Consider the following 72089-nt stretch of genomic DNA (forward strand, 5'->3'; position numbering starts at 1 on the left):
TATGAAAAGACAAGTGACGATCAATTGACATACTTCTCCCCTGCTCTTGCCACTAGCTTTTAAAATGAAGTGTTGTGCTATCCATAGCAAAGATTTGTAAATTCAGTTATGATGATATGGAAAAGAACCTGGATATTCACAATTATTTTTTTAAAAAAAGTTTGCGAACTACATGTTAGTTTCAAACACAGTTAAATAAAAGCATGTATCTACAAAATATATTGCAGAATAGAGTTTGAAATGTACTCAACAGTAGAACATTGGATATAAAGAATCAGAAATATCTATGTTCCACCTTAAAAGTGCAATCCTATTTACCTGAAGTAATCAATTAAATTCAGTAATTGCTTCTTAGTAGACCTTAGTATAAACTGTAGTCATATTGCTTAATTATTTATGGAATTCATTGATGAAATTGTATGCTTTGTAAAATAACTTTTAGGCACTGTGGTAGTTGCCAGTCATGGTAATGTATGCCATTATCCAATTAGTATAAATCAGCATGGGAGTTTTGTGCATTTGTGATATTTAACATACTTCTCTTTTAACCGTGGTGTTCATGAGATACTTCCTGAACATTTGTGCTTGTTACTAACATAGATCAAAGTTTGACAACTGGTGACTTCCAGAGATTACAGCCTATTATATCAATCAGCCCCAGTTAGCATGGAAATTATAATCCAAATGTGGAGAACAAATTAGACATCCCTTGATACACTACTACAATTAATACAGAAAACATATGCTCTTTCACTTCATGTTGTATTCATTTGTCTTCTTGATATTAATGGAATGTTTTCTCAAATTCATTTGAAACCACTGAAGCATTAGATATACTACCCACTGCTCCCTATGTGCTCCCTATGTAGGCAATTTCACAAATTAGGCAGAATAAGTGGGTAGAATTCTGATTAGAGAATGTATTTTATGATATTTCCAAATAAGATATTCTTTTCATATGGAAAGCTAGCACAAAAAGGAAGAAGATAGAGCAGAGAATTCCAGTCCAGAGTGCTACTGTTTATTTTCTTTTTCTGCATTAAATAAAGAACATCCCTCAAATTAGAGGAGCATAATGTGATAGTGAAATTCAGAGATACAGCCTAATGGTGGTAATGTGGATTGTACCACTTCACAGAGCAGCTCTGTGCAGGGGAATCATCTTTTAGTGCTTTAGAATCAGAAAAGTTATATTGTGAACATGCCTTCAAAATATTTTATAAAGGCAAAATAAAAATATATGAAGCAATTAAAATAAATTATACCTGCCATAGTGGGCAAGAGGTAAGCAATAAAACGTTTATCTGAAAATCATTCCTCCTATACATACAATACATAAATATTGTAATCCTAAGACAGTATAGTGTTTTACCATCTTATATTGCCACTCATGTAAAATTAATATAAAACTAACTTCAATAGTTTTATTCTGAAGGATGCTGGACAGACAGTTCAGTTTCAAATTATTTAGGTATAATATTTTAGAGCTGCTTAGTTCTTTCCAAATACTGCAATTATTTCTCAGAATGTAGTGAATTATACTTTTGAATTGTGTGAAATCTTTTAAAAAGAGATAAAGTTACTCAATGGCTTCAGCATGATACACATTTATTTGAACAAAAAGCTAAAATAAATATTTAGATTATATTGGAAAATGGAAAGAACTATAAGATTGATAAAATTAGTTGACATCTTTCATTGGAGCAGCTTCTGTTGGGGTAAATACAGAAATTATATAGAAATAGAAAAAGTATTTTTTAAAATCAATATGACTTTGGGTTTATTATTTAATTTAATGTTAAGTGTAATATTTTAGTTTGGCATGAATTCTACTATATATTAATTTGTTTGTATCTCATATAGTATAATCTACTCATGAGGACTATTTTGTAATCTGCTTTTCTCAGAACTGTTGTAGAAGTAACTAGAGATAAGTAAAAAAAGAAAAAGTCCAAATGTTATACGGTCGTACAATTATAATCCAATAATATTCTAGTGATGGATATTTCAACATCCTTGAAATCAGTAGGTTTCTGAGATGAAAAAGTCTCTCCAAATTTCTTTCATTTCAATAGGATACTATAGGTGACCTTTTCAGGAGGAAAGTCAATAATTTCATGTTATTTGATTGAAATCTCAAAATTTTACTGCAAAAGCATTATTCTATTTGATAGGCTCTGTATTGTAAATCAAAAGAAGAAAACAAAAATGTGTTTGATTTGTATATAAATACATAATACAGCTTAATATTTATTGGTCTTTGATATTAAAACAGCACATATATTTCAAGGATTTGTTGGAAAATTAAAATGCAGGAAAGGCTCTCATTCTTTTAAGATAATACAATGATACTTTTACAGCAATGCCTATACACTTACTTAAGGATAAATTACTTAAACTAAATTAGACTTCTTTCTGAGTAGATATGTAAAACATATGTGTGAAGTGTTGCAAAAAAATAAATAAATATATAATCTAGAAACTGAGCTGTCTTCTGTGAGAGAGACTACTGTATCTATCCAAGTTGTCCATTCTGACCTAGCTCCTTCCCATTCCACCCTAGCCTCAAGCTTACATTACATCCATATCCATATGCAAAACATATGGCAAACTCTAAAGCATTGGTACAAAACTATGAACAATAACGGAATAGTATGTTTCAACCACAGATTACACATGCTTATCTGATAATGTCCCACTGAATTAAGTGGAACCAAGGTCCATAAAACTTTGTTTTAAGAACGGGACAAGATAGGTAGAATCACGCTAATCCACATATGAGATCAACGCTTCTTAGGCTGGAAACTGATCTTGCTATCTTGCTTGGAAATAAACTGAAGTCTTTTAAGCAGTGTTTTTCAACCTTTTTTGTGCAAAGGCACACTTTTTTCATGAAAAAAATCACGAGGCACACCACCATTAGAAAATGTTAAAAAAATTTAACTCTGTGCCTATATTGACTATATATAAAGTGTTTTTCCCATGGCACACCTTACACTATGTCACGGCACACTAGTGTGCCACGGCACAGTGGTTGAAAAACACTGTTTTAAAGAACACTATGTTCACAAATCTCACTTTCTAATTGCTTTCAGATATTGCCTAGTAACCATCTTAACTATCAGAGATCTTTGAATGACAATTTTGAAAGTCTTTATTGAGTGGGGTTTTTTCAACTCTGAACAAAAGAAAAAATAAATATAGATTGTTAGGTAAGCTCCCCGTTGGGAGAGCGAGTACGTTCAGAGAAGCGTTGTTAGAGTTGTGTTGGAGAACACACAAACCAGCATATAGAGACACTTTAGTTTAAGTAGGAAATAGAGGTATCAGAGTCCATCAAACAGTCCAAGTCATACACGGATAAGACAGTCAGTCATGAATGTCTTTCAGTTAAGGGATAATCCAAATAACATAGTCCAGTATCATATAATCAGCTAACAGTTCAGTACTCAAAGTTTGCTAACAGTTGCAAAACTTACAATAGCTCACGGCACTTTCTAACAGCCAACTCAGATCAGCCCAGCATCTAACAAATAGAGAGCTAATAGTCATTCTGGCTCCCTCTTATGGCCGATGGGAGGAAAAACAGCAACCAATCACATTTTACAGTATGATTTAAAGAAACAGGTACAACATTGTTACATGATTTATATATTGCCAACCCAACCGTTAGATTATATTCCTAACATGGGCTTAAGAAGTTAATGTTTTTTAAATAAACAGCAAAAAGCTAAATAAGATTCTTATCTAAGAAAGTTATAAATGGATTAAGGATCTAAATAGTATTGACTTGGAGTATTGACTTTTACTATAAAATTAATTATAAAAGCTTCTTGTGGGAAATATTTATTCTGATTATCCTGGCTATTATAAGCCATAACAAAGATAAATATAATTTTACTAGATAAGCAAAAAAACTAGCTGAAGTTTTAAAATTTAAAGGTAATACAAATGATAAACCAAGAGAATAGCTTGAACAATGTTTCTTATTGGATCCACAAAAGAGGCTTATTAAATCCTTAAATAAATCTATGTAATTGGATAAAGAAGAATTGAAGAGAAGTTAAATCCCACAACAATAATTGATTGATTAATCTTAATAAAGATTAAAGCAAAAAGAGATTAAAGTTTAGATATTAAAATGAATATAAAGTTGGTTTATTTGATCAAGGTTAACAGTTCTGACAACCTTTTTATGGACTTTTTGTTGTCAGTAAGATTGAAAAGTTTTTTTAATGGATTTGCTTATAGATAAGGGATGGGACGTAGTAAAGATATTTCTGTTTGTGACCTTAAGGGGGTGAAGGGTTATTAATTTTTTATGCTTCTAGTGTGGTTAGTATATACTCTTTTTCTTTATTATAATCTTTTCTTTTTCATCTTTTTCTTTTTCCCTGCACTTTTTGTTTTTGTCCACTTCCTTGTGATTTTCTAAGTTTAGTTTGTGTTAGTTTTTATTATTTTACTTAAAATTCTTGACAATAACTATATTAATAAAAATAAAACATCTTCAATAATCCATAAAATTGTTTTTTCTTGTTCAGATGAACATTATGTTGCTATCTGATATTCTTATCCTATGGATATACAAAATGCCAAGTTGTTACTTTAAGTGGGATGGAAATGGGGAGAATGACTGTCCTGTAAAATTGATGTTTCTTTAATTTGAAAATATGTAAATAAATGCAAAAGATTTATTCAGTGAGTGGAGAAATATGTAGAGCAAGTTTCATGGCCAATAGTAAAGGATATTGGAAATTTTAGTTTAGCATTTCTGGAGGTTCTTATTGCTGTTTACTAGTAGTAGAAATATGTTATGCTAAATGGACAACAGTTTTTTCTTTCAAATATTGTACTCCATATTGGTTGGAAAGATCCAAATGATTGCATTGCTAATGAAGAAGATCAAACTGTACTGATCTCTGGATAGGTTTGAATGAGGCCACAAAATTACAGTTATTTCATTTGGGAGGGGAAAATAAAATGAATGTTTAGTGATCTTTAGTAATTAAAGATAATAATTGTAGGTGAGTGATAAGTACTAGTAAGAAAACTCATTGATGCCAGTGAATTAACTTGATTTTTAGAGCAAATGTTAACCTTTGGTTTGTAATCAATTAATTATTATTGGCAAATAACTTCTATTTTTAATTGCATAACTAGCTAATCAAAAGATTTTGTAAAAGTTAGGTTTGTCATAGTCTAAAAATTGAGTCTAGAAAGGAAGAAGAAGATTGGGCTGTAAAATTTCCCTGATATGTGCCTTGCTATTTTTTCAGTCTCAAAATTATTTATCTGGAAATTTATATGGCCACCTACTCTCTAACAGTGACTCCAGAATGTTCAGAAGCAGCAAAACATATCAAATCTCCTAAGTTCAGCTAGCAAAGCTTAAAAAAACATTCTTCATGCCACATCCAGATAATGATTTTGTAACTCTCCAATTGTTAGAATTATCTGCAGTTAAATGTTATCTATATATCACACATATTGCTGACTTTATATGCTAATGAAAGCTTCAGGTGGCTTTTTTTCAAGTAACTGTTGCTGAAAATCATCTGACTGAAATGCACAGCTTATTAAATATAATTATTTAATATGACTTTGATTTAGTATTAACCATCTGCAGGGATACTTGAGTTGCCTTAGACAATGATGGTGAGGGCTATGGCCTATTCAGTTCTTTTCTTCAGTAGCACACTGAAAATGAGTAATGAGCCCCTGTTTGACTAGCTCAAGTTCCTAAATCTTAGAAGGGCAGGGATGCAAAAAACTAATTACAAGAGCTTAAAAGGGGAATCGGCTGTACTGAGGATTATAGATTTATAGCTTTCAAAAATAAGGCAGGTCTGAAGCTCTGTAGCTGATTCTTTAGCATGCTAACCAGAAAAAAAGAGAGAGAGACTTATTCTCCAAAGTCAAAAAAAGTTACCCATCTAGGCAGTGATGCTCTACAATCATTACAGTATCTTCAGTATTTACAATTTTTCTACTTTAGCTAAGAAATCAGAAGGATGGATGGAAGCATCTCTGGACTTGACTGAATAAAGCTACTTCTCAATTTAGGGCAGACTTAAGGAGAAAGATGGAGCTATGGTTGTGACAAGTTGCTTTTCTAGATATCCTTGTCAGGTAGACTTGCAGAAGCAGCAGTTCTTTAAATTGTCATTTTATAATGCAAGCCAAGTGGCAGCAATTGCTATCTTGAAAACTAGATTTTTAGGGACAAGAATTATTTGTAAATAGTGTGTGTGTGTGTGTGTGTGTGTGTGTGTGTGTGTACACTGTATGTACTGTATGTATGTACAGTATGTGACACCTGGTGGTGCAGCGGTTAGAATGCAATGTTATAGGCTTGCTCTACCAACAGTCTGGAGTTCGATCCTGATTAAGGTTGACTTGGCCTGTCATCCTTTTGAGGTTGCTAAAATGAGGACCGAGATTGTTGGAGGCAATATGCTGTCATTGTAAAGTGGTTCAGTCCAACATATTCTCCAATGAGCTACGGTAAAGAATCCAAGGAATTGGTGTTAACTCTACTTCTCTGCCTGGAGACTGAGTCAGTCATCTTTTTGGCATGCCATCCTTGCCTGGTCCCCACCCAGTTTTAATGAAGGTGTAGCGATGACTAGACTTGTTACCTATGAAGAGATTAGCCTCAGCAGCAGCAGTTCATTGCAAACTGGCCTGCCTTCATCGCTGTCAAATACCAGGCTCGAAAATGGTTGAGTTCCCAGCCCTCAACCAGCCACCAAGCACAGGCGGCGAGTTGGGAGGACAGGGTCATACCATACAATCCCAAGCAGAAGGCAGAGCTCCTCAGGCCAGAAAACAGCCACTAAAGGAGCACAGGCTCGAGGGCAAACTACATCCTTGTTGAGAAGAAAGGGCTCCAAGGCAGCAGAAAAAGACATCAGAAAGTGCCAAAAGGCCGTAGAAAAAGAAATTGCCAAATCTGAGAGAGCTGCACAATGCCAGGGCCTGGGAAGCTCTCCCCAGGGAGAAGCTATCAATTCTTCCCATCCTTTTGAAGTGCAGCCGTTTCTGCCTAGCAAACGAAGCAATCATGCAGCCTTTCTGTTATCAAGCCTGGCCGCCAGATGACACCAGAGAGGAAGTCTCTCATATTCAAATGGAGACATTTGACAGGAATGAGACCTTTTCTACCATAGCTTTCAATCTGCCTGCAGCTGACAGAGGTGCAGTGGTGGGTTCCTACTGGTTCGGACCAGTTCGGTTGAACTGGCAGTGGTTTGGTGGCCTAGGTCACTGGAATTGGCAGCAACCCAGTCCTGCCAAGTCCCTGAATGGGTTGGCTTCGCCATTGGCAGGTTGACACATGAAATAAGTGGAATATGGCTTCTGCTCCCTTCAAGGGCAGCAAGCTCTTTGGGAGCCTCTGGACCCCATCCTGGTGAAGACCAAGGACAGGAGTAAGACCCTGCCTTCCCTGTACAGGTGAGTTGTCTGGTGTCCTTTGCCCTATTTTCGGGGGCACTCCTTTGGTTCCACCCTAGCGACTGTCTGGTCCAGAATCCGGGAGGGGCTAATCTCTTCAAAGGTAAGAAGTCTAGTCATTGCTATGCCTTCATCGAAGTTGGGTGGACACCAGGCAAGGGAGACGTGACCAAAAAGATGACAGACTCAGTCTCCAGACAGAGAAGTAGAGTTGACACTCATTCCTTGGATTCTCTCTGAGTACACTGAGAAGGAGTGTATCAAGTACAGTAAATAACCATTAAAGAAATTGTACAAATTTATCCTGCAAAAGAGAAGACTTTAAGGGAGATGTGATAGTTGCCTATAAATATAAAAAAAATCTGGTACTTGAAAATGGGGTGGAATGTTTCTCTGTGAAAATAAAAAGTACAAAGGACAAACTCAATGAAAGTAAAAGAAAGGCAATTCAGGATGCGTATTAGGAGAAATCTTGAACACTCTTGAATAGTAGAACAGACTGCCTTGAATAATAGAATAATAGAGTTGAAAGGGATTTTGGATGTCTTCTAGTCCAACCCCTTGTTCAAGCAGGAGATCCTATCCCATTTCAGACAAATGGCTGTCCTTAAAAATATCCAGTGATGGAACACCCACAACTTCTGGAGGGAAGCCATTCCACTGGTTAATTGTTCTCACTGTTAGGAAATTTCCCCTTAATTCTAGGTTGGCTCCCTCCTTGACTAGTTTGCTGCTTGTCCTGCCTTCAGTGCTTTGGAAAATAGGTTCCCTTCTTCCTCATGGCAGCCCCTCAAATATTGGAACACTGCTATTATGTCCCTTCTTTTCAGTTGACTAATTGTACCCAATTCCTGCAACTGGATGAGGGCTAACAAGCTTGTGCTCAACCCGGATAAGACCGAGTGGCTGTTGTGTTTCCCTCCCACTAACTTGGTTAGTGTTCCATCTCTCAGGCTGGGGGGTCAAACATTACACCCCTCAGACAGGGTTTGCAACCTGGGAGTCCTCCTGGACCCACAGCTGACCTTTGACCACCATTTATCAGCTGTGACCAGGGGGGCATTTGCACAGGTCCGCCTGGTGCACCAGTTACGACCCTACCTGAACCGGGAGGCTCTCACAACAGTCACTCGTGCCCTTGTGACCTCTAGGCTGGAATACTGCAACGTGCTCTACATGGGGCTGCCCTTGAGGAGCATCCGGCGACTTCAGCTAGTCCAGAATGCGGCCGCGCGAGCGATTGTGGGTGCACCTCGGTACACCCACATAACACCTATCCTCCACGAGCTGCGCTGGCTACCTGTCGATCTCCGGGTGCGCTTCAAGGTGCTACTTACCACCCATAAAGCCCTTCATGGTAGTGGATCTGGATACTTGAGAGACCGCCTTCTGCCAATTACCTCCTCGCGACCCATTAGATCTCATAGATTAGGCCTCCTCCGAGTTCCATCTGCCAGTCAGTGTCGACTGGCAACTACGCGGAGGAGAGCCTTCTCAGTAGTAGCTCCGACCCTTTGAAACGATCTCCCCATGGAGATTCGTACCCTCACCACCCTCCAGACCTTCCGCACAGCCCTTAAAACCTGGCTATCCCGTCAGGCCTGGGGTTAAAGAATGTAATTTACCCCCACCCGAATGGTATGAATGTTGTGCTTTATTTTTAATTATGTATTGCTTTTATGTACTATTGTTTGTATCCCCTCCCCATGAGTTGTGAGCCGCCCTGAGTCCCCCCAGGGAAAAGGGCGGCCTATAAATAAATTTTCAAATACTCAAATACTCAAATACTCAAACTGTTTTTCATGATTTAGCCTTCAGCCCCCTAATTATCTTTGTTGCTCTTCTCTGTACACTTTCTAGTCTCAACACCGTTTTTATATTGTGTGATTAAACCTGAATGCAATATTTCAAGTGTGGTCTTACCAAGGCATTATAAAATGGTATTAACACTTTATATGATCTTGAGTCTATCTTTAATAGAATCAAATGGACTCTATTTGCTTTTTTTTTTTTTTGCTACTGCAGCACACTGCTGGCTCATATTTAAGTAGTTGTCCACCAGGAGTTCTAGATCCCTCTCACAGTTATTGGGATTGAGTCAGGAACCACTTATACTATACTTGTGTATTTAGTTTTTCTTGCATAAGTGTAAAATCTTAAAGGGTGATTGGTCTGTAGTTTCCATTTCCCCACTTTTTTTGAAGATATGAACCACATCAGCTACTTTCTTCTGGTACTTCCCTAGTACTCTGGGATCTTTGAAAGATATGGTTTAGTATTTCTGAGATCATGTCTACCAGCTCCTGGGATGTCATCCATCTAGTCCTGGTGATTTAACTCGTCTAGGGTGGACATGTATATGTTGTCTTACCATTTTCTTGCCTATTTTAACTTGTATTCCTAATTTGTTTTACAGTTCTGCATTGGCAGAAATAGCACTTTGTGTTATTTTTTTCCCCTTTGTGTAAGGATAGATGTAAAGAATGAATTAAGCAGCTCTGCTTTCTTCCTGCTGCCCATCACTTCCTTGCCATCTTCTCCCCTTAGTGCACCAATAATTTCTTTGACTTTTTTCTTGTTTTTTACATGCTGAAACTTTATTATCATTATTTTTGACATTTCTTGCAAGTCTTAATCCATTCTGAACCTTAGCTTTCCTGACTTCATCTTTGCAGATTTGGGCTGTATGCTAGTATTCTGCCTTAGCAAAGAATAACAGAGTTGGAAGGGACCTTGGAAGTCTTGTAGTCCAACCCTCTGTGTAAGCAGGAAACCCTATACCATTTCAGACAGAAAATTGTCCAATATCTTCTTAAGGGATGTGCGATGTGTCCCGCTTTTCATTTTTTATACTTGTCCTTTTTGTCTTTCTGTCTGTCAAATAGTTCTTTATGCAACCATGCTGGTTTCTTCTTGGATCTTATTTTTCTTTTTTGGTGGTTTTGTGAAGAACTGGGTTTTTATAATCTCATTTTTCAGAGTTTCCCAAGCTTCTTGGGTTATTTTCCCCTTTAAGATTTTCATCCATGGAATCTTTCCCAAGCTCCATCTAAGTTTGGTGAAATCAGCTCTTTAGTCTAAATTAGTCTAAGACACTAATTTAAATTTTTTGGTAAATTATTCCAGAATTCCAGAATAATGGTGGAGTCCCCCTCACTGGATATTTTTAGATTAGCTATGTGGCTCCTTATTAAGAATGATTTGTGAAATTCCCAAATTGAGTAGAGGCTGGACACGCTTATAATCTCCCTTCAAACAGCTACATTCTGTGATCTGGAATTGTTGAAGAATAGTGAGCCACTAAATCTAGAGTAGTATTGCAAATATTTGTTTCTCAAATGCCTTTTTAATGAAACTGACATGCATACACATTGACTATGATAAATGTTGTAACAACTGTGAACTTTTCTATATACTTACACCAATTTCTATATGGACACCCTCCATGTACTGAAGGCCATGTCTGAACATTTGCATGTGGTAACAAGAAACCAAAAATCAGAACCTGTCTTTAATTAGTTTTATGAAGATAAACCTTTTAACACAGTGGTCCGTGAGAAAATTTTGATGGTCCACAGAAAAATTATTTGCATTTTTTATATTGCACTAAATACAAGTTATCTTTTAAAAAAATCATATTAGTCGTCCGCTGATTTAAAATTATGAATTTAGTGGTCTCTGAGGTCTGAAAGGTTGATGACCCCTGTTTTAACATACCAGGAGTGAGTAAAAGCTATACATTAATTTATTCATTGCTTATCAATAGAAAGCAGCCTTATTTAAAATTGGGTAATTTAGTTATTGTCTTACATATGTTTTTTTAATGAATTGTACCTTTATGGATACATAAATACAACGATCAAAGAACAGACATAAGAATATTAGCCTACCTTCAATCCAACAGTTCTGTTGAATATCTATATTAAATAATGTAGATATCTTATTTATAAAATTTATATCCCACTTAACTCAATAAATCCCTTTACAATGAATTATTTTTATCAAATTTATATGCTTCATATGTTTCTGCACAGGGTAGCTTATTGGTGATGTTATGAACCCTCCAAAAAGCCACAGCTAACCTGAACACAAGGATTGGTTACTAGCCTTAGCTTGCCAACTGTGATGACCACAAATTGATTATGACGTTTTCAATGGACACATTTGAAAGGAAGCAATTTTTCCATGTTGTCAGAAGACAACAATTGCATCTTAAATAAGGGTTAATGTCAGAAAGATTCTTGAAGCTTTCCAACTTTTTTAGATGTATATCTTGTTATGAATCTGGCAAGGAAAATATATTGAATAAACAATAATGTTTTCAACATCTATGTGACCTTTTAAAATCTTACTGATAGAACTGTATATTTTATTCATGACTTTTTTGAAATAGAAAATATTTTGTTATGTTTATTACACATTTATGATAGAACAAAACTACAAAACTATTACAATATGGACTAATAATTTTTTAAATGAATAAAATCTAAATTTAATAACTAAGAACAATATATATTCAATACATTTAATAAATAATATGCTGTACTAAATCAACAAAGAATATGTATAATAAATACACCTAAATTTAAAAATACATACTATATAAAACAAATAAGCATATGAGCTACCAGGCTAGATGGGTGGGGGGTTGCTGGGGAGGCCTGGACTTTTCTCAGCCTTATGGAACCTGGAGTCCTACATTTGCCAGTTGTGGTTGCATGGGGGTCTTTTAGGACTCTGGGTGAGATCTCTCCTTCTTTGCTGCCATCCCAGTCTGATCTGCCTAGCCTTGAACCCTCAACATCATTTCCATTTGCAGGACCTCCTTGGGCACAGGGGGTATCTGTTTCTACCAAAGTTGGGACCCCTGTCTTGCTGACTGGACAGAGGTTCACCATCCAGTTCCCCACCTCTCAAACATCCTTCCTGTGGGTGTGACTGCAGGGGGCTCAAAGAAAGTGTTCCCGCAAGTCATTTGGGTGGGGTCTTTCAGGCTAAATGTCCGGTCTCAAATATCCCCCATCAGCTAATCTCTGAGTAGCTCCTCTAAGAAGCCATTGTCCCAGTTCCAACCCTTTTCTGCCTCACGCTGGCAATCCTCTGAGCAGGCCAATTTCTGTTTTTGGCAACCACATTGCTTGCTTCTGCAGCGGCCTCTGCAGGTGCACCCTAAAATGCTCTTCCTCATGCCTCAGGCAATTTTGGCTGGCATCCACTCCTCTTCCTCTACTGAGTCATCTGATTCTGAGAGCAACTCCTTGGCACTCATGTCGGATTTTGGCTTTGCGCTGGTCATCCGGCTAGGCTTTGCCTGGAATCGGAGGCATTCCAGAAGTTTCTCCTTCTGTTCAGAAGTTGAGGTTTCCAGCCTTTTTTCAGCTTCCTCCTTTTGCTGAATTTGGCTGAGCAAGCACTTAAGGTGATGTTGAGCTTGGCTGAGCAGGTAGAGAATCTTCTCCTGGTACTCCTGCTTCACCTTGATCAGCCAACTCTCTAGCTCGGCTTCTCGGAGGCCGAGCTAGTTCACCAGGTACTTGATGGCCCACTTGACTTCTGACATGGTGGCTATGTTTTCCCAGTGCTGTTTGGCCTGGTCACTGGTCTCAGCATCCAGCAACTTCTGCTGCAGATCTGCAATTTGGGCACTCCTGAGTTCCATTTCTATCTCCAGACTCTCAATCTGCTTGATGATGGAATGGTTGATTTCCATGGATTTGTAGGAAAATGTGTGTCTCCTGTATTTGGACAGGAGGACCTTCCCAGCCTCCTGCTTCTCTTTCAGCAGAGCAATTTCCCTTGGCCAAAGTTTTCCGGTCATCCAGAAGGTTGTTCAGGTGGTGTTGAGCTTCTTTTATGCTCACAGGACTTCGATTTCATTCACCAGCCAGTTCTTCACCTGAGAGACGGTGGCTTTGAATCCCTGGTTGTAAACATCTTTCATTTCACCGCTGCTTGTTGTTCCTGGAGAACTTTCTTCAAGCGCTTGTTAGCTCCTGCAGCTTCTTCTGCTTTCTGTTGAAGAACTGTGGCCTGTATCTCTGGAAGTCCTGCTCCAGCTTGACCAGTTTGTACTGCTGCTTGTGATCCTGGGCCTTCAGCTGGATGACTTCCTTGTCCTTCTGCTGCTTCCACTTTCAGAATTTCTCAGCATCTTCCTTCATCTTCCAAATGAGCTGAACCCATTGGTTTTTCATGGCCCAGATCCCTTGGTGGAGTTTGGAGACAGACTGCTTACTGGATTCTTTCATTTTCAGCAGCTTGTATTGATCCTTCTGCTTCTTCTTTAGCTCTGACATTCCCCCTGCCAGCTCCTGCAGACGTTTCAGGCAACACTCTCTCAGCTTGTCTTGGGTGACGTCTTTCTTGGTCATCTGAAGGGCAAGGACCAAGTCTTCCTTCTCCTTCTGCAGCTTGGCCACCTGTCCTTCCAAGTTCTGGATGTTGATTTGAAACTGGCACTGGGTGGATTCCAGCAGGCAGTTACTCTGGGAGAGTTTCTGAGCCAGGGCCTCCTTCAGAGTGAGGGCTTGGTTGAGTTCCAGCAGCTCCTTGGACATCTGAGCTTGCTGGAGGATGTGCTGAGCAGTGTAGTCATCTGAAGACTGAGGGGCTTCCAGGTCTACTGAGGACATCTCACAACAACTGTGTTTATATGAGACACAATGAGAACTCCAATTTCACAACAGATGGACAGATTTTACTATAGTTTCAACTTGGGAACTGACTTTCCTAGACCAAGCTAAATCCAAAAGCATTAGAGAATTCCTGGAAGTCTGTCACTCAGACAAATCAGCCATCAGCAGGGAGCTTGCTGGAGGATGTGCTGAGCAGTGTAGTCATCTGAAGACTGAGGGCCTTCCAGGTCTACCGAGGACATCTCACAACAACTGTGTTTATATGGGAAGCATAGATGATATCAACCCAGCTCCAATGTCAAGTTAACATCCGACATTTTTACCATCTAGCTAACCAACCAAGACAGACCATCTTGCCTCCGGGAACCCCACACAGATGATCAATATAGGCTAATAATTTATCCAAAATATTTTGAAGGTAACATAGAAACAGTTCCCTCTCCCAATCCTACAGTTCCCATTTAATTGTTCACCTTTCCTTTCAGGAACAGAAGTTATATGCCTAATTCTCCTTGTACAAAAACTTGTACAATTTACTTGTACAAAACCTTTGGGAGATTTGTGAGATACTGACTTTCTCAAACATTATTACTAATCTACATGGCACAAAGTTTGGAGCTGTGGAATTGTCTAGCACTCATCAGAAGTGACAGGGTTTGTGGTGATTTAAAGTTATTATCCATCCTTCATTTTAGACTGGACAAAGCCCTCTGCCTAGAATTGAGGACATCTTTGCTAATTGTCCTTCAAAAGTTTTAGAAAAACAGACCCCGTAGACCTAAATGTATTTATAGATGGAAATGTAAGAAGATTCCAAGATGTTTCTCATAAGTACATATAAAAGGTTATATTATTTATACAAACTTGCTTTTGAAGTAGCATCTGCACTAGTGCTTTGGCAGAGAGCCATGGACCAAATGCCACATTAATGTTCAAGCATCCAGTGCTATTTGATGACATCACTGTCATTAGTAAAATGATGCTGTATAATTTGCAAGATATTAGTTATTGGTACAAAAGGGCTTCAAACATGATGCAATACGTATTCTTTAAAATTAATATTGCATATTGTGTTTATGCCAGTGATACAAGACTTTTGCAGAGAAAATTCATTCAGTTTTCTACTCCACCGACAAAGAAGTGTCGCAAGTATATCCTTAATGCATGTATTAATTAGTACAGCAGGTATAGGAATTGGGCTATGGAGTTAAGGGCATTGCTGTTGTGATGGATAGGGAGAGATAGTTGGGAGGCAGGGGGCAGGACGTATTTGGTGACACCCCCCGCAACTCTCATGTCAAAAGCCAGTGTTGAGTTCTAGCCCTCCCTGCACTCAACCATATTTCCTATTTAGTGAACCTCCAGAGACTCTTATTTTCTGCTGATGCGATTAAATGTTAGATTAAATGACGTTAGAACATCACCTGTCGGCTGTGACCAGGGGGACCTTTGCCCAGGTTCGCCTGGTGCACCAGTTGCGGCCCTATTTGGATTGGGAGGCACTTCAAACGGTCACTCACGCTCTCGTCACCTCAAGATTTGACTACTGTAATGCGCTCTACATGGGGCTGCCCCTGAAAAGTGTTCGGAGATTACAATTAGTCCAGAATGCAGCCGCGCGAGCGATACTGGGTGTACCAAGGTACACCCACATTACACCATTACACCGCGAGCTGCACTGGCTCCCTATCGGTCTCCGAGTGCGATTCAAGGTGCTGGTCATTACCTTTAAAGCCCTACATGGCCTAGGACCTGGATATCTGCGAGACCGTCTTCTGCCCCGGGGGAGGGCCTTCTCAGTAGCCGCCCCGACCCTATGGAATGAACTACCCCCAGAGATCCGGACCCTACCCACTCTCATGGCCTTCCGAAAGGCTATTAAAACCTGGCTATTCCAGCAGGCCTGGGGCTGTTGACCTCTTGACCGAGGTCCTGTCAAAATTACTTGAATTTGTTCCAAGCTGGATTTTAGCCTTGAGCGAGGTGCCATGGAGAGGACTTGAACTAGCATGGTTAACTGAGAGGAGTTTGAATTTGTAATTTCTGATGAATTAGACAGGGATCTTTGGATTATTAATTTGACCATCTGTAGATCCATGCTCCTTGTGGATGGCTAAGCCTTCTGGAAGTGATGTGGATGGTTCTGGCAGTGGCCCATTGTGTTGTATATTCAAAGCCATGGTAAACGAATAATTTACTCCTATTAATATCACAGCAAATATTTTAAAAAGCATTCCAAATGACAAAGATTTAAGCAATTTATTCATTAACTTGTTATAGAACTCATTACAGCTAGTCCTCGAAATACAACAGTTCACTTAGTGACCAATGACAGCTACAATGACACTGAAAAAAGTGACTTATGACCAATTTTCACACTGATAACTGTTGCAGCATCCCCATGGTCACAAGATCAAAATTCAGGCGCTTGGCAATTGGGTCATATTTATGACAGTTGCAGTGCCCCAAAATATCTTTACAGGATATTTTGTGGGAATAATCAATATCAAACCTGTTTAAATAGTCCATCATATAAAGGATAAGCTATAAGTGCACATGTATTTTGTCAAAATTGCTTTTTGTATATTCAAATTTGTACTGCATCACAAAGGAGAACATCTACTACTAGGTACAAGATCAAATCAACTCAAAATGTAATGATTTCACATTTAACTGTGAAATAGTAGTTTGGACAGTAAAAACATGATTATTTGGAAGTGTCTGCAGGTTGTAGGAGATACTATATTAGTATTTCTCTTCCTTTCCTTTCCTGGGTCCATCCTTCCTCTCTAGTCGGATGTCCTATACACTATTGTGGAGTTTGAATCCCATTGATTCAGCAATTTGCATTGTCTTTTACAAATGAAGCTAGTTTACAAAATATACCAGTTTGACAATGTTGTATTTCTAAGGTTGTGTTCCTATTTCTCAATGGGCATGGCTTCTGCATAGAATTGCATAGTCCTGTACTATTGCTTGTCTCCCCTAAGTGCTGTAACAATAAATGAATTATGAAAATTAACAAAACTGTGGAAGGAAATAAAAAGCTTTTGTTTTTATTACTCTCATTCCTGTTTTGGTTGCAATAAAATACAGAAAATTGCAGTGTTGTCTCAATGGACTGATTTTGTATCATAATGCAAAGCACATAATATGTTCTGAATAAACAACTGCTTCAAAAGGCAGATTTCCTCTTGTGTATGAACATACTGTATGTTTGTTGTTGCTTCCACTATGAATACTGAAGAAATATTATGTCTGAGAAGTCAGTTTTATGTTTTAAGATTAAATCTCTGGGAATCAGCATCTCTGATTCCAGCATCCTGCCACTACTCTGACCATTTTTGACAGCCTGTACTTTCTAGATGTGTGGGATGTATTGTACATGATCATTTGTCTATCATGAATGCTATTTTCTGAATGTTAATCAGCTTAACCATCCTCAAAATGTAGCTTGAAGTCAGTGCATTTATGAGCAATCTATCCAGTGTCATGATTCAGTTTTACAGTATAATTCCCCACCCACCCTCATCTCTCTCTCTTTCTCAACACCTCATTCAAATTGTCTTAAGTGATATTTTTTAAAATATAATTTTATGAAGAATTTTAAATAAAAGATAAAGACTAACAAGAACTAACATAATGTGAATAGCAATAGCACTTAGACTTATATGCTTCACAGTGCTTTACAGCCCTCTCTAAGTGGTCTACAGAGTCAGCCTATTGCCCATAACAACCCAGGCCTTCATTTTACGGACCTCAGAAGGATGGAAGGCTGAGTCAACATTGGGCTGATGAGACTCGAACTGTCAAACTGCTGGCCATCGCCAGTCAGCAGAATTAGCTTACAATATTGCATTCTAACCTCTACATCACCATGGCTACACAGCAACTTATCATTTTCTTTAAAAATACAAAAAAAAAAACCTGTTCTTCTCATGTCTTGTATCTATAAACAAATCTTTAAAGCCTCATCATTCAAAATTAATCAGAAAAGATTCCATTAAGAGCTATCAGAAACAACAACAAATGAAATTTAATCCCATCAAATAATGTCATCAAGTTAATTTCCTATCTTCATCATCTCAAAAAAGTCCATTTTAAATTTGTCTTTTCTTCAGTTTTAATAATATAGCTAGTCACTTTCTCAAAAAATGCAACAAAAATATTTCCCCCATATTTTATCTATAAACAAATCTTTAAAGCTTTGTCATTCAAGCCTGATTAAAATAAATCCATAAAAAGTTTCTAGAAAAATAATAATATACATTTTAACTTTGGTCGAATAAGCCAACTTTTATAAACCATCTTTTTACTGTCAAAAGTCATGAAGTTCATTCCTTTTTAAATAGTGTCCAAAAGCTGGGGTTGCCCCCACCTTTTCTCTCTATCTTTTCTCAGGAACACTGTATAAAACTTGGCTTTTTAAAGTCCAAAATCAAGTCACTTTTCTGATTTATTATTTGTATTTCCCTGTTACATGTTGAAACCTCAACGGGTTTCATTTGTAAATTCTGTACAACATTCCTGTCAATATTATCCTGACAAGTTTAAAATCCATTTCCAAAATAGCCCGATTCGCAGTTGTATCCTATTTTGTCCTTTGAACCTATTTTTATAGTTTAAAAAAGTTCTGAATTCATTATTACCAGATATTCTTGAATTCTGCAGAGCTAAAATATTTTTTCCCATTTTGCATTTTGCGCCTTCTCCTTTAATTAAATTTATTTTATTTATTTGTACACTGCCTTTATTATTTTTACAAATAATACAAACACATCCAGCACACTTTCCTCCTATTTTCCCTCAAGCAACAATCCTGAAGGTGAGTTGGACTGAGAAAGAGTGACTGGCCCAGTGGCGCAAGGTCACCCAGCTGGTCTTCATGGCTAAGACAGGACTTGAACTCATGGTCTGTTGCTTTCTAACCCAGTGCCTTAACCACTACACCAAACTGATGATAAAGAATTATCATGTTTAATTCTTTCTGATTGACTTGAGTAATCAGCCTTCAAGATATCCGCTTGTCATATTTTTCTCTTATTCACATTTTCCCAGAGAAAGATTTGTTACACTAAAATTCAAATCCTCATATATTTTAATAAGATTTTAAATAATCCACAAGAACTATTTTATAGTTATTTCATAAACTTCTTTATAATCAATCTGGCTTCTTAGTCTATTTAAAAACTTTCCAAAATCAAGCAATTTTGCAGCTGATTTTCAAATAACAACACTTTTTAAAGTTCTTAAATTTACATGAAACTCGTTTTGCTGAGGATTGAATGAAAATCAGAGTAATAAAACTTGTCCTTCTGAAGGTTAATATCCCAAAACCAATTTACAAACCATTTCCAATAAAAGTGATTAAATAAAGGAAATGGACTGTTACTGGGTTGTTACTTTGGTAGTGGATTTCTCAGGCATAATCAACTTTCTCGGGGTAATGCAATGCCTAGAAACTATGGCACTCCCATGCATACAACCCAAAGAATGGATCCAGCATTTAGATGACATCATAATAATAAAACAACAACAACTGGAGAAACAACATGAAACTATTTACACATCTTCAAAGGAATAAAATTATAAGAGAAGAAGAAAACAACAATTTAGCACCCCTCATATCATACAGATCATTTATACAACATCTTCCAACAAAATGAATACCCACATAACTTTATCAAAAAGTGTCTTATCATTCAACCCACTACAGACAACCAACACAAGTTGTGAAAAGGATAGCAGCTATACACCAAAAACATACCAGAAACAAGAGAATATTACAACTACACACCATTACTGTAGACAAACCATTTAAAGTCCTCCAAAACATATTAACTAAAAAAAAAAAAAACAATAGCCCCAGAAGAAAAAAACGTGTTACTGCAACATACAATGTAATGTAAGGACAGTAACAATAACTATGTAAGACAAACAAGAATCAAGCAGACTGCATCCATGAACATAAACTAGCAGTCAGAAGACACAATGAGAACTCTAATTTCACAACAGATGGACAGATTTTACTATAGTTTCAACTTGGTAACTGACTTTCCTAGACCAAGCTAAATCCAAAAGCATTAGAGAATTCCTGGAAGTCTGGCACTCAGACAAATCAGCCATCAGCAGGGACATAAAGATAAACAACATCTACACACCATTCATTAGAGACAGTCAGGCATAAGCAACCACATCCACATGTGCAGGGTTCAAGCTAAACATTTTATTGTATTCTTCTATAATGTGGGAATCTCCCCAGACTGCTTGCCTTCTCTTGGAAACAAACAGGTAGGATCCCATGGGTTTAGGGTGGGATCAGCCCTTGGTCTTTTATAGTTGTGCAATGACCCAAGACTAATTCCCTACTTGATCCCTCCTCCTTACCTGGCTGGTAGTTTCCCAACAGAAACAAAAAAGCGAAAAGATCACAACACCTACCTGCCAGCAATCAACACCCAGATAAGCAGAGATTAACACCAAGATTAATACTAGATTAACAATCAGACAGTACACAATACCCCAATCAAGGAACTACAAACTCAGAATAACAGTTGGAAGAAATTTTGGAGGTCTTCTAGTCCAACATCCTGCTCAAGCAGAAGAAATATCCAGTGATGGAACACCCTTAATGTCAGGAGGCAAACCATTCTACTGGATAATTGTTCTGTCAGGTTGACCCTCTCTTCCTTGTGGCAGCCCCTCAAATATTGGAACACTTCTATCATCATAATTAAAGAGTCTTACAACACTAAAAGATAATACAACTGAAGCCAGAAGGAAAAAGAATAGAAAAAGAAACACAAAGTGCAAAAAAGAAAACCGAAAAGAGACATAGGAAAAAAATCCTTCTTGCAACAAATACAGGCAAATTAATAATTCCACACTACCTATGAAATTATACACCTGGTTCACTTCTTCCCAGCCCCTCTTTATCCTTTTCCAAATCCAAAAATTGTCATTTCTGTCCATATGTTGACAAAAAGTCCATGAGAGTTTCCAGAACGTTATAAGTTTATTATTTTAGCCCTGATCAAATAAATCAAATTTATATTCCTTTCTTTTGTTTCTAACAATCTTAATCTTTAATTCATAAAGTTGCTGTCGTAAGATTGAATTTTCATTCAGGTTTACTTTCTCCCATCTCAATGACCTCAATTTTTTGGAAACATTGTTTTATAAATCCAAAAATAAATCCTTTCCCAGGTCCTTTTTCATTTCTTGAGTTATCATTTGTATTTCCACTGTCATCTCTGATTTATAATCAATTTGTATCTCTATTTCCTCCTTTCTATCCATAAATTCCTCTGCATTATTGTTCTGACACATCTTTCAAAGTTTTTTTCCCCAAAAAATTAATTTGTAGATACAGAGATTATTGTTGTCAATTGTCAGGCACAAATAATCAGGCCGGCATATGCATAGTTTGAGCTAACTACTTTATTATGCCTGCCTATAATAGAGAAATCACCCCAGACTGGCAGCCTACCCCTGGGAACAATTAGATAAGCTTGCAAGGAACTTGGGATGTGTGGTCAGACCTAACTCTTTTACAGTTGTGCAGTGATTCCAGGCTAGCTTTGTACTTGATCGCTCTTTCCTTCCAGGCTGGGTGTTCCCAGAACAAATTAGATATACGTTTCTTTCCCAATTCTTCAAAATTCCTTTGAAATGTCTCAAAAGAGTCATACCTTTGTCATTTTGTAGACTTCACATTTCTTTTTCCTGTCTGAAACGTTAGTGCCCTCTAGTGGCCATTTCTATATTTGCAAAACATCTGGTTTCAGCTTTCAACAAATAATCTTTTTCCTGATAGACAAAATCATTTGTATTCCCATGGAAATATTGTTTTACTTACTCAATTTTAAATCTTAAGAAACCCTTCTAATATTCCAAATTCATCTGGTCCCTTAATTATGTAAAACTTTCTTAAATTAAATTCTTTTTTTTATCTTTTGCCATTTGTTTTATATTCTTTAAATTCCTTAAACTACCAATTAGCTTTTTAACAATAAAGTAATTATAAATTTAATGGTGACACCCAGTATCTTTAAAGTTTCTGCCAAGAGGTTGGAAGAACTCTTGTCTCCCACTGCTCCAACCTGTAGGATAACAGCTGTCTTGTGGTTTCTTTGCAGCCATCTTGGAGCAAAAGTGGGCAATTTCTCCAGTCCTTGCCCAGAATGGTTCTGTTGGATCACGTTTGCTATTGGTCTGTTAGTTGCCACCACAGTATTGTCTCTGCTCATTTGGAGATACCTAGATATTTTTCCTCATGTGGAACTCTTCTGTTTCTTGGAATTTAGAGCACTGAAGGATTGTAAAATAGAAAGGGACAATTAGAGCAAAAAATACATTTAAAATTATAAAATCAGATCTTTGGTGAGTGAAAACAAACTTGGTACACAGATATTCTAGAATTTGGGATTATCATTTTATCTGTATAGATCTATCTCAGGAACGAGTGTGTGTGTAAAATGCAGAAGATTTAACATACTATTTTAAAGTTGAGAACATGATTACCTGAAGTTATCTGCTTGAACATGATATATAAGAGGACAAACATGAAATATTAATGATTAAAATTCCCAGGCAACACTGCCTCTACAGATTGTATTGGTTAGAAATTCTGGGTATTGAAGTGCTTTAGTGTTGAAAAGCTGGGATGTTTTATTTTGTTATTTTGTTATTATAGAAGTTTAATTAGTTTATTACTTCTTTCTTTTTCTACTACCAGACTTTTCTCGGGAGAGTGCACTGTGATGCTTTAGAAATCTTAGGGTATTTTCAGACACCTTTTTGAAAAAACTTATAATGACATTGGTTTTGTTAGTTATGGGCATAAAGATATCTAATTTGTCTTGGGAGTTGGACAACTCTCAGCCCAAACTACTCTATATATCACCTAGAACTCTCTGGAGAAAGGTATCAGTATAATGAAAAATGAAAAATAAAATGTCATAATGAGCGTGCAATTATAACCATAAGTCACTGCAAACATTAAATATACACTCTTGAGTATAATTAAAACTAAACTGAAAAAGAAACACGTTTAAACCCCCTCCACAATGAATGTGTAATATTAACCATCATTAACCAGGGTATGATCTCTTATCTAAGTCTTCCTCTTTGATTAGTTCAGATTCAGGATCTGAGTCGGAAATCTGTTATTCTGCTATATCTGAAGAGATTAAACAAATTCCATCCAGTCTCATTCTAGTCTCCTTGGCCCACCTTCTTGGTCTATCCTACTCCCAAAGGATTCTAAGAAACACAGATATCAGTACATCACTTGATGTCAGGCTCTTGATAACCAAGTCAATCAAAAGCAGGTGTCCCACTGAGTCTTTTTAAATAAGATTTAATGAAAGAATAAGAGAAAGTTTAAAGAAATAACTGATCTTTTTTTTTGGAACCCAATTTATCTTTTATTTTGTTAGGACAAACACTCAGTCTTTCCTAATAACTTTTTCTATGAGTAATCCCAAACAATCCAGGAACATGTAAGTCACTGCAAAACTTTTTTCAAGCTCCTAACAAACCATTAGTGTGGACTTGATCCATAGTTCTATAATAAATTATTTGCTGTAGAATATTAGGTTACAGTTGTTTAAATGGAAATTGGAAAAGTTGATATGTAAACAGACTATGGAATATCACTGAGAATTTCTGTACGATAGTCCTGAACCTCTGTGGTAATACTGTTTGTTTATATGCATTCTGCATATTGTTATAAAAAAAACATGAGAGGAATTTGTAATAATGTAAACATTTTTAATGACATACTTTTGTGGACTTGGTCCACTTTATGTCATTCATAGTACTAATTACATAAATTGTATTGTAGCTTTTAAGATTTTGCTCCAAGACTCTGATTTTCCTGCATTAACAAAACAATATGAATGCCTTTCTGGAAATCTTCAAAATGTGATAAATGTATAAAGCAACTACTTAGCTTAAATTAATTCACATCAATCTCAATAACTATACAGTATTTAAACATTTTTTCTATTTGTTGCACAATTCTTTTTGAAATGCAATAGATTTTTTTTCAAGGTCTTCATGTTTTCTTCTGAACGTGTCCTTGAAAGCTTGCCTATTTAATTTCCTGACAATTCATTTGGTAATATTGTAAAGAATTGGAGTGAATGGCATCTAGAGGTGGAAATAAAACATTCACATTAGACATTAATCATCTTTTAATATAAAAAAATTTCAAAAGGCTGCTTCCCATATTAAGTATAAAGCTATTGTATAGAACTTGATGAAGGTCGCCGCCACCTAGTGATGAGATTTTGAAGATGTCAGGCTGCAATAGTGCAAGCTAGAAAAGTCTCTTTTTTCTTATCTTTCCCAAGTGTGTTAATTAGATGAAGAGAATTAAAATGGCATTTCCCATTTCAAAACAGAAATGGCCATTGACAGATGTAGATTTAATGATTATTTTAAAGCATGTATTTTCACAAAGCAGAAACATGTTAAAATAAAATAGGTGTTTTTAATTGTATAATCTTTTAAACCATCTTTAAAGGTGGTTTTTAAATTTTTCATCACTAAAAAAAAAGGAAGTTGAGATTTCTTTCCTTTGTTTGCAGTATACAATCAAACAGATGATGACATTCTTATCCCATAGTTCTTACGATGGATGTTTCCAGTGCTGGAATTATTTATTTTTTTTACTATCGGTTCTGTGGGTGTGGCTTGGTGGGCATGGCTTGGTGGGCATGGCTGGTGGGCATGGCAGGGGAAGGATACAGTAAAATCTCCATTCCTTCCCCACTCCAGGGGAAGGTTACTGCAAAATTCCCATTTCCTCCCGATCAGCTGGGATTTGGGACCAGTCAGAGGTGGTATTTACTGGTTTTCCGAACTATTCAAAATTTATGCTACTGGTTCTCCAGAACCTGCTGAATACCACCTCTGGATGCTTCCTACCTTCCTGTCATAATGGCAAATGCATGTGCTGTTTTTACAGAAGCTTAGAAACCAAGGAACCATTATGATCTTTTCCTAAAATCTTTGTCCATCTAATTCAGTAATTTCTCTTTTGACTAACACCTTTCACGTTGTAATAATATCCAATTTCAATTGGAGATACTAGGCAGTGAAACTGAGACCTTATAAGTAAGGTCCATGAACAGAAAAACTCATGTATGATCTCTTAGACATTTGGAACACTTATGTAGCAAAAAGAAACATACAGCAATCTTGAAGTGAAACAATTGTTTTGATATGTTTTTGTGTTCTTTCATCCCTCACAGATTGTGAGTTGTCTTTGCTCAGTTTCAGATCTGGTTTTGTAGCTCAGACAGGCGACACATGAATGGTTGGGTGCTTAATTGCCTAATTAAATGATTAAGTGTTTGCACATGAATCCAGTGTGTTAACCAGCAGTCATTGGCACAACATACACTAAAACATATGAGTGGGCCCTTGCAATGTAAAATAGAGGAATGGGGAAAGATGGCTTTAAAAAATCTTTCACCATTTGGCAGAATTACACCTAAATGGGCCTAATCAAATAGTGACAAACTGGAATTATTATAAAATATTGTAAACCTTCCCAAGCCCTGAGAAATGAAGCAGGAAAAAAATAATTTCATGCCGGCCAATTTATAAATATTCCTTGTTCGTCCAATCACTGAATTTACAACTGAGCAGCTGACAAGTTTTCTGTTGTCATTTAAAAATGATTAAATGCAAAACACATGGTTTATTGCAGATACAAGAGCAGCCCTATGATATCTTTACAGTACAATCCTTTATTTAAAGCCTGTTGGAGAATTTCTGTCAAAGGCTGCTTTAAAGTTAAATATGAAGCTTGGCTCTTGTCACATTACATGGAAATTGTTTGCTGATAATGCCTCCTTCTGAGATGAAACCTTGGACTTCTGGATGGGCTCCCTTCAGAGGTGGGTTCCTACTGGTTCGGCCTGGTTCAGCTGAGCCGGTAGTGGTATGCCGGCCTGGGTCATAGAACCATTGCCATCATTTTCTATTGAATTTCTATTGAATTTCTATTGAATAGTGTATGTGTGCACAGCGCCCATCCAGCACGCACGCACGCACAAGCGAATCGGCAGTAACGCTGGCTGAAATCTACCTCTGGATCTCTTCAGGTATTAGCCAAGGCCAATCCTGATTAGCTATGAAGATTATAAATAGTTTAAAAGATAATAAATAATTAAAGCAGGGAAGGAAGACTTGAAATTGTCCATTAATAATTGGTATTTGAATAGCAAATGGAAGAGGCTCACAAATAATTGGTCAGTCTTTATCATTATGGTGAGACGCTTCTGTTATATAAATGATTTATAAATTTGTATATAGACCCAAATATTAGTTGTGATAAATATTGTGCAAGTTAAAAAAATATATTTTTGTTAGCATGTTACATCATCACCCCTGCCTGAAACCAATTCCTGACCATTCTTCTTCCTTGTAGAATATTTATTTTTCATGACATGCTTCACATCATTAACTTTGCTACACATGTTTATTAATCCAATTTTTTTCATTTATTCATACCTGTCTGAATTAATAACTTTAGGGAGTTTATAAAACATGAAATGAAAGTATGTAGATTAGGCTAGTAAACACAATAGATGGTCCCCGCTGGGTGTTTAGATCCAGTGGCTGCCCTGGAAACAGCAAAGGACCAGCCCACACTGCCTCTGCCAGAGAAAATGAAGCTCGCGAGGGCTGTTTGTGGCCCTCCTGAGCTCCATTTTTGCTGACAGAGGGTTGCAGGAGGCCGTCCCAGCTGAAAACGGACTCCAGGGGCTGTGGCAGAGTGCTTGGGCTACTACAGGCCCCCCCTGACATGAGCGACCTCATGCTGGCCACTCCTACTCTGGTCACGCCTACCCCAGTCCCCTGAGCTCAAACACAACCCTGATGCGGCCCTCAGTGAAATAGAGTTTGACATCCCTGTCCTATAAAATGGAAAACAAGCAAGCAGGCAAAGAAACAAACAGACAAAGCCATAGAATCTGGTCCTGAGGTCTGAGGAAAGAGCTAGATTTTTAAGGTTTTCTAAGGCCAATCGATTTGGCCCTCAATCTGTTCTGCAAGCATTAATTTACCTTTAAGGAAAGGAGAAGAAAATATGGTGTATGGTTTTAGCTTTCCCAAAGTTTGCTCAATTTAAAGTAGTAGCTTTATACATGAGGCAAAGGATTTAGAGAGACAATGAAGATGTCAAGAGTAAAGAAGTGACCTTGACAGACATGACTCAACAGACACCTATTTCAATGAAGTATAAGAAGGAGGAGGTACAACACAATTAGACTTGCAGAGTTTTTGTTATTTTATAGTCCATCCCCATATAGTGTAGCTTTATATAGTATGTACAACAGCATTTTTTTTTTTTTGCTTTCTACTTAATGGAGCTGACAGAAAAGTTCCAAAATCTGCCTGAACTGGAAGAAAATAGAATAAAGCTAGTGTGAATTGAGATGTTTAGTAGGACACTGCCAGTAAGGTAAAGGTAAAGGTTCCCCTTACACATATATGCTAGCTGTTCCTGACTCTAGGGGGCGGTGCTCATCTCTGTTTCAAAGCTGAAGATCCAGCGCTGTCTGAAGATATCTCTGTGGTCAAGTGGCTGGCATGACTAAATGCCGAAGGCGCACGGAACGCTGTTACCTTCCCACCAGAGGTGGTTCCTATTTTTCTACTTACATTTTTACATGCTTTTAAACTGCTAGGTTGGCAGAATCTGGGGCAAGTAACGGGAGCTCACTCTTTTACGCGGCACTAGGGATTCGAACCACTGAACTGCCAACCTTTCTGATCGACAAGCTCGGTATCTTAGCCACTGAGCCACTGCATCCTCTTTTATTGCCAGTATATATTAAGTTATCTGAATTACCATGACAAAGAGGAAGAAAATCTTGGATAATTGTGAGCAGCTGAAAAGTTATATTGACCCAGAGTACAGGTAGGGATCTTAGGAAAGAATAAACTTCCAATATAATAATTTCATTGCCATATCATAGTAAATTAGAATCCTATAGTGTTTTTGGTTTCTGTTTGTTTTAGAAAGGTAATGTAAATAGGTAGCCATCAATTTTTGTTTGCTGTATCTGTTGAAAGAATTATTGTGACTCTAGGCATTTTAGGAAGAACGTGAGTGAGTACACGAGATTGGTGTGGAAGATTATGCACGACATAGACAAAGTAAATTCTGAGAATTTTTATAATACTTTCACGATACGATACCATACGATACAATACAATACAATAACAAGTAGAGAAGATAACAAAATACAAAGACCTACAAATAGAAATAGAATGACTGAAAAGAAAGCCAAGGTTGCACCAATAATAATCTTGGGTGCAATCCCGAAACAACACCACATGAACATCACAGCACTGACAAAATCACCACTCGGCAATTGCAAAAGGCAGATTTATTTGAAACACCTTATATCCTGTGGAAAGCATCCACATCTGCCTACCCCAGGTCTTTGGGAAGGACTCAATAGGCAGACAAAAGTGCCAAATCCAGTTTGAACATCTGGTTGACTCTGTAACGAATATAATGATATGATATGGTATAATAATATGCCGGCTTGCTTTACTGGTTAAGGCATCAGGCTAGAGACCATGAGACCATGATTTTTAACACTACCTTGGGCATGAAAGGCATCTGGATGATTTTGGACCAGTTCCTCTCAACCAACCCATCTCATAAGGTTGTTGTTGTGGGGAAAATAAGAGGAAAGGCGGAGTATTAGGTATGTTTTCCCACCTTGAGTTATTTATAAAAATAACTAGACAATCCATAACCCTTTTGGTCATTATTTTAGAAATATTTCCTTAATGCTTTCAACAATGTCAAAGCTTCTAATGCACTTTAAAAGTTCTTAAAAATTCAGAGAGATATTCAGAGATATATCTATCTTGAAGGTAGCCTATATTGAACTGTATAGGACATGGATATCACACTTGTGCTGCAGTGGTGGGTTCCGGATCCCTTTGCAACTGATACGGTTGCAACGGGGCCCGGCGTCCTCCACATAAACATGTGCAGCGTGCGCGCACACGCGTGGAGAGCACACATGCATCTTACCTTCCAGTGATGCTTTTGCAAGCATCCACGATGCTCCAGCTGCTCGGCGAAGCATCGCACAGGTGCTTTATGCGCCATGCACGTGCGCGGAAGCGCCAAAGATTTTAAAGAACAGATAAGGAGCTCGGGCAGGCAGGTAGGCCCTCTGGAGCACCATACCGGAATGGTACGCGGTGCTTCGGGTAGGTTCTTGTACGCCTGTACCGGGGCGTACCGCCTGCAACCCACCACTGTCGCGGTGTCACGTGGCCATTGTGATGTTTCGTGATGCTTATCCCATTCTGGGGTGGGCGTGGCCTGTGCGTGATGCATCTGGCTTGCAACCAGTTTGACACCCCTGGTATAGGACAATCAAATATCAGTGTATGACCCCAGGAAACATTTTATGACATTTGGTATTGTATCATATACAGTATGATAACTATTCATATCATAAAATGTTTTATAACATTTGTCAAAATTCATTTCCAGGGAATCATATTCTGTAAGTTAGCTCATTTGAGGTGCTTGGAATCTGATAAGGTTTAGATGGGGAGAAACTGGTTTAGATTGAGTCCTGCAAAAAGCAGTGGATCCAGAAGCCAAGTCCAGAGATCGTTCATGTTTAACTCTGATGATATATAGATTGTCCTCGAAGCAAATGACAGACCTCCCAGCGGTTACTTAAAATCCAGGTCCGAAATTATGACTATTCTGATGAAAACTGGCATTTGCTTCCAGTTTTCAGTAAAAATGGCCTATAGCAAACCATTGATTTGCTTAATAATTGTAGCATTTGTTTAATGGCCACCTGAAAAAAGCTAATAAAATCAAGTCAGCCATGTGATTTATGAATGTCACCAACATACTACTGTGATGAGCAGCCTCCATTATGATTTTAAGTTGAAGACTACCTATAATGCCACTCCAATGAAAGCTGACCTACAAATTGAATGCTTTCCCGGACTCACCAATCTTGCTTTTAAAGCAGGTGGAATCTGCGATCCTTGCAAAATTATGTACATCTTGTATGTTAAATTTTCTGGGATCAGGGGCATTACTAATAATCACTCATGCCTTATTGTCTAGATCAGGGGTGTCAAATTTGATTTCATTGTGGGCCACATCAGGGTTGTTTTTGATCTCGGAGGGCTGAGGGGACATGGCCAAATGGCCTTGGATAGGGTGGGCATGGCAAGTCCAATGTCACTCATGTTTGGGGCACCTGTTGTGGCCTGGATGATCCCCCAGGCTCCATTTTTGGCTGGGATGGCCTCCTGCAGCGCTCTGCCAACAAAAACGGGCCAGGCCTTCCCAAGCTCCATTTTCGCTCACAGAGGCACCATAGGCCAGTCCTTCGCTGTTTCCAGGGGAGCCCCAAAGGCCAGATTAAAGCAGCCTATGGGCCAGATCTGGCCCACGGGCCTTGAGTTTGACACCCCTGGTCTAGATTATTGCAATGTGCTGTATATAGAGCTTGTTTTGAAAAGAATAAGGATTTTGATGCATATCGTTAACATGTCTCTGAATGTCCATTTGTCCATTTTTTGTGTATTGTTTGCAAAGAGAATGTGCCATACATTGCTATAATTTATAATGAAGCTTAGCTGAGACTTCCAATGAAAGGGAATGGCTAGATTTCTTTTTTTAAAATGTTATCAGCGCTGCTATAACATATGCATCCACATTAAGTCTATTAGAGATAAAGTTATTTGGCTAGCTATAGGTATTCTTGAAAAGTAAAGCTGTCTCATTACTATTGCAGATGGATATTAATTTTGCTTCAATTTTTAATTTGTAGGGTTCATAATAAAGGCTGAAGACTTGCTTGCAAATAGATTTGCCAACAAAAGTTTTCCTAAGTAGATGTTGCCAATAGTGTCATTACTTTTGTTTTCTGATTTAACAAATGACAGTATTTGACTGTCTGATATTTGCACAGAAGCCAATTAATATCAGACTTGGTTTAAACTGGGGTAGAATACCTCCAGGAAACACACCAGTTGCGTAGGCTAGTTTGGGAAGTGACCAAAAAATATACAAGCAAAATCCAGACCCAACTTGAAGACCACAATAGCAAAATATTTCCTATTGTAAAAAAAAAACAAAAAACACCATGGGGAGTCTCAATTTATGTCAACAATTGGGATAAGAATTTCTGTCAAATCAAGTTGGACCTAAGTTTAAGATTATTTTTATGGCAGTTGTTAAGCAAATCACCACAGTTGTTAAGCAAATGACATATTATAAGATTCTGCCTTAGGCCCAGTACTCTTCAATAACTTCATAAACAATTTAGATGAGGGAATAGAAGACATCAAATTTGCAAACTGGCAGCTCTCCAGAAGATAGGCTAAAGTTCCAGATGAATCTTGACAGACTTGAACACTGGGTCCTATCTAACAAAATGAAATTCAGTCGTGAGAAAAATAAGGTTTTACACTTAGGCCAGTGGTTCCCAAACTTGGCAACTTTAAGACTTGTGGACTTCAACTCCCAGAATTCTCCAGCCGGCTGGAGAATTCTGGGAGTTGAAGTCCACAAGTCTTAAAGTTGCCAAGTTTGGGAACCACTGACTTAGGCAATAAAAACCAAATATAGAGATACGGATTAGGTGAAATTTAACTCAATAGTAATAACCGCAAGAGGGATCTAGGAGTTATAGTGAACAATCACTTAAATATGAGCCAGCAGTGTGCTGCAGTTGCAAAAAAAAAGCCAACACACTGCTAGGCTGCATTAATGGTGGGATAGAATCAAGATCACACAAAATGGTAATACCACTTTATAATACCTTGGTAAGATCACTTGGAATATTGCATCCAGTCTTGGCCACCACAATATAAAAAATATGTTGATACTCTGGAAAGAGTGCAGAGAAGAGGAAGAAAGATGATTAGGGGCTGAAGGCTAAAACATATGAAAAACGGTTGCAGGAACAGGGTATGTCTAGTGAAAAGAAAGACTAGGGGTGACATGATAGCAGTGTTCCAATATTTGAGAGACTGCCATAAAGAAGAGAGAAGGTCAATCAAATTTCCAAAGCATCAGAAGGCAGTAAAAGAAACAATGGATGGAAACTAATCTAGAACTAAGGAGAAATTTCGTGACAGTGAGAATTCAATTTGCCAGTGAATTGGGTTGCTCCATCAATGGGTTTTTTTTTTAAAGAAGAGAATAGACAGCCATTTGTCCATAATGGTATAGATCTCTTGCTTTTCAGGATTAGAAGAACTACCTTCCAATTCTGTTATTGTGTTATGGTAGTTAAGCAAAATTTTTCTGGAAATGTGGAAAAAAGACCACAATCACATGACCATAGGACATCGTGATTGGGTGTAAATGATAGCTCAATGCCATCTGCCCCAATTGGGAATGTACATTAACAGCTGGGAAACCTTGACCTCTGATCATTCAGCTTGGAGACTAAAGACTCAGCATGGCCTTCCCCAATTCGAAGAGACACTTGTTCAGCAGGCTGAGGCAAAGAGGCAGCTCTGGAACCAGTGAAATCTGGGGATTGGGCCAGGGGCAGAATGTATCTGCCCTCAGTGTGGAAGGGATTGCCATTCCCAAATTGGCCTTTTTAACCACACCAGATGCTGCATTAGGACCTCTTTCCAGAGCATGATACCATAGTCTTTTGAGACTGAAGGATGTGAATGAATGATGGAAGTGGTGCAATGCTTATAAGTGTGAATACAGGTCATATGTCACTTTTTTCCACTTAATTTTGAATCGTTTGATTGTAAGTTGAAGACTACCTGCACATAGATGAATCTATATGGTCACCAAGAGTTGAATTTTGCTTGAAGCATTTATCCCTTTTCAATATAGCACTTACATTTTTGGATGTTCTTCCTTATGGTGTGTTTTTGTATAGTTCATCTGAAAGCCATGGAGATTGTCTTGAAGGGAGTATTTAGAAGCTGTAACAAAAACAAGAAGGGTACAAGCATTCCAGAAGACCTGGGAAAAGAGATAGACTCCTGCCTGACTCAAAAAGATATAAAAGAGAGGAAGGCAACATACACTCACTCTTGGTGTACGTAGTTCTAATGTTGCTTTGGTGATCTATCTAGTAGGGGTCATAGACATTGGGAAAACTGTTATATCTTTTAGGATTCTAATAAAAAGACTGAATGCTGCTACAAAGTAAGGTTTGGACCTGCTGAGTTCTCATTGTTACTGTATTAAAATGGATTGCCACTGCCTTCTTGGGAATATTTTCTCACCTTCCCAGTCTAGTTTGCAGTTTGGTACTTCTTGCTGGTCTCTCATTCATGTACTAACCAGATTGAACTTTTGCTAATAAGTGCAGTAATCTAATAACGTCTAGTCATGTAGCTGGTGTCTTTTTCTGGAAGGGATGTAAGATAGACTTAAGAGAAGATAGACAAAAGTACTTCTAATCAAAGAAGCATCTTGATATCTAGGAATAATGCTGCAATTTCTTCTGCCTTGTAGGAACCAAAACTGCCCATTATTAATACTTTTTTTCTTTGTATTTTTGTTGCAGATGTTGAGTGAAAATCTCATTTCTTGAGTTTCTGTAAAAGAAATATGTAGGCATGTATCTTTCCAAGAAACTTTCTTATTTCAGTATAGCAGGCTAGAATACTAAATTGTAGTCATCTCCTCTAATGCTGACTGGATGATACTGATTCTTCTATGAAAATTTTTTTTTGTGGTAAAAAAAATAAATAAATTATGGCACCTTAAATTTTCAGAGGCTTTGCACATTCTGAATTTAATCGTGCTTCACAAATTCCTGATAATAGGTTCAGTCATAAGTTTCTCTGTAGGACAGTAAATGAAACCCGCCTTCCCAACATACTGGCACTGCATTTGCCAGAATTTGCAGCAAGCATGATATTTAAGAGGTCTTTTGTATTAATATATATTGTACAAAGCTTGAGCTGCTACTGAACATGTTATTAATCTCATGGCAGGATTTTGGCTTGTTTGAAACAACTTTTAGAAATATTTACATACCTGCTAAAAGCTGAGACTACTAAAAATATTGTTCTAATAGTTTCTAGGGTGAGAATTTTCTTACTGCCACCAGATGTCAGTAAAATCCATGTTTAAAATAAATGTGCAGCTGTGTGACATCCACAATAAATGACACCAGCTAGAGAAATACCATGCCGATATATGCAAGAAACCTAGCAGAAATGTAGGGAAGGTAGATGAAAAAGTAAGCATGGGCAGAATAAAGAAAGGTACTAGCCACAGTACCTGCAATCTGGATTCAAAAAGTAGCTCTCCTTTGGATTAAAATTTCATGATATATAGCATTAATGTTGCTGCATCTTTCTGAAATACTTTTACCCAAAATATTGTCAAGTTTGTTTCTTTGAACATGTTAGTGGGTATATACAATGAAAATAATAGGGAATAAACTTTTGTGTTTATTAAAATTTCATTTAAATTATGTGTGTCCTGAGAAATTCTTATATATAATTATATTGATATTATAGATTCAGTGTTGCTATAAGACCGCATGCAACGTAAATGTCAGTAAAACTGGAGGAGGAGGAGGAGGGGAGCAACTGCAGAGACAAAATGGCTTCCTGGGTCAAGTACTGTTTGTTTGCAACAAAGTAACATTGAAGGAAGAACAATTTATAAAAAACACTTGGGTATCAAAATAATTTTGAATATCTTTGTCGTTCCATATTATAAATATTTCTAAATATAATACAATGAAGAACATGCTCTTTTTCTTTATCATTGGACTATTACTATTTTATGAAGTAGTGTGGAATTTAATATGGTGAATCCATGCAAAATTCAAACTGTATTTTTTTCAACCAAACTCCTAAATCTCAAATTAAAAATGAGTTGACTAAACACAAGTTATTTACTTCGATTAGTCTTCATTTTAGATAGGTTTTCTGTCATATATTTTATTTTCATTTATGTTAGAGTGTTAAAGGTTTTTTTAAAAATTTGCATAGCTCATTTTTAAATGTTTACGATGGAAAGATATTCCATCAAGGATCGCCATGAGTCAAGGTTGACTATCTTATGCAAATATATCTGGAGGTTAGGAAGCAGCAGTTTTATGTAACATATTATTAATTCATTGCCAAAGTGGGTGGAGAGGGGCTTTTCTTGGCTACTGTAGGGAGATGGGCATTTGCTATGATATATTTGGTGTCTTTATATTTGGGATTACTAAATATCATTTAGTAGGATTTTATTTTGTGGCATAATAAAGAAATCCTCAAAGGCGAAATGCCAATGAGAAGCACAAATTCTGAATACCTTGATTCTGAACCTAGTTGGACCTTAGATGGCTATCCCAATTATCTATAATACACAATTTCTGTGCTTTAAGCAGAAAGGGGCTGTTCATATTTGATGGATTTATTCCTACAAACTATAAATAATTTCTTTGAACAAAGTATTGACTGATTTATACATGTTCTTTAGAATTGAAAACTGCAATACTTGTATATTGGATTTTTACATCATCAGTTATTATAGTATCTTGGTGTTATACAATAGAAAACGATGGAAGTGGTGCACGAGGCAAGAGATTACAACTTCAGAGTTGAACATGTGCTTCTTATATAGGAGACCTAGGTTTAATTTTCAGTGTGTTTATTATATAGAAAGGTATTATGAATTTGGACATGTAATACATTTAACAACTACCTACTTCAATATATGACAGAGCATCATATAGCTTTATATATTCATATCTCCTCAGATTGCCTCTAAAGTAATATTTCAATAAAACTACTTCAGGTGCTCTGGTAGTATCAAAATGTGTAGGATTAAAGTGTAAAGGAATTAAATAATTGTGTCAACTAAGCCAAAGACTATTGGAACAGTGTTGTAATAAATGTAATTATTTATTCATCTTTGATGGCTCACAAAGTAAAGAACAATGTAAAAATACATAAACAAAAATACAATAAAATTAATCAAAAAAAGATTTACAAGATAGTTATGACAAGACATCAATACATACAAAAACACTACAATTAGGGAGGGGTCTATCCACTGTATCTCAAGCCCTGGAAGAAAACCCAGATTTTCAAGGTCTTCCAGAATGCCAACACTTGACAATTTTGCTATATGCCTTTGGTTACACAATGCCATGTCCATTGATCCTGGTATGATCTGATGTTGAATTTGAAACTACAACTGCCATTTTTTCTTGATTTAAGAGCCCTTTAAGACATCAATATTTAGTTGCAGCTAACACACAATAAGCAATATTTTCTTCTCTCCCTCTCTAACAAAATAAGGGTTGTATTGGCTTAAGGTTTGTTGTTTCTTTATTGTATTATGCTGCTATAACACTCTGCAAATTTCCTACTAAGGGCTACCATTTAAATGTACAAATAAAAAGGGGAAAAATTAGATTACATCTGCTCTGAATCTTTTGAATATACAAGGCTGGTTTGTGAACAGAGACTAAACTATATAATTAGATAAATGACTTGTTCTTTAAGCATTAGAATTATGGCTTGTCTCCATATAATTCCTGCTGAAACAAAAGCCTGCAGAGCAATGAGTGAATCTCAACTAGTTCTTACATTCAGCAGGTGGAAAGAAACATATGAATTGAATGAAGAGAAACTCATCTAAATAAAGGCCTTTCCTACTATTTTTGTCTTCTTACACATGAGTACAAGGGACTTGGGGTTCACAAATACCTCAGTAATGCAGTGTAAAACTATTTAAACCCCAAAATGACTAAAATGGAAAGACATAATATGGCCCAAATACTGTAATTAGGTCCTTATAGCCTATTATAGAAATGTTTATGTAGTTGTTCATTACCTTTGATGGAATCATAGCAAGTTGCATCCTAGGAACACTTTGTGAGAATAAATTTTATTGCTTGAGGGGGAACTGTCTAGTTGATATGCCTTCTTAATCTTAAATTTCTATTCTTAGAAAATGAGTAATAGTGACACAACAAGGATTCAGAAAAATGAATCCCTAGGTAAATATTATAAAGATTAAGACAAAGAGTACAATTTCCTCAGACTGTTGCCTCATGGAATTCAGAGGTGTTTATTCCTCTTCAAGACCAATCCCTTAGCAAATATTCAAAGGGATGTCTCATTTCATTCAAGAGAAACTCTCTCCTCAAAGCAGCTTCACAAAACAACATGGTTGCTTATTTTAATAGTTAAAACAGCTTTGGCAAGTATTGATAGAAAAAAGTGCTACAAAACTCTATCCTAAGTTTGTTGAGCAGCCACAAATGTGTGTTTTCTCTACAGTTGCTGCATGTAACAGACAAGGGGAAGCCTTGAAGCAACCAGACATACGTAATTGAAATAAACTGCATTGTCCTGTTAGTTTGATGAGTCATATTGCCTCTTTAGTGCAAAACTCTTTATATACATCTTAGTTATTCTACACAAGCCTCATAGAGAAGCTTAGTGGTGTAGTGTCATTGAAAGACTTCACTCAACTGTTTTCCTATCAAGAGCCTTTTGGAGAGGCCAGGTTAAGATTTCTTTAGGCTACATGTCCTCAGCCCTCAATATATTTATATCATGTATCAATGGTCTCTCTTCTATATCCTGGCTAGAGGAAACAATTTGCCAATATACCTTCCAGAATCACATTCACCAACATCAATGTTCAAAGGCCAACTTCGGCAACCTTTCTGGAAGCCCAGAAAATCCAACCATGACAGAAAATAAATGGATATGCCAAATGTAAATCATTGGCATCATTGGTCATTTTTCAGTGACATGCCAAATTTGGCACCCCAAAAGAAGCAAGTAAAAAGACTTTATTTTTAAAACAGTTTATAAAGTTTTTATTTTAAAATTGGAACACAATACTTGTGTTTCAGCAAAATGTAGACTTTTTGCTGGGTGCTGGGGTTGTTTTTTTTTTTTTTTTTGCAATGTCAAAATTCAGTGTAGTAAAATTCTTGAAAGGCTTGCATGGTTAATGTCATTTACCAAGTCTATCATTTTTACATTTTAATCTTATTTCACCAAGAAAGGAAAAAATTTCAAATGTTTATGTTCTTTCTTGCTAACTCCAATTAACATTTTTTTCTTGGAATCAAAACTCAAATCTCAAAATAGCTTAAATTCAGTGAGCTTGTGCTTGAACTTTGAATAACAAAGTCATTACAATATTCTTTTCTGAAACTTGAATTTGATCCAGGAGCAATTCGCCATTTTCAGAAATCAGGAGTCTAATAGCACCTTTAAAGGTAAAGGTAAGATAAAAGTTTCCCTCATACATATGTACTGGTCGTTCCTGACTCTAGGTGTTGGTGCTCATCTCTGTTTCAAAGCCGAAGAGCCAGCGCTGTCTGAAGATGTGTCCGTGATCATGTGGCTGACATGAATAAACGCTGAAGGAGTGCGGAACGCTGTTACCTTCCCACCAAAGGTGGTCCCTATTTTTCTACTTGCATTTTTACATGCTTTCAAACTGCTAGATTGGCAGAAGCTGGGGCAAGTAATGGGAGCTCACTCTGTTATGTGATGCTAAAGATTTGAACCCCTGAACTGCTGACATTTCTAGTCGACAAGCTCAGTGTTTTAGCCACTGAGCCACCACATCCCTAATAGTACCTTTACCAACTAACAAATGCTATTTAAAGACAGAAATCCATGTCTTATGTCAGCTTCTGACTCTGTTCTGTCAACTTCCTTCATGTCTTTAAATACATTTTGTTAGTTGAAAAAGGTACTATCAGATAATTTCAATATGATTTCTACAGCCTCAAGCTGTAGAACAGCTTGTAGAACAGTTTTACCTATCAGTCACAAGACACAAACTTCTGGTTTCAGTTCAAAATTAATCTTTAAAATGTCCTGAATTAATATATGTATATGAACCCAAACTCTTCTAGTTTTTTTGCATGTCCACAGGTTAAACATAATTTTAAAGTACCTTTGTACATTGTAGATAATTTTGTACAGCATATACATATAGTAAATCATTTTCTAAAAGTTCTCTTCATGATTCTAACATAGTGTAAATTTCAGTCCTTCCAACCACATATTTTTCCAGTGTTCCATGTGTTTCTTATAAATTTAAAAATTTAGTCTTCTTAATCAAACATTTGTTTTTTTATTTGTTCTTTTTCCGTTTTCAAATTTCAACTAAAAATTGCACATTTGGGCAATTGTATCTTCATCATTTGTATATGTTCCATTTCAAAGTCTATTTTACAATATCTAATATCATACATTGTTTTTTCTACTTTGAATCTTTCTGATAACTGTAAATAGGAAAACCATTGACAGTTATATCCCGCTGCCATTAGTTGATTTTATTTCATGTTCCACCAGACAGAATTCTATCTCATAGTGTGTTAACCATTTCTGTTTGCCTATTATTTCTCATCTGTAAAATGCTTTTTGTGCTGAGACCCACAAAAGTGTTTTTCGGCACAATCTGAATTTGTATCTATTTCATCTTCTAAATATGGTGTAGTATATATTACAGTATGTCTAACTTTATTTTAAAAATCTACATCAACTTTAGTTTTATCATACCTCAATTATTAATGCAACTCAATACTTTTCCTTTCATGGATGGATCTTGAGGACAATGTGATTTCTATTGCTATGTGTAATGCTCTAGTGGGCCAGTTAGAAGGAAGACATTACCACAGTTTTATACCCTCTTCCTGTCTTTTGGGCTGCAAGGCGAAAGTGGCAGGACACTCAAGTTCCCTGATTTAAAAAGACTATGTAATCCCTGTTATTCCACATGGCAGCCAACTGAAGTGTTGCCTATAATGAAAGGAAATGTAGCAAGTGAATCAGATAATACTGTTTGCACCAGCACAAGTGGGAAAATAGTTTTTTTTTTACATGTAAGACATTTCATGCAAATGCTGCCTCAGTGGGCTGGTGCAAGTAAGCCTAGAATGGATCAACTGTATGTGAGTTTAGGTTGTGGTCTTTGAAAAGAGAACAGGAAAGCAAGGATGTAACAAACATCTCATAACTTGCAAACTGCTTCAACAATGCCGGAACAGTTTTGAGAACATAAAGTGTGGCTCATCTAGTAGGATCTAATTTTACATGATATTTGTACAGAATTTGCCACACATTCTTGGTCTTCTTGCAAACTTCCAGAGTGTTATGAAAAAAAAAATAAAGAAAAGAAACATCTGCCATCCTTTGGCTGGTTAATAGTATCTGTTCATGCTTCTTATTGCAGGTGGGCTAGTATTGATTGGTCTTGCTCTAGTCTCTGCAAAAACAATTTGTCTTTTTTTAAATGAACATTTAAAGCTTTAATTCAGTCTATGTTTCTTGCTTTGTTATAGTTGTAGTTCTTAATTATACATATTTTTGTTATTATACAGCAGAAGAAATACAGGAGTTTTCAGAAATTCTGTGCGTTCATACTTCGCATTAGTATTACTTTAATGACAAGGGAAGTATTTCAGAATAAATCAGGTCAACTGCTGAAGAAACTTTAGAAACATTAGCATTTTGGAGCAGCACAAAGTCTCCTTACTCATTCATCATTTAATTAGCTTATTGTTTTCTATGGAAGTCAGGCCTGGGTAAGCAGGTTAGGCTGCAGCTCTTCACACAGTTGCTAGGTTCCTTAAAACTCACAGAAAACAAAGGAGGCTTTTCTTTGAATCAAAGTGAATGACCAAAGTGAATTGACCTAGTTCAGTGCTTTGATTTGAAATAGAGTGAGTTCTTTTTCATTATTATAGAACTGTTTCAGATTAAATATATTTGATTATCTGAATTGAAGCAAAGATTGAAACTAGATTATAGGTGATCCATATATTGTTTTAGGAAATTGTGAGAACATATGAATGGTTAGACTGGGAAAAGTTGTCAAATAGAATACACTAATGAAAGCAACCGATATACATCTTCTTTTGGCCTCTTGTTTCTCTTACGTGTGTATCAGGGGTGGGTTCCTGCCAGTTCTAACCTCTTCTATAGAAGAGGTTCCACAAATCTACAGTGCCGTTTAGAACTGGTTCCAGCTCCCTCCCCCTGCCCACTTTCCCCACCCACCACTCACTGATTGGCTGGCTCACCAATCACCCCGCCCGCCTCTAAGAGTCCTATCTAAACCTTAAAGTCTTAAAGCTGTCAAGTTTGAACATCTCTGGGGGTTTTTTCTAAAGGGTTAGGGGTGCAAGGGTCTTGTAACTTGACAGCTTTAAGACTTGCGTGCTTCAAATGCCAAAGTTTCTGAGCCAAAATTTTAGTTGCTAAGCAACATATTTTACAAGTTGGCCATGCCCACCCAGTCACATGCCCAGCAAGCCACTCCCACCCAGTCACATGCCCAGCAAGCCACTCCCACAAAGCAGGCCACACCTACAGAAGAGGTTCTAAAATTTTTTGAAACCCACCACTGGTGTGTATGCATACACACACATGGCTCATATACATGTATGGGACCTACTCAAGAAGTATAGGTTGCAGCAACCACCTGTGTAATAAGTAGCTGTTAACGTGCAATGTGCCACTCAATTTTGGATGAATATTAGAAATTAGAATCCACAAATGGAAATTTTATATCAATTTATGAGGAAGAAGTATTACCTCATATAGCATAAGCACAGGAGTTGTGCAATATTATTGTTCTGTGAATGAGATGAGCAGGGTCGAAATTTGATAAATAAAACATAATGGATTCGTTTTCTAGGACTGCATTGGAGCATGAACATAATACTTTAAAGCAGATGTGTCTTTTTCCTGTTTCATTGATCTAGGCAATCATGCGCTTGCTTCAAAATTTCTAACAAGTAGGAAAAGGTTTAGGGGCATTACACCTCCTCTAGTTCAATTCAAGATGCTTAATGAATATAGATGAAGCACATGGCCTATCATTTCAATACTAAGAATTGCCTTTTCTACTTAGGTATGTACAGTATATCTAAACCATGCATCCTAGGAGGGACTGTTTAGGATCCCTATTGTATATGACACAATAGGGATCCTAAACAGTCTCTTTTCAGTTGCAGTCTCCATATTATGGAACACCCTTAAATCTGGAGGACCCAACACTGCTTGTTTCCCCCCCAAAAAAGTTTTGAAAATTTTTTTTTCCAAATAATCGTTTGATACAGATAGTGCACATGGGTTGATTGCCTTTATAGGATTGGTGCTGTTAAAATGCATTCAAGTTTTATTTTTGTACAGTTTGTTATTGTATTTGTGGCTGTTATGTAAACAGTCCTTGAATTAGGTAGAATGCAAGTTATTGTATAAATAAACATCAGTAGTATGAAGTCATGGTGTATGGGACTATTCAGAATGATCCCAACATTTCTTTTCCTTGCTTGGTTCTACTTACATGTCTCAAGTAAACACTACATGAACCCTTCTTGATGTAAAACTGGTTTTTTTTAGGCTGTAGGAATATATTACTTTAAAATACACCCACATATTGCACGTTTCATATTAATCTTTGAGAACGTTTGGCTTACAGTGCAAATTTACCATCACTGGACACAATGATCAAAAGGATATAATTCATTGGCTTTTTAACAGTTGACTCTGAGATGTCCAAATGTTTATGTATTTAGCACTAGTATATCTGGACTGCTAGTTTATCTGGTAGAATAAAATATGTGAAGAGATATTTATGGGATATTCTCCATAAATGAAATGATGAATCAGGCAGTGATTTTAAAAATGCTTTCTCCGAGTAAATTATTATTACTAAATTTCTTTCTCTGATGTAGTCTTTAATGTTGTTTGTCACACTGAGCTTAGCCTTTTGTCTCATCTGGGTCTCTCCCTTCTTTGCTTGATACATGCTGCTAAATGTGCCAGGCCTCTTGCTGTGCAGTGTATCTCTTCGGGGTTTTATGAGTGGAAAAGGCTGTTTGCCTTGTGGACCCCAGCAGAGGTAATAGGATATTTTTTTCCTGTCTTAGTTATTATCTCATTGGATTAGCACCTGACTTTTTACTGTTCTACAGGCTATTTACATGGTCAGCTGATAAGTGATAGATAAGCTTATTACTAACCAAGTTCTCTTTTTAAAAGGACTCTACTTGGTTAGAGACCACACAGAAGCTCAGTAGAGCGTTCTTCTCTGCTGAAGCTGTGGTCTTTTAATGCCGGAAACAAGGCTATCTTTTACAAGGCTTTATAGGAAAATTTAAGGGTAGAAGTTGATGGAAGGAAAAATAATACAAGCTTGATAATGAAAGATAAGCTGTAATATTTCTAACTGCAAAGAAGCAATATTATGATGGTAGGAAATTGCTGGGGATGGGTGCAAACTAGAGGTTATTAGTTCATGGACAATAGGCGTAAGTGCTCATAAATTGCTCCTATAGAGCAGAGGTACTTGAAGGATTGTAAGTTTTGCTAATACTGATAGAGACTGACTGCTGCGGCTAGATGGATTGGAATGTAATCACCTTCTCAGCTGAGAAATGATGTTTTAAATATGCATTTGAAAAGAAGATTTGCAAGCATTTTAAGATAAAATACGTTAATATGAATATGTACTTAAAAATGGATTAAAATGAATTAATGCAAAGACAGGCAGATCTATAAGTGAATATTTATAGAGATAATAGATTCATATTTCCTCCATGTTGCAAAAAGAGGATTCGTGCTTGACTTTATCAAGTTATAGGTACATTTATATTTGGCCCTCTATCTCTCAAATCAAATCAAATCAAATCAAATCAAATATTTATTACAGTCAAATACCAGTACAAATAAAAATACTATCTAGTTAAAAGTTCTAGAATAAAATAATGACAAATAACAAATAAAATTTATGTTGAAATCATAATTTAGCAGCCTATCTATCAGTTGTACATAAACAAGAACAAGGCCTAAGCTATAATGAAATATTGATCTTTAGATTGTGAAAGCCTATTGTTATTAGGTACTAAAATACAATGGTAATAATATCAATAGATTTGGTGCATTAATTATATAAAATGGCTTTAATGGATTATTCATTAAGTTCCAGAAAATCTTTAGTGCTGCTGTGCAGAATCTAGTTAACTGCTGTTCTGACCCAGGCTTTCTTAGAAAGCGAGAAGTAGAGTCTTGGTCCCAGCAAAATACCATTTATTTTCAAGACTGCAAACAGTCTTTCAAAGGAATGGTTATCAACACGAACCTTATCTGGTTTGCAGAGCTGCCAAATAACTAGTTTCCAAATGCAGGGCAAGGCAAAACTTGGCACAGAGTCTCTTATAGTCACAAACAGAACTTTCCACTCTTGAAACAACCAAATGAATGAATTGTTTCTTGTAAACGCCCACTCCCCGTTTGTTCCTCTTTTGTTTCCTATGGGAGGGGCCAATCACCTCCCAGGTGTAGCTTTACTCCTAAGTCGACCCTGCTTTCTTAGTTGTTCTTGTCTTCTGGCAGTTCTGGGCATGCACACACTGGGAACAGGCTCCATATGTTCCTCTGCCTCACTGCTGCCTAGCTCCCCCTCTGCCTGCGATGCAGAGCCCTTGACTGAACTTTCCTCAGCCCCCAGGACTGGCCCATGTTTCTCCCCACCCTCCTCACTGTCCAACACTCCGTTGACTACCAGCGGGCCACAACAACTGCACTGTGACTATGATCCATTTGTCTTTAAGCAGCCACTGAAGATAAACAATATCAGAATGACCAGGGTACTTATTAATTATTGAGGAAATAAATTTTGTTCGAATGTTTCCATAAAAAGAGCAGCAAAGAACAGGTATCCACCTCTTCAGAATCACAGGGACAGAGTCTTTCAGCCAATGGTATCCCTTTATATTTGCTTTTCCAGGACAGCTGAGGGGAGCACATAACATTGTGCAAGCGAAAAGGCTTTCTACTGACTCACTATCTCTAACTGGCTAAAGAGATATTCTGTTAGTATATCTAACAGAATCTGGAGCCAGAAACAATGGAGCTTTCTCTAAGTCTGCTTGCCTGTCTATGCCCTCTCTCCTTTGTCTCAGGGTTTATTTTGCTGGTCATAGTCCAACTTGAGTTTTGAGGATGGGATAGAAGTTTAGTTTAGCAAGGTTGGACTCAACAGCCTTGATCCATGAAGAGGATAATTTATCTTGGACAATTAATGGTGATGAAAGAAATGAAATTTTAGCCACAGATTTAAGCAAGCTATTCTTTTATCAATCTTATCTCCCGGCATAGGGGTGCATTTGAAACACAAGGCATCTAATGAACAGAACAGATAGAATAACAGAGTTGTATTGGAAGGTCCTTGGAGGTCTTCTAGTACAATCCCCTGTTCAAGCAGGAGACCCTATACCATTTTAGATAAATGGCTATCTAGTCTTTTCTTTAAAGCCTCCAGTGATAGAGCATTCACAACTTGTTAAGGCAAGCCGTTCTACTTGATTGTTCTTACTATCAAGAAATTTCTTCTTAGTTATAGGGTGCTTCTCTCCTTGGTCAGTTTCCATCTGTTGTTTCTACTTTCTGGTATTTTTGGAAAATACTGTAGGTTGACCCCTTCTTCTTTCTGGTAGCCCTTCAAATATTGAAATGCTGCTATTATGTCACCTCTAGTTCTTTTCACTAAACTAGAAAATTCAATTCCTGCAACCATTCTTCATATGTTTTAGCTTCACATGAAGTATTAGTACTTTACTTGAGGCTGAAACCTATGAACAATGGTTGCAGGGACTGGGTTTGTGCTAATACTTCAAATGATTTTGATTCTATTCCTCTGTTAATGCATCCTAGAATTGTGTTGGCTTTTTAAACTGTTGCTGCACACTTCTGGATCATATTTAAGTGACTGTCCATTAGAAGACCAAGATCCCTGTCACAGTTACTGTTATTGAGCCAGGTTTCACCTAATCTGTACCTATACATTTAATTTTTCTTGAGAAGGTGTAAAACTTTACTTTTCTCTACATTGAGTTTTGTTTGTTAGATTAGGACCCAGTGTTCAAGTCTGTTAAGATCCTTCTGGATCTTCTGGAGTGTTGGCTGTTCCTGCCAGTTTAGTATCATTTGCAAATTTGATGAGTTCCCCTTCTACTCACTCATCTAAAGCTGAACTAAATGAAGATGTTGAAGAGAGCTGGGCCTAAAAGGAAACCTTGGGGTATCCCACTGCTTCCTTCCTTCCATGTAGATATAGTCCTAAGAGAATGTCTCTTACTGTCACCAATGAAATAAGCTATATTGAATATTGCAGTTTACAAAGCAGTCAAGTTTATATTTGCATTTAGTAATATAGTTGCAAACTAAATGCAATATGTTTATTACTCCTTGAGAGAATAAATGCATGTAATTATATTAGCAAAGGAAAGAATCGTAGGCTGCAAAGAATTCTAGAGTACCACTCAATATTTTAATGATCAACTGGCAGATCTCTTATTGTAATATAGACCTGAATATCCTGACTGCAAAAAATCCTCCCTACTTGGAACTGCTGTATACTCAGTTGCTACCTTAACAGCCATTAGGTCCTTGGTTAGGACTTGAACTGTTAAGTTTTTACCAGTCCCAGATTGTGAATTGAATTGAAGAAGAAGAAGTTAATGATGATGATTATTAAAGTACAGTAATATACAAAGCTTTATTTTGAAGGTATTCGGGCTACTAAAATAACAGATAAAACTGAACAATTCTGAAATATTAAAATGGAAGATGTTCAAATGCAGTGACTCAGAATAACTTGTCATATTGTCTCATATGATTACAATATATAGTAGATATGGACCTTTGGTCACAGATAGCCCTAGAGCTGATATTTAACGAGCAGCTAATCAAATATACACACTTGATGGTATTAACATTCCATCCTCAGAGCCAACCATAGAGAGTTCTAAAAGTATGGATTAAATAGATCCCTTCCAGTCAGGATACCAACCTAGTTATGGGAAAGAAATGACACCAGTTGCTCTGATAACTAATATTCAGGACTTAAATGCGGAATGTGTATCTCTCAATTTTAATAGACTTCTCAGTGATGTTTGATATATTAAGCAGTGTATCTTCTGCAAGGGTTAAATGTTGGAAACCTTGTATTGCAATGTGACCTAAGTGACAATCCTTTTTTGTGGTAGTCTCTATGGTTTAGAGCAGGGTTTGCCAACCTTTTGGACCTCAGGGACCACTAAATTCATAATTTTAAATCCCGTGGACCACTAATATGAATGTTTAAAAAAGATAAATAGTATTTAGTGCAATATAAAAATGGAAATTATTTTTCTACAGACCCCCAAAAGTTTCTCACAGACCACCAATGGTCCGTGGACCACTTGTTGGTGACCGCTGGTTTAGAGAACATGCTTCCCTTGGAAATGTTTAGCTCTTTTTCTTGAATTTCACAAACTTGTAAAATCTATTTTATTCTAATACTGTATATATTGGGATCTAGTTCACTATGTGTGTCCATTTAGCTATTCTTTTAAAAAATTACTATTGTACATATGCTGTTCTGTGATGCTTTGCAGATCCACTGAATTTTAAACTTTCTTTCAGCTCTCAGATCGTGATGCAAACATGTCATATATTTTTCCCCTAAGTTTCCCTAAGTTTACAGCATATACAAACTTCATAAATAAAAATAATGCATTAAAATAATAAAAAGTTTTTGCAACCAGCTAGGAGAGGAAAGACGACTAAGTAAAATGGTAATGCTTGAGTATTATATAATTATGTATACTTTATTGAACCTGTTTTATTTTTTCTTTCTTTCCATTTTAATATGTATTTTGTACTTACACTGCATATATTATAAAATCTTTTTTGTTGTTTTTATGTTTTGTTTATGATATGAAGTGACCTTACAGCCCATTTAATAATACAAATTCCACCATTCTTTACCACTAGCTGTTATGGCTAGAACTAATGTGAGTTCAAGTTTATCCAAGCCTACAATATCCTTGAACAAATACCACAATAAACATCCCTAATTTATAAAATAGCTAGATATGTGTAAAGCTAAATTAAGGAGCCTACAGTTCATTGATACATGTATTGTGTAGAAGGTCACAGATTCAATCCATAGAATTTTCAGATTAGAAAAAGTATTTCTTTGAAACATGAATAGTTACTTTTGGTGTTATAGTATTGGATGGATCCTTTTATTCAGTATGAATCTCAATATTGTTTTGCAAGGAAACATTAAAACAGATAATTGCCATTCACTTTGCAATACCTTCCCCCCCCCACCCCATTTGTGGAAAAATAAATCTGGACTGTTGATTGTGCTTTGTTATTTTTGGCTGTTTTTTTAAAGAAATGAAGTTGAGTACTTTGGAAGTAGTGGGAGTTATATTTTAAAATGCAAAGCAGCATGGAGCAAGCTTTTTAAAAAGGCCAATGAGTTAATTGAAAAGTGCTGCTTAGACTTTCATGTGCCAAAGTGGCATAAATCTAAACCAAAGGTGACAAGCATACAATGATTACATTTCTTCCCTATTGGTGTATCCTGCATTGAACTATTTATTAACTGGAATGTGAATGGGCAATGAATGGCCAATTTATTTGTTACACTGAGAGATGTATTACAACTGCCTTAAGCATTGATTTCTTTCTTTCTCCTATTCTTGCGGGGTATATATACACACAAAGTAGCAATAATATGGTGCTTCCTTATCAGATCTTGGATATTTCCTGAGACTGTCTGCAACCATTAACCCAACATATTATCTGACTTTAGTGATTAGTACAGGGCATATCAAATTGTATTGATGGCCAGTCTTTGGTAAGAATAGTGAGCTGAATTATTGGGAGGTAGATCTTGCTGACTTTGTGATACAAATGATAATATTATGCCCAGACTGGGAAATTGCTAATTTGTCATTTCTTTCATGGGGTAGTCAATGATGTGATACTAATGAATGGGGCCCATAATTGCATAATACGGAATTGGAGTTTTCTGGGTATGGGGAAAATTATCTACGTTCCCTTTTGTTCATGAAAGCTATCTTTACAGAATGAGGTAAAGAAACTGACCACTGCATTGGCTATGCAGTGTCACTTGTACATGCTTCTCTATCTTAAAAACAACCTAATTCCATGTATTTTAAGACAGGATTGAGTTACGTAGGTGCCATTTAATCAAACTAAACTTCTGAATAAACTCACTTTGACTCATCCCAAGTTACATCTTGTAAATCTCGAAGTACATATATGTCAAAACATGTAACAGGATCTAGTTGATTTTGTCTTTAAAAAGCTGACTATGCTGAACTTTGATGGAGGACCAGAAAGAAATCTAGTTTATACATTAGTGTGGAAAGTTAAAATATTAGTCTGAATAAAGCAGTGGAATTCCATTTTGCTAAGAAAATTGTATGTGGTCAGAGTTGAGCTTGACAAGAGAGACTTCACAATCCATATTCATATTCTGTCATTTGGAAGGGAGATTGATATACCACTACACACATGTGGTATAACCTTTAAAAGTGGCATCCTTGAATTATTGTGTGAAATGGTTTGTTTATTCAGCCCTCTCAGGATTCTGTCAGCTTCCCCTTCTGCATGTGAAATATAGAGTTAATGCATATTTGTTGACAGGAATCACTTTTTTCTTGAAAGCAGGTTCTAAGTCATAGAATTCATAAAATAAAACATATAGGTATTATATATGTCTCTATTTTACTTGGTGATACATTATTTTAAAGGTGACTTTTGGTCTTTTCTCTCTCTCTTCAAATTACATAAAGCAGGGAAAGATAGCTATGTTATTTTTTTAGCCACTGCATAGGTGAGATTTTAAACATTCTAGGTTTAGAGGGTGGGAGAGTTAAGGTATAAAAAAGTTGGTGTGTATGCCTTTGTAACTTTTTGAGAGGAAGGAAAACACCAAATCTCATCATCCTAGAATCATATGCCACATGCCTTTGGTTTTCACTGATGCAATTAAATAATGTTCTGGACCACAAAATGGGTTTAAGCTAGGCAAGCTTCATGTGGCTTACAGATTAATTAACCTTCACATAAGGCAAATTGAATATGAAGTTTAAACAGTACAATATGAATTTGAGAATCCTTCTTGCCAGGTTGTTGCCTTTTATGTGTTGAATTAAAAGTTCTACTATCCAGCTGGACTTTACAGTTTAAAATTACATTCTCTTTCATTGCCTGTAATGGAACCAGTGTGGCGACACAGGGGCTCAGCAGTTAAAGATGCTGAACTTGTCAGCTGGAAAGCTGGTATCCTGGGTTTGAGACCTGAACGCTGCACAATGGGATGAGCTCCTTTTCTCACCTCAGTTCCTGCCCACCTAGCAGTTCGAAAGCATGCAAATATGAGTAGAAAAATAGGTACCACTTTGGTGAAAAGGAACAGCATGCTGGCCACATGAACATGCTGGCTCTCTCGTCTAAGAAACAGGGATAAGCAACACCCCTAGAGTTGGAAATGACTGGACAGGGGAAACCTTTACCTTTTTGTAATGGGAACAAAATACTTAGTGGAGTGAAAACAGTGATAAAGAAAAGAGATACCAAATATAAACTTTCCACTGCTGTCCTGGGAGCTTCTTAGATAAATCCAACAAAGCATTAGATTTGATCTTTTAGACAGTTTTCTTTTTTCTTTTTCTTTTTCTTTCTTTTCTTTCTTTTTTCTTTCAGTTTTATTTTTAAAAGGAATCCACAATCTTAAAAATGAACTAAAATAATTAGAGTTGTATATATAGCCCGAAAAATAAAAATAAAAATTGACCAATTGGCCTCATCATTGTTACCGTACAATAGACGAATGATTAAAACATCAAATAAATTGATCATAACACTGCAATCAGCCTTTCCACTAATAAACCAAGAAACAAAGAACTCAACTAGCCAACCTAAGAAATCAATTATTTGAGAATGTAAAATAAAAAGGAAGTGCCTGCTTTTTACGTTAAAAAAATAGTTTAGAAAATTAAATAGTGGTGAATAGAATTGGAACGGAAGTTTCATGGTCCCTTTGGAAACGTGCATGCTCTTTTGACTTGATTGCTTTTAATACATAAAGGAGAACTGAACAGGGAAGGAAATATCCAGGTGAATTTTTCTGTTCACATCATCAGCTTTATTTATTTATTTATTTACTTACTTACTTACTTACTTACTTACTTACTTACTTACTAGACTTTAGTATAGTCTTTATTGTCATTGTACAAAATAAATACAACAAAATTGGTTAGATTTAGATGGTATCCCCATCCACGGGGCAGAAGTGTACTATTCAGATAGGTTCAATATTAGTCATGTTTTTGCTATGGGAGATAGTAATAAGTGGATAGTAGAAGGTGATCAGGAGAAAGTATTAATAGAAGAGAAAAGATTATGACAAGACATTGTCTATCTGTGATTTTGAATGGAGAGAAAGGTAATGAAAGAAGAAGGAACATCGAGCTGGAAGAAAGAGGAAGGGGGAAGACAGGAAGGCAGAAACAGATGCCACTATTTAATCTTCTTTTTAACCCCTATGGAACTCCAGAAGTGAGTAACCATAAGAATGACTTCTTCTTCCCATGACCACTGCTGACTGGAATCACTCACCAAGGAAGGAGTGGAACTACAGCAAAGCCCCCACTCCCCAGACCCTGCAGATAGTTCAGAACAGATCATAGTGAGAACATATCTGTTTCTTCCTCTATGTCCCAAAAAAGGTCATCCACTAGAGCCATGAAGGTGAACCTATGGCATGTGTGCCACAGGTGGCACATGGAGCCATTTGTTAGGGCATGCCAGGCATTGCCTTGTCAGCTCCAGTGCGCATGTGCCCGCTGGCCAGCTGACTTTGGCCTTCTTTTTCGCCCTCCGGTTTTCGGCGAAAAACCACCCAATGCGCAAACCGGAAGTTCAGGAATGGACTTCCGGTTTACGAGTTGGGCCATTTTTCGTTTTCTGGAAGCTTCAGGAGGCTTCACTGAAGGCCCCAGAGGGCAAAAAACAGCCCTATGGAAAACCAGAAGTCACCATTCTTGAACTTCTGGGTTGCCCTTAGTGCTGTTTTTCAATGCTTCCAGTTTGGATGTCAGTAGTATTTTGGTTGATATTCCATAAGAGGTACATATACTGTATATAGTTTGAATCATTGGTGTATAACTATAGACTCCAAGACTCCATACAGGCCTTGAAAGCCTTGAGTGTGACTTTCATGGCAAATTCAAATGTTGACATCAAATTGTAATTTTTAATGTGACATAAGATGAATTATTTTCTTCTTCCAGTCAGTTGTTTCCAATTGTAAGTGACTTCCTAGACAAATCTCTGCAGTTTTCTTGGCAAGTTTTTTCAGTAGTGATTTGCCATTACCTCCTTCCTATGGCTGAGAGAAAATGATTAGCCCAAGGTCATCTAGCTGGCTTTGTGCCTAAGGCAGGACAAGAACACATGCTGTCCCAGTTTCTTTCCTGATGCCTTAACCATTGCACAAACTGGCACGCAATATATAATTATATATAATTATGCATTTTGCAGACCTTCACAGAAGTTTATTGGCCATTTGTAGAACTTCTACTAACAGAAGCTGCTTGGTCATTTTAGCTTTCCTGATAATTGAGATATGATCTAATGCTGCTGGGGTACTGGCTATGATAAGTTTGAATTAATCTTTCAAATAGAAAAAATTGATCTGTATTTGATCTTGTTCAACAAATAGCAGCTTTGTGACTCAAGGTTTGTGTATTTCATCTATTTATTGGCCTAACAAAAGAAAACATTTGAGTCAAATTATCTGTTTTGTAGACATTAAAATATAAAACATCCACCCTAAATGAAGGTATGGTGACACTAATAATTAAAGCCTTTCAATTGACTCCTTTTAATCAATTTTAGTCTGACCTTAAATGTTGTTGGTCAGCCCTTTTCTTAAAACTACTGATTATTTGGAGAGATTAACTTGGCAATTACTCGTTGATATCTCTAATGGTCTATTCATATATTGTCCCTTTCTTGTTTTTACTGCTTTACTTGGAAAAAGAAATGCTGAATACTATATGATATACTCCCATTATTAACAAGAAAAGACACCACAGTGATTTCTTTACCAGATTTTTTTAATATCTTCTAAATAATACAATCCTATAGAAAAAAGTTGCTAAACAAAATCATTAAGAATAACTCTGAACATTTGAAGAAAATTACTTGTTAATTGCTGGACATTCTCTCATTTTTCATATTCCTGAAATTGCATAAAAGTATTTTCTTTCTGCATCTCTCTGTTCCCAAAAGTGATACCTCAAAGCATTTATTAAATAACCTTATAGGGGAATTAATTATATTGTAATCAACCATTTAATGCCAACAAAGTGATCTTTTTCCTTTAGAGTTATTTCACTGAGAATATGAAATTCTATATCTTCCATGCGTGCTTTATTTATTGAACCATGTTTGAACAAGATCATCTGCTGCTTTTCATTGATGGGAATTTCGGCTGGCAGCATTTTTAAAAAGTGGAAAATGCTCAGTTATCACCCAACGTGAACAGGATCAATAATGGGTTAGTAGTGGCTGATAATTGCAGTCGCTCTTATGTACAAGCGCTTGCATCTTCTTGAGTGACTCTTATCAATCCATTGTCCACCATCATCTGATAATTAGACCAAAAATATAGTGGAAAATTATCCCTTTTTGAATCAAGATTGTAAAAAAACATTTGAAGTAACAATTTAAAAAATCTATTGTTCCACTTGGGCTAAAAAAAAAGCTTTGATAGCTGAGTAATAGTATAGGGGTCAATCTGTATATATGAGAGGGAGAGGGAGGGAGGGAGGGAGGGAGAGAGAGAGAGAGAGAGAGAGAGAGAGAGAAAGATCTGAAAATGCTTCAGAAGTTTACAAATAAATGAAAAACAACAGAGATAACTATTTCTTTATGACTAGAAAAATAGTCTATGTTTGGCTTTCTTAACATGCTGTGTCAGGATAAGAATGAGAAGTTTCATCACCTGAATTTGTCCTTCAGCTTTGTCATTTAGTTATACATTTTTTTCTTGGCTCTCCTTGAACCCCATACCTTCCTCAGATATAACCAAGCAGAGGTTTGGCAGCTATTTGTTTTCAGTTTTTAGTTTAGTTTCCTAAGGTGGTACAGGGGAATCCTGTCCATTGATTGTGATTTACACTGCAGTATGACTTTATCCTAGCTTGAATTAAAGGCCACTAAAGTCAATGAGACTGATATCTGAATAAGATCATAATATTCATTTTCCATATGCCACAAAGTATTCATTTTCTGTTTATGTGAGCTTTGAAAAATCTGAATAAAATGAAAGAAAATTGATACTCTTGGGTTATTTTTTTTAAAAAATTACATTTATTTTAAACATTTTTAACCTAGTTTTCCAGGATCAACCAACACTTTCTCTAGAAAGAATTGAGGTAGGTTTTGCAAATAATTCTATTACTTCCAAACCACAAAAGATTATCGTACAGGAATGTGACTGGTATTAACGGAATTCTGGGTGATACTACTCAAAGGACAGTTTTTTCCCAGTTGCCACAACACTTGGCAAGAAATCCTTGATTGCTCAACTGTTCAGGAAACCTGACCATTAGATCTGCCATGCAGATCTACTGAAGGTATGTAAATGATAAGAAAAGCTTTCATTCTGATATGACATGTGAATATGAATCATAGTGAATCATAGTCTAGGGGCCTCTTTTAGTCTGGTCTCCAGTGTTCTACTCTCTGTGTGAGCAAGGGAGCGGTATTCACATTCTCCTTCACACAACCAGGAAAACTTCTACTCTCATTTAAGGAAACATAGATAGGAGACTGTTCTGTCCCCCCTTCTCCGCTCATTAACAGACGACAGGCAGACAAATTTAAAAGGAAAGAACTTTATCAGTTCTCAGCTCAGACTGGCTGCGAGCCCAAAAATAAACATAAATCAAGTCTCTGACCAGATAACAGAATACAAAACAAAACTCTTACAAAGCAATGCACTTCTCCAAGTGTCTCCTTGAATCAGGGTTACAGAAAGCAAATCACTTCTCCAAGTGTCTCTCACAAACAAACCACGACCGAGGATCAATGAACATTGAACGTTGACTCCTGCAACCAGGGCGTGGCACCATCCGTCCTTTTATCACCAGAAAACGCCACAACTAGCCCCAGCTGCATTGTTAATCTTGCATCCTGAAAAGACTCACAGCAAACTTCTGCTGAGTCACAGCAGGAGACCATTTCTGACATTGCCAGCCAACATGAGGCAATTGGGAACAACAGATGTGGACCTTATTGAGGTGTAACATGTGATTATGGCTCTAACTTATTCAGTTTTAATAACAGGAGCATCTAGCTGGATAAAATTAAGGAGGAAGGAAACTTTCTGTTTCAGCTTTGACATTATTTTTCAGGGCTTTAAACTATCTAGGACAGAAACAGAGCAATTTTAAGTGCAGTTGCAAGTGATAACTGAACCAATGGCAGTTGGTCTTTTAGCTGAGCTTCAGGACGAATTGTCTTTTCCTATGCAGCAGTCTAAGTCCCTTTCTGCTAACATGCTGTTAAGACATGTAATGCAAATTACTGTAAGTCCAAAATTCTAAGCATGGTTTAATTCTTATAAGGATGTAAATGCAACTTTTAAAAATGGAAAGTCCTATTACAATGACATTAAGTGGGTTTAAAATTATTAGTTATATTACAGGAGAATATTTAGTTTTTTGTTTGGATTGCCTACGTGGCTTAGCTGGTTGTGCAGAATAATATAAACCTACTGTTTTTTGTACTCATGATGATTCTGAATTTATTATAACACCCCCATAAGAAGAGAGGTGTATTTATTCAGCTTGCATTTTTACCATAAGCTGCTTCTGGGACATTTTTAACAGAAGGAAGCAGGGTATTTTACTGTTTGCATATTTTATATAAAATTCAAAATACAAGTTTTCATACCACTCTGAACTTGAAAGATGAAGAAGTAGTTTCATACTTGAAATTAAAAATATAGCTAGAGGAAGTGATTGGGGGTAATGACCAAAAGAATATTAAATTTGCTAAAGATACATTTCCTGGCTACTGAAATTTGGATCTGCTTGCTGAAATTATTTCAAATAAGTGTTTTAAACAATGAAGATATACTGCTTTTTTTTTTAGAAAAAGAGAAATTTGTTTCTTTTTCTATGTTTTAGCTATTAAATTTAATATGCAGCTTTATCCATTGAGTAAGTTTTATCTGCAATCAAAAATAATTTGTCCCTGCGGTCCAGGTCCCCAATAAAGTTCCCTTTTTTGTTATTTATTCTACAGAAAAAAATGATTAATTTCTGCCATAATGAGTTCATGAAATATCAACGGAGGCCCTTGCTTTCATCCATGAGAGAGGAAGATCTGAGGAGACCTCAATAAATTTCAGGAAAACAGTTTTTACAACAATCTTATTCTGCATGAATCTTGTACAGGTAGTCCTTGACTTACAAGAGTTTATTTAGTGACTATTTGAAGTTACAATGGTACTGAAAAAAGTGACACCCTGCCAGACAGGTTTGAAAGATTAAGATCTTTCTTTACTCACTCTCAACATGTTCATGAACAACAAGCCCAACAGACTGACCCAGAGTGACTTTTTAAATTAAAGGTGTTAAAGGGGTTGGCAGCAAAATGGGCCATTGCATCGGTAGAAGCCAATATCCTGATACTGGACAACTCTCAGAACTTCCTTGGAAGATTTAGAGGCCATTTCAGTGATCCCATTCAGAGAATCACAACCAGTCAGGAAACTTGTAAACTCAAATAGGGTAACAGGAAACTACAGTTATCACAGATTTTAAAGTGTTGGTTGGAGACATAGGATGAAATGAGGTGACCAATTTAGAGAAGAGTTGAGTGATAACCTTCAAGGTAAGGTGGCAAGTCAAGGAACCTCAGCCACTTTAGATGAACTATATTAGCACTGCATTGCAATTGACTCCCAACTGGAGGTATTGTTAAATTTCCAGAGGCTATGGCCATTCTTTTCATTCCATTGGCATTTTCTTTTTCTTCTTCCCATAGTGGTTTTTTCTATAATTAATCTGTATTTGCTTTTCTTTCTCCTTGCTTGATAACAATGGAGTGTCAGCTTGGTCACAAGGCTCCAAGAACAGCTGATCATTGTCTTCTTCAGAGTCACTTGCCTAAATGTTAATGATTATGGTCATTGCATAATAAGGTGGCCAATTACTGCAAGGCAGCTCTTTCACAAACTGGATGGGGGGAACTTGCAGTCATATAGCTGCATGCTATATCTATCTGTGCATTGTTTCTACAGCTGTACCACACAGAATTGAAAAGGCAAGGTAAGCCATATAAGGCAGGGGTGTCAAGACCTTCAAGGTCCCTTCCAACTCTGTTACTGTTACTTGATTTCATTGAGGGCTTTATCAGGATTGTGTTTTACCTCAGGGGGCTGGGATGGGCATGGCCAGCTTGACATCACCCATGTTGGAGGTGCTTGTGGTGGTCCAAGCTCTCTACCAGCAAAAATGAACTTCTGAGCTCCATTTTTGGCTGTGATGCCTCCTGCAACTTTCTGCCAGCAAAAACGGAGCTTGCATGCTCTGCACACGGCCTTTGAGCTCCGTTTAAGCTGCAATGGCTTCTTGCAACCCACTGTCAGTGTAAACAGAGCTTGGGAGGGCAGTGTGTGGCCTTCCCAAACTCCGTTTTCGCTGGCAGAGGCACTGCAGTCCAGTTCTTTGCTGTTTCCAGGTGGCCCCATGGGTGAAATCTAAGCACCATGTGGGCTGGATTTGGCCTGCGGGCCTTGAGTTTGACATCCCTGATATAAGGCAAAGAGGACCGTTCCTGCCATCACTATTGAATCAGTTTGAATCAGTTTGTGGAAGAATGCCAGCTGCCCTGAGGAAGCAAAGTAGATCCTTGTGATCAGGTTGACCCAGCAAATGTGCTGTGGCTGAGCCAGAAGAAGAGAAACACAGGCAACCAAGCTCTAACCTTTAGCAAATATACTTTCTGCATGCTGAAAAAATCCATAATTTTATATATATGTAAAAAAAACCAGGAGGTTTTTCGAAACAACAATAGACACACAGCCAGCACCAATCAGCACCAATCTACCAATCATGATACAACCACACAACCAATCATTCCACTTACTGAAACAAAGCCAGCACACCACACAACCCCACCAAGATTTATAGAAAGACGGCTGCTTTGATCACACTTTAAGCCCAAAACTCAGCCTGAAGGTGGCGAGTGAAACCTTGCTGAAACGTTGCCAAGACAATCTCAAACTTACACGGGAAAAGACCCGAATACAACAAGACCAGCATATATATATGTATGTATGTATGTATGTATGTATGTATGTATGTATGTATGTATGTACGTACGTACGTACATATATGTATGCACACACACACACACACACACACACACACACACATCTGCAGATCATGCAGGGCACTGCAGATAATGGGAACCCAGTAATGATGACCTCCTGTAATATAGAACAGCACAAAACTGTTGTAAGCAAAGAAAATTACTTTCCTGTTTACAACATTAAGCACCATTCCCTGAATTGCAGAGCTCACCTACGTTTAGATATAATGTATCTACAGTAAAATATATTTCATGGCTTCTTAAAGAAATGCAAAGATTTTAGATTTAAAAGAAAACTGTTCTTGACTGTACATTTGTATATGCTGTTTAAGGTCAGCAGTCGTTAAAAAACCCTCAAAAATTACACAAAGAACAGAACAAAAAATTACTTCGATGTCTGACAAACGCAAGGCCATCAGAGCCAAGAATAGCACTTTTTTTTGCCTTTTTTACTTTAAGCACCTATATTTGACATGGGTACAATATTGATCTACGCACTGGTGGCGTCGCTATCTTTGTGTTTGTAGTTTGCCCCCAGCTGCATGTCACTCCATCAAAATCAATTTGCTTTTGATTTTTGCAACACAGAGATGGGTCAACTAACAAACAACAGGGGTCCTATTCATGACAAAACAATTGTTGCATTGCAAGTATAGTTTTGCCGGAATTTTAACTAGAAAATGAATCCTAAGAGCATATTTCTCTTGCATCATTTACTACCTCATATATAATTTTTCAAAAACAAACTTCAGATATTCCTGAAGATCTTCATTTTGCTTTAAAACAGACAGGTTAGTCAACTCTTTGAGACAGGGCTAGGTTATTTTATTTTATTTTACCCTTTGAGAAAACTATACAAAATATCCATTGCCAACATGTAAATGGTCCTATTTTGTATTGCTCTGCTTGCTCTATCCAATCAATATGATCTATTCAGAAATATATTTTCATGCATAAAATATTTCCATAATATATAATATCAATTGTAAGGGATAAGCTTTTTGAAGATGGTGATGGAAATCGGGTGGGTCCTAGCTGGCATTACTGTTGGTTTGCTCATGTGCATGCTTTGTGTGCTGGGTGCACATGCACAATTCAATGGAAATTGTTCTGCGCATGTGCAGAACTCAAAAGAAAGATGGCGGTGGTAATGGCGGTGACCGAGGAACCGATTTGGGGGCATGGCCAGCCTGGTTTGCTGCCGGTTCTGCGACCCAGGCCAGCATACCACCAGTTCGGCCAAGCCAGTAGGAACCCACCTGTGATGGAAATACTGTTTCTTAATGTTTTTGCTGTTTGATGCCTGAAGGGCTTTAGGCAGAACTTGTACAACTTGTAGTCCTCAATGGAACTGCATCTTCATGGAGGGACATATGCAGTGGAGTACCTCAAGGCTCTGTTTTAGGCCCAGTACTCTTCAACATCTTCATCAATGATTTGGATGAGGGAATAAATGGGGAACTCATCAAATTTGCAGATGACACCAAGCTGGCAGCAATAACCAACACTCCAGAAGATAGGCTAAAGATACAGAAGGATCTTGACAAACTTGAATATTAGGCACTATCTAATAAAATGAAATTCAATGGTGAAAAGAGTAAGGTCCTACATTTAGGGAACAAAAACAAAATGCACAGGTACAGTATAGGTGGTACCTTGCTCAATAGTAGTAACTGTGAAAGGGATCTTGGAGTCCTAGTGGACAACCATTTAAATATGAGCCAGCAGTGTGCAGCAGCTGCCAAAAAAGCCAACACAGTTCTAGGCTGCATAAATAGAGGAATAGAATCAAGATCATGTGAAGTGTTAATACCACTTTATAATGCCTTGGTAAGACCACACTTGGAATACTGCATTCAGTTTTGGTCATCACAATGTAGAAAAGTTGTGGAGACTCTAGAAAGAGTGCAGAGAAGAGCAACAAAGATGATTAGGGGACTGGAGACTAAAACATATGAAGAACAGTTGCAGGAACTGGGTATGTCTAGTTTAATAGAAAGAAGAACGAGGGGAGACATGATAGCAGTGTTCCAATATCTCAGGGTTTGCAATAAAGAAGAGGGAGTCAAACTATTTTTCAAGGCACCTGAGGGTAGAATAAGAAGCAATGGGTGGAAACTAATCAAGGAGAGAAGCAACTTAGAACTGAGGAGAAATTTCCTGACAGTTAGAACAATTAATTAGTAGATTAATTTGCCTCCAGAAGTTGTGAAAGCCCCAACACTGGAAGTCTTTTAGAAGATGTTGGATAGCCATTTGTCTGAAATGGTATAGGGTTTCCTGCCTAGGCAGAGGGTTGGACTAGAAGATCTCCAAGGTCCCTTCCAACTCTGCTATTGTATTGTATTGTATTGTATTGTATTGTATTGTATTGTATTGTATTGTATTGTATTGTATTGTATTGTATTGTATTGTATTGTATTGTATTGTTAGTTCTGCTTATCTGCTTCCTTGAGCAACAACTTATTGGATTACAGAAAGGAGGAGGCTGACGCTTGGAGGAAGCAGAAGTGGGTTGCTCCTGTTCGGCCCAGTTCAGCTGAACTGGTAGTGGCGGTGGCGGGAGGCTCCACCCACCTGCCCAGACACTTCTGTGCATGTGCAGAAGCGTTGCACATGTGAGCATGAGCAAACCGGTAGTAAAACTTTTAGCAACCCACCACTGGAAGGAAGATACTGTTTAGCAACATGAAATCTCTAGCTGTTTTTTTCTCTCTAAAGGTTGGATCAACTCATAAAGACTCCAAAAATATTGTGAAGAAACCAATTCTAAATACCTTAGATTCACAAAAGGAATTTCTTTTTAAAGCAGTAGTTTCATTGGCAAGAAATATAGACTCAAAAACAACATAAACAATACAGATTCCAGAAAATGTTGAGAGCCAAAAGTGTGATTTTAGGGCAGTAAATTGGCAGGGAAGAAACATGGATCCAGAAATTATAAGGTCAACTTCATACTCCTTCCTGAAGCTTAATTCTGTACTTTTATACAATATTAGAGAACCCGCTGGGTCAATACAGAGTAAATGGGGTTTTTTTTGAAGGCGAATGGGGAATGAACTCATTACATTTAATTGGGGAACTATCTCATCTGGCTTTTTTGGGAAGGTATATCAGTTTTGCAGATTGGTCTTATTATATTAAATCAGTCATCAACTGATTAGAGATGGTGTTAAGAAAAAAATGTGAATATTTATCCGGAACCAATTAAGGTTATATTTGGGGATCTGGGATTGAACCCATGATAAATTTTCTACAACTTGATTACAACAACAGTTTGTTAATAGAGAGTTTTGGAATTTCAATCCTGTCTTTCAATAACAACAACAACAACAACAGCTGGAATAATCAACTGGACTTTGGCTGAACTGGAAAACGTGGACTGGAAAACGCGCAAACTTTTGAATATGTACCATGCTTTACATCCATGAAGTGGTATTGACAAGTTGTACCTACCACAAAAAATAGGGGGCAGGGGGCTATTGCAAATCCATCAAACTGCAGAAGAAGAAAAATGAAGTTTGAATGATAATGTGAACCAAAGTATAGAAAAATTGCTACAGGCTGTGAAAACGGAGAACAGTATAAAAATAGAAACAAAGGCAGAATATAAGGAAAACAGCTGGATGACAGATTAAACAACTTGACATGGACATGGCTTAAGATGGGAACCATCAAGAAAGAAATGGAAGGTTTAATACTCGCTGCTCAAAAACAAGCACTACAAACTAATAGCATGAAAGTGAAGATATAAAAATCCACTGACAATCCAAACTGCCAACTTTGTATTCACTTTAATATGTGAATACAGCAAAACTGATTACAAAGCTAGACACGACTGAGTTGCTAAATTAATCACTGGTCATTATGTAAAAAATGACTACTAATTGGTGTTCATGAATGGAGGAAATTTGCTTCAGGAGCAGCCTAGATAGACAGAATAGTATCTTCAGAAGGAATAATAGGTGTGCTTCTGTTCAAGCTACATATAGTACTTTGTTCTTATCACTGACTATCTAGACCCATTGGACCCATTCAGTGCCATGCTAAAAAAAGTCAGTAATGGCAAAACAGAGGAACAGAAAAGAACCAGTTTAAGGCACCAGGCTAGAAACCACAAGACTGATTTTTAGTTTCACCTTAGACAAGAATGTTGGGTGATATGGGGCCAGTTTCTCTCTCTGAACCCAGGCTCAAATGACAATTGGCTAATTTCTGTTGCAACCAATGAATTAACACCTGATTGAGCCAGAAAGAAAGAAAGAAAGAAAGAAAGAAAGAAAGAAAGAAAGGAAGGAAGGAAGGAAGGAAGGAAGGAAGGAAGGAAGGAAGGAAGGAAGAGCAGATCCTGCAGTTATGGAAAAACACTAGGAAGAAAAAACATAGAAACAAATTACACAAAGGAAAACACTGCACCAGAGAAGAATTTGTGTGCATGGAAAAGAGTAGCAGAATGCGTGAAGTGGGAATGAGAGGAGAAAAACTGTGGAGAACACAAGACTTAATAGGCCTGCCTCCTACAGGGACTCCACAGTGTTGGTATCATCTGTGTATTGAATAGTGGAAGTAGATGATATGGATGAAACTACATTGTTTTTGTCCATTTGCAGTTTAATGGTTATAAACTATAAAGCAGTGACCCTAATTTATTTGAACCAGATTTTTAAAAAAATGATTATTCATTTAAAAGTCTATAGAGATTCTCAGTCATCCAGGTCATGTTTGTCCCAAAGGTGCTTTTTCAGGAGGCAACTGGACTTTCTTGTTTTTTCTTTGAAGATAAACCTCTGTGTGCTTCAATGACTCTCTAAAAGGATGCAAATGACCAGCTGTCTGCAAAGAATATAAATCCTTCCATTCCCCGCTGGTCTGTCAGAGCTGAAGAAGCTTCTTGGATGAGAAGGGAAACATCTTCAAAGAAAAAAAACAAGAAAGTAGTAGTAGTAGTAGTAGTTGTAGTTGAGTTTATTTATAGGCCGCCCTTTTCCCTGAGGGGACTCAGGGCGGCTAACAACTTGTATGGGAGGGGGAAACATACGATGACATATAAACACAATATATAATTAAAATCGAGCAACATTCATTCAACATTCGGGTGGGGGCGGATTATATTATTTACCCCCAGGCCTGACGGGATAGCCAGATCTTGAGGGCTGTGCGGAAGGTCTGAAGGGTGGTGAGGGTACGAATCTCCACGGGGAGATCGTTCCAGAGGGTCGGAGCTGCTACTGAAAAGGCTCTCCTCCGCGTAGTTGCCAGCCGGCACTGGCTGGCAGATGGCACTCGGAGGAGGCCTAATCTGTGAGATCTAATGGGTCGAGAGGAGGTGATTGGCAGGAGGCGGTCTCTCAAGTCCAGTTGCCTCCTGAAAAAATACCTTTGGGACAATTATTCATTTAATATTTTTACAAATATTTCTCTGAAGAAGCAGTTCCATTAGAACAGACAATGCTCCTAGAAGGATGAAGGCAATGAATATGGATACATCCACTAAAGACAGAAATAATTTATTCTCTAGGACAATTGTAGGTTCAAATTTATGAATATTTTTCATCTACAAGTAGTACTTGCTTGCTGACAGTAATTAAGACTGCAATTTTCATTGCTAAATGATGTGGCCATAAAGTGCAATATCTCATGACTGTATCACTTAATGACGGCATTCTAGCTGTCCCAGGTTCTGCCATTAAGCAAATCACCATGGGTTGTTAAATGAGGACCTCATGAGACCACAACTTCCGACCTCCCACCTCTTCTCCATTGATTTTGCTTATAAGAAGCTAGCAGGGAAGGTCAGAAATTCCGATCATGTGACATAGGGATGCAACAACGGTTGCAAATCTGACCAGTTCTGGATCATGATAATGTGACTCCAGGAATACAACAGTCGTAACTTCAAGGACTAGTGATAACTATCACTTAGCACCATCTCAAGGAGAAAGAGTGGCTGAACCAGAGATGGATTCAAAAGAGGAATCAGCCGAGAGCCTGTATGTAGTCACAAATTGACTCAGTCAAATTCCTCTTGAATTCCGTTGACTCTTATCTAATGCCAAGATACTGCTAACCATTAGTTGAGTACATTCAGTTGGTCCTGATCTTTTGCTTCTGACACATTGTAACTTCAAATGGTCACTGAACAAGTGTTCATTAAGCTCATTGCAAGGACTATATTTAAATATAATAAGGTGGAAGACTCATTGCTCCAACCTCCGTGACAGTGCCATTTTCGAACAGTATAGATATTCTATGTTGTGGATTTTTATGCTTTATATTGCTCAATTTATCAGAAATCACTATTGTACTAGCAAAAATATTCTTCATTCTGCTGGGTGATCTGCAGCTGTAAGCCAAGTCACCAAGTCCCATGGTGTTCCCAAAGCTTTTGGGTCTGCATAGGAGTGAATGTCTATTATTCACACATATGATACAAATAAAAGGTATGTTTTAGAGAAAAATGTGCATTTTAGATGGAAAGATAGAGCTGTCTGCAGTCCTCTGTTGGTGACCTGAGAAAACAGTCCCTGGAAATAGACTACCCTGTAAAAAGTTTCATCTTGGCTTCTTGTTCATGTAAGTTATGATTTTGGGATTTCTCTAAAGAGAGATAAACGACAATGCAATACCAGCATTGGAAAAAAAATTCAGTCTGGATTTGAATCTTGTATGCAATATCATGTTTTTATTATTATTTTAACGCGCCTCTTTAACAACTATATGGTAAATGGGTATTCTTGAATTCATGGAATCTGGCCAGTAAATAAGATGTTCAAATATCTTCATAAGGAGAGTGATTTTTTAAAAAGTGAATGATGGAACAAACACAACTGGCTGAATCATTCCATTCTTATGTTAGGTCTATACCCATAGATGCCTTTTGGGAAGCCACTGTCTCAAAAACTCAAGTCTCAGTCTATTGTATTGTCCCATAAATATTGTTTAACTTTTCCCAAAAATTTCCTGAAATAATGGATAGGAACATTTTGACTATTATATAAATCATAATAAAAATATTTAATGGATCAATTTTAAGAAGAATGTACGTCTGAATTTTCATTCTCCTATTGTTTTAATGGTACATTTTCTTTAGAAGTCAGAAAATTAATATCGTCTCTTTTCATTACTTAAGTTTGATATATATTTACTTATTTTGCCATCATGCTTCATAATCTGTGCATAACTGTATTAGTAAGACACTTACTGTATCTGTGTTCCTAAAATTTTCTGTAATGCCTTCCTTGCATTTCTACTTTGAACAAATAGGTGGCACTTTTGACTTATATGAGAACAAGTCCTTTGATAAGAAGGGATACACAATACCTGTAAAAACCTTGGTCATGGAATTTCTTTCTTTCTTTCTTTCTTTCTTTCTTTCTTTCTTTCTTTCTTTCTTTCTTTCTTTCTTTCTTTCTTTCTCCCTCCCTCCCTCCCTCCCTCCCTCCCTCCCTCCCTTCTATGTAGAGAAATGAAGTGAAAGGAGGATAGCATATATCTCAGATACTGAAATAAAAATATGCTCATCCTCCCAGTAAAATGAGCAATTTTTAAACAAATCCCTTTTCCTGTAGTTTGGAATACCAGCTGAGGTTTTTATTGTTGGATCCTCAGCAATATACTAAAACAGGCTTCCAAGACCACATTTTAATACCTGTTTGTTTCAAATGGAAGGAAGCAGTAACTACAATGTTTCATTATATTCCTCCCCCCCACCCTTGGCCGGGTTCACATGTGTCCACATGCAGACTTATACACAGAGGGAGAGAGAGAGAGAGAAATCAAGCTATTGTCTTGGAAGTGTTACTTATCATATTAATTAAAATCTGGTGACACGATAACACTAGCAGCTGTGTGGGAAAGCGAGGGAAATTAACAAACGTTTGATTTGTTGTGTTGCTAATGTGACACTTATTATACAGGTCACAGTAAAACAATACTTCAGCCAAAATATGCTAATGCTGGCAGAGAACTGTTGCAGTTGTAAAAACATTGCTGTTTATTATAATGAGGCAAAATAGAGCACTACCTTGGGGGGGGGGGCGGCAATTGGCAGCGGCTGTGATGGAGAAATTGTAGTTTTTTGTAAGAGAAAAAAGTATATGCGAAACACTTTTTTATTGAATAATATGAAAAAAAAGAAGTACATGTTTACTATATGGGCATGATGAAAAAAATAAAATAAATTTTATCTGCCCCTCTCGTTGAAGGACTAAAGAGATATTTTCTATCCGTCTATATGATACTAGTAAGCAAACATATCTGCTCAATATCAAGCCATCCTAAATTGGTGTCTTAATATATTTAAATCATGTTTTAAACTTGATATATTTAATTGTTTAAGTGTTTTTAACGTCACTATATCTATTAGTAGTGATTTTCCCCATTAAAACGTTATGTATGTTATTACTATTTTTTATTTGCAATTCCTACAGTTACTTTTTACAGTGCACAATTTATAATTCATAAGTGAATATATCTTTTCATAGTCAATGGCATCCATTTAGTCAAATGCATTTAAAGTCGTTTTAAAAAAATGTTTTTAGATTTAGTGATTTTCTAGTTCTACCCATGTCCGTACTTTGGAAGTGCTTTATTTTTAAAGAGTATATTTTCCCTTTATGGTACTAAGCTTAGTAGAATTATTCATATTATCACAATAAGTAGGTAAAGTTGAATTGTACAGGGATGCTTATATAAGAGAAGTATTTCCATATTCTTAGAGGAATAATTTGATTTTCAAAAACTTTTTTCAAAGACCCTTAATTTTGTAGTTGTTTTCCCAATCCACAGTACTGTATTTCTTCTGTATATGAAACATAAGGTTCCTCTGCCTCCTTTCCCCCCTGATATTTCATACTTTATTGATATGAGATGTATGAAGTCAACCATTATTTGACAGTTTTTGACAGCAAATTGTGTATAGTTTGTCTGAATGAACACTCGTCATTCAGAACTGAATTATGAGTAAACTGTCTAGATCAAAGGTTAGACTTCAGGGTACGAATTGGGAAGGAGATTTCACCTTGCCATGTGAAAGAACACTGAAATGACATATGAATCAAACATTGGGGAGCATCAAAGGTCAAGACTGAAGTGATTTAGTTCCATGCTATTTAGGACATAAAGTTGGATGGAAAGATTTTAGAACTCCATGTACTTAGTGCTCATAATGTTTCACTTCTGTGGCATTTTTCTCTTAGGAACGAATCCATTCTTGTTCCAATCAGCTGATCAATGTACCTGTATAATACATTTGTACTATATCTTCAGTAGTAATGTAAATTAAGAGAAGTTCTAATTCTTTCACAAATACTTATCTCTTCACTCTTTTTTGAATCAAGAACACTGTTGCACAGTAGAATCAATACACATTCTAAGATAAGAATCTTATTTTCAGTTTTATGCTGCTGATGTGATCCATTTTTTAAATTAAACTAACCAAATAACTCAAAAAATACAGGTAGACTGGATGATAATCTGAAAGTATTGGTTTCTTGGGGTAATTGAACATTTTATATTAAAGTAAATAAGTTCCAAGACAGTGTTTATCTATCAGTTGTCTAAGTTTATGCAATGGAAGATTCACACAATTATTAAATATGTTTCATTCATTTTAGTATATTTTATTCATTTTTAAACATTTTGTGCTGAGCTGGAATTTTGAATTGCTGAGTTGTCATATAACTGATTACAGATAGATAATAATATATTAAAAACAAAAAAAGCCGGACACATAATTTGTAAGTGAAATGGAGAAGGATAATAATAATTTAAATGATATTGTATTTAGGTATTTAAAACCCACATGGATAAAACGCATATTGTGCTGCTGGAAATTAGGAGCAGGAAGGAGTATTGGATGTTTGCTGCCTTGAGTTATATATGAAAAAGGGCAAATTAAAATAATATGTATCACATATACATATGTACAAACACATACTCATATCATGTATTACATGTCATGTCTCATATATTATTGGAATGAAATAAGAACAGCAGTACAGATTTGTACTGCTTTTACAATTATGCCACTAGAAAACTTTAAAATATATTTTTATTTATTTTATTTTATTGGTTAAATTTATCTATTGCCTATCTCTCTATGGGGCTATTCTAGGTGGCTTACAGTAATAAAAAGGAAGAAAATGAAGAAGTGTAAACAGAATAGAAATAAAATAATAAGAATCATAAAATAAACAATGAAGAAGAACAGGATGAAAATTCATCAGTACATCAGATATATTTCAACTAGAGTAAAATTCACCATTAAATTCCATGTTAGTTTTATTTCCCTGATTTGTTTTACAAGATAAATAAAGGAACTTACTTACAATATCTTACCAAGAACATTTGTTTTTCTTGCAGACTCTCGAATTTCTAATGTTATTTTTAGATAAATTTGTGAACTTAAACTTACGTATATCAATGGAGAAATCTATGTGGAAGTATGTTCCTTAGAATTCATTGTATTTATTTCCATGTAATTTCATACAAGATCAGTATTTTATTTAACTATCTGATTTAATAGATGGAAGCCTATCTTATTTAATAGATGGAATATCAAATCAAATTTGAATTGCACCTATATTTCACTGATTAGTTATTTTTTACATAAACTTCTTACAAAGCTAACAGTATAAAGCAGAATGAAACACCAGAGCTATTTCAAGGAAAGTCATACAGTATTGTAATAGAAATAAGTTAAAGGAAGAACAATTGATGTTCATGTATTAGAGGGCCCCTCTGAAAATACACTATTTTATTAATATGTATATTTTCATGGTGATCATTTTCACAATTTGTAATATTTATAAAGCTAAGTTGTTAAAATATGAAGAATATTTATTAAGCAGTTGACATGTCAGTTAATGTTTGACATCCAGAAGTTTTGTTTATTCAATTCAAACATTTGGTTATTCAAACATTCAATTACTGTACACAATTTATGTTTGGTAACTTTGTATCAATCTTCTTAGAGAACCACAGCCTATATACATTTATGCTCCCTTTATTTGCATGGTATAGGGAAGCAATCTGCAATATAAAGAACATCTTTGATGCTTCAATATGATTGTGGAGGGTGTTGGCAAGCAATACATACTTACATACATACATACATACATACATGCACACAGTACATACTCCCTTTTTACATACATACATACATGTATAAAATAACCCAGTTATACACACACCTCAATCAAGAGTAATCATATCTATTAAATATATTTTGCATACATTTTATTCTAAACTAAAATTAGGGTAAGAAGATTAATTCAAATAGTGGGACTATTAATAATTTCATATAATTAAAAAACAATATTGGAGAAAGAAAAAACAACAACAGTAGTGAAGATATAAGTGGCAGTGTTATGTGTATGTTTATGGCAATTACAATTTATTAGGAAAAGGAAAACAACAACCTCTCCCCCCAGATTCTCCAACAATGAACCAATGAACAGTTTGTTACCAAAAGTTGTGGGTGCTTCATCACTGGAGGTTTTTAAGAAGAGACTAGACAGTCACTTGTCTGGAATACGGTCTCCTGCTTGAGCAGGGGTTGGACTAGAAGACCTCAAAGGTCCCTTCCAACTGTATTCTGATTGATTGGTAAAGGGTCTCCTGCTTGAGCTGTGGGTTGGACTAGATGACGTACTAAGTCCCTTCCAATTCTGTTATTCTAAGAAATTAGTGATTTGTGGAATTCCCCCCCCCCCCCAATCTGGCACTTATCAGAAATTATCAACAGCAGTTCCCATCATCCTCATTCATGGGACAATTGTCATCCAGCACATCTCCAGGAATTGAGTTAGGGAAGGCTGCTCTACAAAACAGAGGATTGTCTGTTTCTTTATGAATCACACGATACCTGGTTTAAAATGTAATGCCAATACAAAGGCTACTTTCTTTGCAAAAGAAAGTAGGGTCCAGGTAGTCCAGGTTGTGGACATGATGGCATAAATAGCAGCATCATGTTCTCATGTGTAGGGATTCCAAGGCCTGCATTGGAATGCTCTGGGTGCCAAGGCTTAACAGATGCATAAGGCTGTGGGCTCAATTTAAATACTCAGTCAGGTGCATGGAATGCCAGACAAATAACTGAAAAAGAAAAAAAAAGAAAAAGAAACTGTCTGGAGACTACCCAGATCTGCTCACCTACTGATATATTGTGAGCTTTCTATCAAATGTAATGCATGCTTTGGATAGTTAGGGTTAAGACCCTCACTTCATCTCTGTTAAATATTTCTTAAGCATATGGCTGTGTTCAAAGAGAAAAAAACTTAAAAGAGACTAGCAGCAGCTGCTCAGTGATTTTTTATTTCAAGAATCTGCAGTAGGTTTTTAATTTCTGCTTAGTGCTGATATATTGAATGTTCTTAAATTATTGGGAGGAAATCCAACATGTACATGATGAAAATATTCTGCTTGCTCCTTTCATAAGCCCATGATCGACTGACTGAAGAGTTTAGCTGCCTTATCTACGAGCCTCTTAAGTCAGGATATGTGCACTTCAGCCAGCTGTATCCTGCATACAATAGGATGTAGGTGGCATCAGTCCAAATGTTGCCCCTGCATTTATAAGGCATGAGAAATTTTTCTGGGATATTTTTTTTGTTTCTTTTGCTAATTCAAACTCTAAATGACACAAGAATGTTTAGAGATAATTATTTTAAAAACTTGTACATTAGATGTTTCTCATGTAGATATCATTCCACTGAACATAGAGAATATCTTCTTGTGAATGAAACTTGGAAATGTGGTAAAACTTGCAGGAAAATCTTATGAATAACAGAGCTTTCTATATTTTGTACTGATTAAATTTGTCATTATTAACATATCCAATAATTAGCCATTGACTATTTAGATAAAACATAAATTCTTTAAATTATTATAATATATTATTTTCTGGATTAAATGTTAGTCCAGCAATAATGGAATAATATTTTTTTACAAAAATATTACCGTTTCTCTGAACATGGCAGGTTGTGCTAGAAGAGAAAATAATAATAAGCAATTTGGATTTGGGGCATTGTTCTTTTTAAAATTCAATTTCCATATATTAATATTATTCAGGAAGTTCTAAGAAATATTTTATATGATTTACCAAAAATAGTTGTAGCTTCAGGGATATAATCTCCACTTTCTAAAAGTGGGAAATGGAATCATATTAGATATAAATGCAATGCAAAAAAATTTAATGCAACATTGTGTGAGAAAATTTAAATGCACAATAGTCAAATATATTCAAACTTGTGGTTCCCACAGCAACTGTAGCTGAAGCTTCCTTTGAACTAAGGTTCACGTATTTTAAGCGTTATGCCTGAAAAAAAGTACCATTCCTAATCCTGAATCAAAGAAAACAAAATTTAGCAAGAAATAAAAACCCTAATCTCTAAAATCAAGTAAAAATAATTTTTGGATTTTTCATTCTAAACATGTTTCTTTTAGCAAATGACTGATTTTTACCAAATGTAACGAATGTAAACTCGGACTGTTCCTTTGCTAACACAATAATCTGCCAATTAATTGAAGATTCCTTGGTGCAACATCTTCCTTGTAGATAATTGGAGTCTCTCTCTGTGTGTGTGTGTATGTGTATGTGTATGTGTGTATGTAAAAATATTTTGGGATATGTGAAATTCTGAGACTAACTTCTTGCTAATGAAATAATACTTTAGTTTAATTACAAAAAAATGTAGTATTCCATATATTTATACTTCATGTTAAGTA

General features: G+C 36.6%; 1 pseudogene; it reads right to left on the minus strand.

The window, feature by feature from the left end:
• Positions 1–12649: 12649 nt before the first annotated feature.
• LOC106544182 (chromosome-associated kinesin KIF4 pseudogene) lies at positions 12650–14090 on the minus strand (annotated as a pseudogene).
• Positions 14091–72089: the final 57999 nt, after the last annotated feature.

The sequence above is a fragment of the Thamnophis sirtalis genome, unplaced genomic scaffold (assembly GCF_051295495.1).
Source record: "Thamnophis sirtalis isolate CommonGarterSnake01/CBP01778 unplaced genomic scaffold, rThaSir2_p1.2 scaffold_12, whole genome shotgun sequence".
Taxonomy (NCBI): domain Eukaryota; kingdom Metazoa; phylum Chordata; class Lepidosauria; order Squamata; family Natricidae; genus Thamnophis; species Thamnophis sirtalis.